Consider the following 72,089-nt stretch of genomic DNA (forward strand, 5'->3'; position numbering starts at 1 on the left):
TACGCATAGACCTGGCTCTGATACCACTCTTGGGAAACGTAGCATGCAATTTAAAAAAATTCCTACACTCATGCAAGATCTATCTAGGAGATGCATAGCAACGATGGGGGGAGTGTGTGTGTACGTACCCTCGTAGACCATAAGCGGAAGCGTTTGACAACGCGGTTGATGTAGTCGAACTTCTTCTAGCTCCGACCGATCAAGTACCGAACGTACGACACCTCCGAGTTCTGCACACGTTCATCTCGATCATGTCCCTCGTCCTCTTGATCCAGCAAGATGTCGAGGAAGTAGATGAGTTTCGTCAGCACGATGGCAAAGTGACGGTGATGGTGAAGTGATCTGCGTAGGGCTTCACCTAAGCACCGCGAGAATGTGACCGGGGGTGTAAACTGTGGAGGGGGGCGCCGCACACGGCTAACAATTGATGTTGTGTGTGCTAGGCGCCCCCCTCCTCATATATATAGGTGGGAGGGAGAGGGGAGAGGCCAAGGGGCACCCCAAGTGGGGCCGAATCCCACTTAGGCTCCTGCCCTGGTTCGGCCCCCCTTCCTTGTATAGGCGCGAGGGGAAGGAAGGGGGAGGTGGCCCCCCTTTCCTTTCTCCCTTGAGGAGGGGAAGGAAGGAGGGACTTTCCCTCCCCCTTTTCCTTTCCCTAGGGCTTGCCGGCCTGGTGGAGGGGCGCACCAGCCCCTTGTGGGCTGGTCTATCCCTCCCTTGGCCCATTAAGCCCATATCTTTGCCAGGGGTGCCCAGAACCCCTTCCGGTGACCCTATATGTACCCGGTACCCTCCGGAACACTTCCGGTGTCCGAATACCATCGTCCTATATATATCAATATTTACCTCTCGACCATTTCGAGACTCCTCGTCATGTACGTGATCTCATCTGGGACTCTGAACAACATTCGATCACCAAATCACACAACTCATATAATACTATATCATCATCGAACGTTAAGCGTGCGGACCCTACGGGTTCGAGAACTATGTAGACATGACCGAGACACCTCTCTAGTCAATAACCGATATTGGAACTTGGATGCCCATATTGGCTCCTACATATTCTCCGAAGATCTTTATTGGTCGAACCGTTATGACAACATACGTAATTCCCTTTGTCCATCGGCATGTTACTTGCCCGAGATTCGATCATTGGTATCTTCATACCTAGTTCAATCTCGTTACCGGCAAGTCTCTTTACTCGTTCCGTAATACATCATCCTGCAACTAACTCATTAGTCACTTTTCTTGCAAGGCTTCTTATGATGTGTATTACCGAGAGGGCCCAGAGATACCTCTCTGATATTCGGAGTGACAAATCCTAATCTCGATCTATGCCAACCCAACAAACACATTCAGAAATACCTGTAGAGCATCTTTATAATCATGCGGTTACGTTGTGACGTTTGATAGCACACAAGGCATTCCTCTGGTATCCGGGAGTTGCACAATCTCATAGTCGAAGGAATATGTATTTGACATGAAGAAAGCAATAGCAATAAAACTAAACGATCTATATGCTATGCTAACGATGGGTCTTGTCCATCACATCATTCTCGTAATGATGTGATCCCATTCATCAAATGACAACACATGTCTATGGTTAGGAAACTTAACCATCTTTGATTAACGAGCTAGTCTAGTAGAGGCTTACTAGGGACACAGTGTTTTGTCTATGTATTCACACATGTATCAAGTTTCCGGTTAATACAATTCTAGCATGAATAATAAACATTTATCATGACATAAGGAAATATAAAATAAAAACTTTATTATTGCCTCTAGGGCATATTTCCTTCAGTTTTAGTTCAAGATATATCTATTTTTATCCATTTCTCTGACAAGTATTTTTGGGCGGGGGAGTAGTAGATAGACCATCTTTACCTTCCCTCTTATTCTCTATGGTGCATAAATACTCACAGGCCACTAAAAAATATTTGTAATCACTATTCCATGTACAAAATCACTTTGAGTCAAACTGATAATTTCCAGAAAGACCTTCAAAAAAGCAGCTGCCATTATTTATATAATCTTATACACCACATTACAAAGACCGATTGGTCTAAAGTGGGTACTTCCACATCACAATGATTGTTTCATTCCATCCAAATGGAATAGTACATGTATTCATCGCTTGCAACACCTCATCAACCAGATCACCCCATAACATGGACCAACACCTTTTATAGAAGATTGCATGAAGTCCATCAGGTCCTGGAGCTTTTAAATCACCAATATCAAAAAGAGCCTTTTGAACATCTTCATCAGTGTAAGGGGCGAGATGGGCATTGTTCATCTCATCAAACACTCTTCTTCTAACAAGGGATAAAAATTCCTGATTCGCCTGCGAAACTTCTGAAGTGGAAATATTAGAAAAATAATTTGTAATATGATCCTTCAAATCCGTAACTTGCCACCAGATACCCGTGTCATCAAAAGATTTATTAATACGTTTTCTCTTTTTTCTAGTTGTAGCCGCATTATGGAAAAAGAATTATTACAGTCCCCATGCATCTGCCAATTTGCTCGTCCTCTTTGTAACAAAAATAATTTCTTCTTGATCGATAAGGTTTTCAATAAGGACGAGAATTTACTTTTACTATTGCGAACGTGATTCACCAGTCATATGACCACATCACAACTTCTCTAAATCTGTTTTTCAATTTTGTTATTCTTCATTTAGGCCCCTTTGGAATATTTTGATTCCAATTATGCAAATCAGCATGCACCACTTGAGTAGGCGTAATGAGGAATGGACCATACTCGCCATCTTGGGCTTCTCCCAAGCCACATTCACTACTTCAACAATTGTCTCTTCTTTGTGTCATCTGGCTTCAAACTCTTTCACATGGCCCTTCGAGTGAATGCACACTACCATCAAAATTACATGTATCCAAAACGAAAGGACGGTGATCTGAATACACATGTTCGTCATTAATAACCGCAACACAAGGGGATTTGTTTACCTACTCCACATAAAAATGACACGAACCAATCTTTCCTTAATATTGCCTCTATTGGGTAACATAGTAGGAAACATAAAAATCCGCCCTACGATCACCCATGAACACTATGAAGATGCGATAAACGGTTCAGATCAGATCATTGCCAACTTTGTGTTGCACCGGAAGAAGACGAGTCAGTGTAGAGCATACTTGGAGTCCCTCAAAATGTAGATGAACGATCCAGCGAACTGCCCACAAACAGTCCCTTGAACGGAAGACCGAAAGCACAACCTCTCCATAGATTGCAAGCGTATGGTCTTCACGATCCGGTAGCGCTTCACCATCGAGAGCTAATCGTTGCCGAAGAATTACAGCGAGAATATTATAACCACACTCGGCTTCTAATTATGAGGATTAAAGGAACAAGATCTACCTCTAATTGGAACAACTAGAACTAGACTAGAGAACAAGAGGAGGCTCCAAAATTTATATGTGTACAAAAGGTGCCAAAACCTCTAGTACATGTAGGTTGTAGGAGGAGGGGGTGCCACACAAGGGGGAAAGTCTCCCCCATTGGCCGGCCGAGAGGAGGGAGACTTCCCCTCCAATTCGGCCTCCCGCTTCCTTCCACAAGGGGGAAGGGGCGCCACCTCTATTTGGGACCAAGTGGCCCAAGTAGCTCTCGACCAGTTGGCCTTTTAAGGCCCGTTGATATTAGATTAAATATAAAAGCCTCTTAACTATTATTAGAGCCTTTTAATGTTAATTTAACATCACCGGAAACTATTTCCACCTATATACAATTTTTCGGTAATACCCGGTATTGCCCGATAAGCCTCGAAACGCTCTCGGTTCCTCTCGAAACTATTTTGAATATTAGTTAAACTATTTCACAACTATTTTCTCATTACTCCCATCCTACTAACACTCAGCAGATCATGATTACCTTAAGCTTGTGACCCTGCAGGTTTGGTAAAACATAGACATGAACAAAACCTCTTTCGTTCAATAACCAATAGCGGAACCGTGGACATCCATATCGATCCCTATGAGTACACGAATGACATTCGAGTGAACCTTTAGTTATCATGTGCTATTCTCTTTGCTTTGCGATACTTTGCAAAACCTGAGGTAAGATGTATCGGTATCCTCTTGAGTCATTCTCATGCGCACTATATAGGTCTGCTCGTTACCGGTTTTGTTCTTCTTTCGTGTTGACATGTTCTGGCATCCCTGATACGTCTCCAACGTATCAATAATTTTTTATTGTTCCATGCTGTTATATTATCATTCTTGGATGTTTTATAATCATTTTATAGCAACTTTATATCATTTTTTGGGACTAACCTATTGACATAGTGCCCAGTTCCAGTTGTTGTTTTTTGCTTGTTTTTTACTTCGCAGAATATCAGTACCAAACGGAGTCCAAACGCAGCAAAACTTTGTGGAGAACTTTTATGGACCAGAAAGAACGAGTTGGGGCAAATAACTACCAGAGGGGTGCCCCGAGGGGGGCACAACCCACCTGGGCGCACCTGGGGGCCCAGGCGCGCCCTGGTGGGTTGTGCCCACCTCAGTGGCCTCCCACACCGCCTCTTTGCTCTATAAATATCCAGAAAATCCAAAAACCCTAGGGGAGTCGACGAAACACAATTCCAGCCGCCGCAAGTTCCAGAACCATCAGATCTAGTCCAGACACCATCACGGAGGGGTTCATCATCCTCATTGGTGCCTCTCCGATGATGCGAGTAGTTCATTGTAGACCTACGGGTCCGTAGGATGTAGCTAGATGGCTTCTTCTCTCTTTTTGATTCTCAATACAATGGTCTCTTGGAGATCTATTTGATGTAACTCTTTTTTGCGGTGTGTTTGTTGGGATTTGATGAACTTTGAGTTCATGATCAGATCTTTATATCCATGAAAGTTATTTCAGTTTTTTGATCTGTTATATGCATGATTACTTCTAGCCTCGTATTTCTTCTTCGAATATTTGGTTTAGTTAGGCCGACTAGATCAATTTTTCCTGCCATGGGAAGAGGTGCTTTGTGATGGGTTTGATCGTACGGTGTTCTTTCCCAGTGACAGAAGGGGCAGCAAGACACATATATATCATTGCTATGAAGGATAACAAGATGGGGGCTATTCCTACATGAATAGATCTTGTCTACATCATGTCATCGTTCTTAATGCATTACTCCGTTTCTCCATGAACTTAATACACTAGATGCATGTTGGATAACGGTCGATGTGTGGAGTAATAGTAGTAGATGCAGGAAGGAGTCGGTCTACTAATGTTGGATGTGATTCCTATATAATGATCATTGATTGGATATCGTCATAATTATTTAAGGTTCTATCAATTGCCCAACAGTAATTTGTTTACCCACCGTATGCTATTTTCATGAGAGAAGTCACTAGTGAAATCTACGGCCCCCGGGTCTATTTCCTCATCATATATTTTCAGATCTATATTGCCATTTGCCATTTTATTTATTTGCATCTTTTATTTTCAGATCTATATTACCAAAAACCCAAAAATACCTCACTGAATTTTATTTGCCTTTATTTTATTTGCATCTACCAATTTATCACTTTACCAATCTTTTACCCGAGAGGGATTGACAACCCCTCTTACGTGTCCGGTTGCAAGTATTTGTTGTTTGTGTGCAGGTAATGTTTACATAGTGTTGCTTGGTTCTCCTACTAGTTTGATAACCTTGGTTTCATAACTGAGGGAAATACCTACCATAGATGTGCTGCATCATCCCTTCCTCTTCGCGGAAAAAACTGACGCGGACACAAGCCATCAAGAAAGGATTTCTAGCACCGTTGCCGGGGAGGATCAAGTCAAGGTAGTCTCCCGTCAACTTGCCAATTTCTGGCGCCGTTGCCGGCGAGACATCATCAACATCTATCAGGTTCCTAATCACAAATCTCATCTCCTTGCAATTTACATTATTTGCCATTTGCCTCTCATTTTCATCTCCCCCACTTCACAAAATTTGTCGTTTTATTTGCCCCTCTTTTTCGTTCGCCTTTTCTCGTCAGATCTATCCTTTTGTGTGTGATCTTGCTTGCTCTACCTTGTTACTATGGCTAGCTCTTCCTCTGTCACGTGTACCCATGAGAACGAAGTTCTTAATTTTAAGCTAAGGGGAGGAGAAACTCTAAAAGATGCTTGGTATAGGATTTGCAATGCTCATAATAGATCTATTAGTAAGCAATCTACCATTGTTCTTCTTTGCTATTTTTATGTGGGCATCACCACTTGGTATAGATTCATTCTTGATACGATTACCGGTGGGAACTTCTTGATGTGTCCATCTTTGGACGCTTCTAATGCTATGGGAAATCTAGTAGGTTCACCACCGCTTATGATTAATGAAACAACTTTAACCCTTGAGCATGTTATGGAAAGGTTAGATGCTATTGAAAAGAAAATGCTCACTGAAGAAAACATTGAAAAACTAGATAAAAGGGTGCACAATCTTGCTAATAGAATCGGTTCAAAAGTGGGAGACGCTCTTAAGGTACTAAAAGATAAGGAATCCACGGTAAACGAGAGAATAGAAGAGAGTCCCGCTAGAATTGATAAGTTGGAAGAATTTTTTAGTAATTTAAGCTCGGCTTTCTCTTCCGTGAAGACTATTGAAAAAACTCCCGTAAAAATTGGCAAGATTACTCAAGTCACTAAGAACAAGGATGCAACTTCTAGTAGTAATAATAAAGAAGATCTTAAGATGATTAGTATTCACCCCGGTTTTATTGAAGTGATAAGAGACCCTACTTGCAAGAATGAATTTTTCAATCTCGTTCCTAGAAGTATTGTTATTGAAAATGTGTATGCTAAATCTTTGAAGAATTCTAAGTATTTGATTGAAGAGTTGGAAACTAAAGATGAAAATAATTGAAACTATGCATTATGCCTAGCTAGGGGCATAAGACAGCGCTTGTTGGGAGGCAACCCAATGAATAAAATTTATTTTTACCTTTTTCTTTTTGTTCTTGAGTGTTTGCACAATTATGCTACAATTATGATTGTGTTTTTATGTTGTAATTAGTTTTTGTGCCAAGCTAAGCCTTTGGGATCATGTTGGGTGATAGTTGACTTGATCTTGTCAAAAAACAGAAACTTTTGCATCCAGTAAAACAATTATCAAAATCCACAGAAGCGATGAAAACTTCTGACATTTTTTCACAAGATTGATATGAAAATTGTCCATGTTGTCCTAATTTTCAGAATTTTTTGAGTTACAGAAGTATGAGCAAAATTCGTGTCTTTACAGACTGTTCTGTTTTTGACAGATTCTGTTTTGTTTGCATTGTGTGCTTATTTTGATGAATCTATGGTTTGTATCGGGGGCTATAAGCCATGGTAAAGTTAGAATACAGTAGATATAATGCAATAATAAAATTGGAATGAGTTTACAACAGTACTTAAAGTAAAGATTGGTTTTCATATACTAACGGATCTCACGAAGGTTTTGTTAAGTCTTGTGTGATTGAAGTTTTCAAGTTTTGGGTGAGATCATGATGGATGAATGAATAATGAGAAGCGAGAGCCTAAGCTTGGGGATGCCCCATGGCACCCCAAGATAATATTCAATGATGAACAAGCAACTAAGCTTGGGGATGCCCCAAGTGGCATCCCCTCTTTCTTCTAACGACCATCGGTACTTTACTTGGAGCTATATTTTTATTCGTCACATATCATGAGTTTTGCTTGGAGCGTCTTGTATTATACGAGTCTTTACTTGTTTTGCTTTTTAGTTTGTCACAAGTATCCTTGCTGGACACACCTATTTGAGAGAGCCAAAATTATAGTATGATTTGTTAGAATTGCTCTTTATGCTTCACTTAAATTTTTTGAGCTATGGAATTGCTCTAGTGCTTCACTTATATCTTTTTGAGCACGGCGTGCTTTAATATTTTTGAAGAAATGCTCTCATGCTTCACTTAGATTTATTTGAGAGTTAGTAATTTTGAAGAAATTCTCTCATGCTTCACTTATATTATTTTGAGATGAAAATCTTTATGCTCATGTTCTTCACTTAAATTTGTTTGAGCTTGTCAAAAACCAATTGCAACATATGAAACTAGTCCCAAAGTGATAGATATTCAAGAGGGATATAATAAAAAATTTCATGAAGATCATTGTACAAAATAAACTTGATTCTTTGTAATAGTTTTGAGATATGATGATAGTGATATGCGAGTCATGTTGATGAGTAATTATGCTTTAGTAAGAATATTGATGTTAAGGTTTGTGATTCCCTATGCAAGCACGAAAGTCAATAGTTATGCAATGAAATCACATCCTACTTGTGGTGCATTATTCGGTGTTAGTTATGATTAATGCTCGCTTATGTGATTTTTTTGTTTCTTGGTTGGTTGCTTCTCAATCTTTTGCTAGTCTTCACTTGTACTAAGTAGAAATACTACTTGTGCATCCTAAATCCTTAAACCTAGTTTTGCCACATGATTCCACCATACCTACCTATATGCGGTATTCCCGTGCCGTTCTAAGAAAATTTGTATGTGCCACCTCTAAATTTCAAAATAATTTCCTTTTTGTGTGCTCGTACCGCTCATGAAGCAGTAGGGGGTGGCCAATATTTTCCATGCTAGATGTGTTATTCTCAAGATGAGTGTTTATTCACTTGTCATTGCACGAGAGTACGGCGATAATAGGGATGCCCAGTTTCGAAATGAAAAAGAAATTTACTTTATGTTGACAAATAATAAATTCCTTGGAAAGTGTTGGTATGGAGGGCACCCGTGGATACGGCTAGCCATGGATTGTGAAAGAATGGTGGAAAAAGGAAAAAACTTTATTTTTTGTTTGGGAACCACCTATGATATATCTAGCATGGAAAGTGTTGGGAATTACTCAGTCGTTTTCGTTGACGGGAAAAGTATGCCTCTCAAAATGTTTTATCTCTCAATTTTCGCTTTGAGCTCTGGCACCTCTGCAAATACCTACTTCCCTCTACGAAGGGCCTTCCTATTTACTTTATGCAATTTTATTCTTATTTGGGTCTCCATCTTCTCTTATAAAGCACCAACTAAGCGGCACCATGATCGTACTTGAGCATTGGATGTAGCTATATGCGAGTGTGTTTCATGAATGGATCAATGATTGGGCATAATGGGCTAGGGATAACTTTCTTTAGTGTTGATATTTTGAAAAACTTGGTTGCTTGTTGATATGCTTGAGTATTGAAATCTTCATGTCAAAACTAGACTATTGCTTTGAACCATATAAAAGTCCATATGTCCATGCTACAAAAGAAAAGAATGTGATGAACATGATAGGCAGCATTCCACATCCAAAATTCTGTTTTTTATCATTTACCTACTCGAGGACGAGCAGGAATTAAGCTTGGGGATGTCGATACGTCTCCAACGTATCAATAATTTTTTATTGTTCCATGCTGTTATGTTATCATTCTTGGATGTTTTACAATCATTTTATAGCAACTTTATATCATTTTTTGGGACTAACCTATTGACATAGTGCCCAGTGCCAGTTGATGTTTTTTTTGGCTTGTTTTTACTTCGTAGAATATCAGTACCAAACGGAGTCCAAACGCAGTGAAACTTTTTGGAGAATTTTTATGGACCAGAAGGAACAAGTTGGGCCAAAGAAGTACCAGAGGGGTGCCCCGAGGGGGGCACAACCCACCTCGGTATCCTCCCGCACCGCCTCTTTGCTCTATAAATACCCCGAAAATCAAAAACCCTAGGGGAGTCGACGAAACACAATTCCATCCGTCGCAAGTTCCAGAACCATCAATCCAATCTAGACACCATCACGGAGGGGTTCATCATCCTCATTGGTGCCTCTCCAATGATGCGTGAGTAGTTCATTGTAGACCTACAGGTTCGTAGGCAGTAGCTAGATGGCTTATTCTCTCTTTTTGATTCTCAATACAATGGTCTCTTGGAGATCTATTTGATGTAACTCTTTTTTGCGATGTGTTTGTTGGGATTTGATGAACTTTGAGTTCATGATCAGATCTTTATATCCATGAAAGTTATTTCAGTTTTTTGATCTGTTATATGCATGATTACTTCTAGCCTCGTATTTCTTCTTCGAATATTTGGTTTAGTTAGGCCGACTAGATCAATTTTTCCTGCCATGGGAAGAGGTGCTTTGTGATGGGTTTGATCATACGGTGTTCTTTCCCAGTGACAGAAGGGGCAGCAAGACACATATATATCATTGCTATGAAGGATAACAAGATGGGGGCTATTCCTACATGAATAGATCTTGTCTACATCATGTCATCGTTCTTAATGCATTACTCCGTTTCTCCATGAACTTAATACACTAGATGCATGCTGGATAGCGGTCGATGTGTGGAGTAATAGTAGTAGATGCAGGCAGGAGTCGGTCTACTAATCTTGGACGTGATGCCTATATAATGATCATTGCCTGGATATCATCATAATTATTTGTGGTTCTATCAATTGCCCAACAGTAATTTGTTTACCCACTGTATACTATTTTCTTGAGAGAAGCCACTAGTGAAATCTGCGGCCCCCGGGTCTATTTCCTCGTCATATATTTTCAGATCTATATTGCCATTTGCCTTTTTTTATTTGCATCCTTTATTTTCAGATCTATATTACCAAAGACCAAAAAATACCTCGCTGAATTTTATTTGCGTCTACCAATTTATCACTTTACCAATCTTTTACCCGAGAGGGATTGACAACCCCTCTTACGCGTCCGGTTGCAAGTATTTGTTCTTTGTGTGCAGGTACCGTTTACATAGTGTTGCTTGGTTCTCCTACTGGTTCGATAACCTTGGTTTCATAACTAAGGGAAATACCTACCGTAGTTGTGATGCATCATCCCTTCCTCTTCGGGGAAAAACTGGTGCGGACACGAGCCATCAATCCTCGTGACCTAGTCACCTGTGTCTGGCCAAATGATGATGGATGCCGTCACACCGAGAGGGCCCTAAGAATATCTCTCCATTCTCGGAGGAGCAGATCCCACTCTTGAGCTATCTAGTCCCTTGTTAAACTTTTGGATGAACCTGTAATTTATCGTTATGACCATTGCGTTACAGATGACGTTTGAGCAACCCCAAAGTCTATCGTACGGTAAGAAGTGACTACAATACTGATACATCTCCAGCGTATCTACATTTGCAAACACTTTTGCTCTTGTTTTGGAATCTAATTTGCATGATTTGAATGAAACTAACCTGGACTGATGTTGTTTTCAGCAGAACTACCATGGTGTTGTTTTTGTGCAAAAATAAAAGTTCCTAGAAATGGACGAAACTTGGCGGAGATTTTTTGTTGAATAAATTAAAAATACTGGCACAAATATCCACTAGAGGTTGGCCACGAGCTACTCACAAGGCAGTAGGGTGCGCCCACCCCCTGGGCGCGCCCTGGTGTCTTGTGGGGCCCATGAGCGTTCGTCTGACCTAATTCCAAACCTATATATTCCACCTTTCCGAGAAAAAATAGGAGAAGAAGTTTCATCGTGTTTTACGATACAGAGCCGCAGCCACCTCATGTTCTTCATCGGGAGGGCTGATCTGGAGTCCGTACGGGGCTCTGGAAAGGGGGATTCGTCGTCGTCGTCATCATCAACCCTTCTTCATCGACAATTCCATGATGCTCACCACAGTGAGTGAGTAATTCCATTGTAGGCTTGCTAGTCGGTGATGGAGATAGATAAAATCTATCATGTAATCAGGTCAATTTGTTAGGGCTTGATCCCTAGTATCCACTATGTTCTGAGGTTGATGTTGCTATGACTTTGCTATGCTAAATGCTTGTCACTAGGGCCCGAGTGCCATGATTTCAGATCTGAAGCCTTTTATGTTTTCATGAATATATTTGAGTTCTTGATCCTATCTGCTAGTTGTATGCACTTGTTATTGTTCTGAATCATAGACCCCAAGGTGACAATAATTGGGATACTCTCCGGGGATGACTGTAATTCGAGGAGTTCATGTATTCTCCATGTGTTAATGCTTTAATCCATTCATCTATTAAAAGGAGACCTTAATTACCCTTAGATTTCCTTAAGGACCCGCTGCCACGGGAGGGTAGGACAAAAGATGTCATGCAAGTTCTTATTATAAGCATGTATGACTATATACGGAATACATGCCTACATTGAATTGATGAATTAGAGCTATTATGTACCACTCTAGGTTATGAATGTTACATGATGAATGCCATCCATACAAATATCCATCATTGATCCAATGGCTACGCTTTGCTCATATTGTTCTCTGCTAAGTTACTACTGCTGTTGTTGCTACTGTTTAATTACTACTCCCTCCGTCCCATAATGTAAGATGTTGTCTTACACAATGGGATGGAGGGAGTACAAAATTGCTACTGTCACTATTACTATTACTATTTCTACTGCTAACGCTACTATCAAAACTATCATACTACTGTGCTACTGATACTTTGCTGCAGAGAAATAACTTCTCAGGTGTGGTCGAATCAACAACTCAACTGCTAAGGCTTATAAATATTCTTTGGCTCACCTTTTGTCGAATCAATAAATTTGGGTGAAATACTACCCTCGAAGACTGTTGGGATCCCCTATACTTGTGGGTCATCAAGATACTCTCATGATCTAAGGAATTAAATCACACATTGACTCTCTGTATTATAACAATTGACTTGTGATGATTGCATCTGAAAGTATAACAAACAAGTTTGGGTCGATTCAATATGATCGTTCTTCCAACGTCATATTCTCAATGTTGTTTTAGGGCTATCGTTGCACTTAACGATATCCTAAGATCCAGAAAATTTGATCACCAACAACACTTGAGCTAGTTTTAGAGGCGAGACTAGGAATCATATTTTACCGTTTATCATTCCACACGTGCATACGAGTTTTCCACTGAGTCACATATTCCAGGATCATAGTAGTTATAACATAGAATATAAACTCTTAATTATAAATATGGAAATATAATAATACAATATTATTGCTTATAGGGCATATTTCCAACAACATCTTCTCCAAGTGAAGGAATCACCAATACAACCCAAGTCATCCAAACCCCACTCCCACAAAAAAATCGCATCATTGCATTTGGTCTTGCATTACATCCTTACTTTTCATGAGAATATCATATTTCATTGAAATCTCTGAAGACAACCCAAGGACAAGAAGCATGTAAATCGCGAAAATCAATCCAACATAAGTGTTCATCATTCCAAGCAGGATAACCATAGAAACCTATAAATCGCCAATCCACAATATCCTCATTCATAAACATAACATCAATAAAATGGGGTGGCACATAATCCAACACAATGTTATCCTCTTTTTGATAAAAAAAACACAAGACCTCCAGCCTTACCATCACTCTCAGAAATAAACATGGATCTGAAACCTAACTTAAGATGTAGCTCGTCAGCCTTTAATTAATTTAAATGCGTCTCTGAAAGAAAAATAAGATCCCCACGAACCCGCCCTTGGATCTCCAAGAGCTCACAAAGTGCGGTGGTAGAGAGGATCCCACAACAGCTCCAACTAATTATTTTTATTTCTTCTGGCGATCCTCAATCCTATAGATTGATGTGTTTATTGTGTAGGGGGGAGGGGGTCTACTGTTTATTGTGTGGAATAAGAGATAATGTGAATACCATATATAAGTAAAATGTTTCTAGGAATGGTGCAACCAAATATCTTTTGTTACAGATTCATGTGTTTTCAATTCCCGTATAATTCAATATGTCAGGTCATCCCAATCCTACCCTTTTTCTTGCATTTTTAGAATCATGCAAACAAATAACAACCTTACTGTTCCAATATCCAAGTACCCGACACTGAATATCCTCTAAATTTTCTATAAAAAGGGAATAATCTACAACTAGTTTTCCCTTAAGTTGACTGTACACAACAAGTTAAGTATCAAACACTACAACATAAAAATGACATGAGATGGACCCTAGAACTCATGTGAGGAGAAAAACTAGAAGAAGTTGTGGGATATTAAAGCTCCAAGTAAGATGAAGATAGTCTTGTGGCGCATTGGTGGTGATTGTTTGGCCACATGACGTCGGTTACAGAAGTGACACATTACTGCTAAACCTTTGGGCGTGTTTGGTTGCATGTATTACCCCCAAACAGTCCTAGTTTGCATGAGAAAAACTTGTTTGGTTGCATACAGGGAGGCATGGCTCGCACTGGCATGAACCTTAAAGCAACCCATAGCCTGGCTTGCTGGGAACGCTCAAATAGCCGTTTCCAGCAAGCCAGGATGAGTCGGGCCAAAAGTGGGGCACGTCTATGATACGTCCATTTTGCATCATGTTTTTTCTACTGTTATTTGTAGTGTTTTTATTCAATATAAGACTTTGTGGAGCAATTCTAATGCCTTTTCTCTCTTAATATGCAAGATTTACATGAAAAGGGAGATTGCTGGCAGCTGGAATTCTGGACCTGAAAAAGCTACGTCGGAGATACCTATTTTGCACATCTCCAAATGAGCCAGAATTTCACTGAGATTTATTTTGGAATATATAAGAATTATTGGAGAAAATAAATACTAGAGGGGCCCACCCAGGTGCCCACTAGGCACCAGGGCGCGCCTACCCCCTGGCGCGCCCTGGTGGCTAGTGGGCCCCTCATGAGCCTTCTCGACTCCGTTTTCCTCTGGTATACTTGTTTTGCAAGATAAAAATTCTTTATATATACTCCCGGACGTTTTGACCACCGTATCGCATAAATATCATCTGTTCTTCTTTCGTGCTATTTCCTGTCAGGTTTCCTAAGGCAGGCAACATGTCTTCTTCCACTTCCAACAACGGGGGAGACTATGCTTGGCTGCTGAAGATGGAACTAAAGAGAGAGGGAACAAAGGAGGGCACCAAGGAGGACAAGGCCGAAGAAGTTACAGGGAATCATGCCCAAGATGGAGGGCAAGCCATGCCAATGGAGGAAACTGCGTAAGAGGGAGATATCCTTCCACCTCTCTATGATCATCTTACCCCATCTGAAATCAAATCCGTAAGGGTCTTTGAAACGGTTTGTGTTCAGAATACATATCTCACTCGTGAAGTTATTTTGTTGGAAGAGCAAAACATCGCCCTTCGGAGCATCAACCATAGGTTGGAGTACCTACTAAGGCTGAAGTGCGAGCCCACTACTTCATCATCACCACCAACACTGACAAAGGAAACTTGAGTACACGGGGATGGGCACTACCCTTGGCTTTCGCCAAGCTTGGGGGAGGTGCCCCGGTATCGTATCACCATCACTTTTATTATCTTTACCAGTTTTTAGTTCGATGCTTAGCTATTTCATGATTTAGCTAAATAACAGTTTAGTATGATCTATTTTTCAGTGCTAGTTTCATTATCTATCTATCTATGTAATCAAGTGAGAGTTATATAATAGGGTTAATTTGATAAATGCCACTCCAAATTTGGTGATTCTGAGAAATGCCACTCCAATTTCCAAACTTTGAAAATGCGATTTCATGCCATTTACAGTGGCATTTTTCGAAGTCTGCAGTGCGTTTTTCAGAGTTTGCAAACATTGCAGTGGCATTTTTACGAATCGCCATAATTGGAGTGGCATTTATCTAATTAACCCTATATAATAAAGGTTAGTTTGAGATTTTGCTTTTTTACTTTTATGTTTCAATCATAACAATGAAAATAATTAAAAGTGTCATATGATAATCTTATGGAAAGTAATGACATTACATAAGGAAAAGTATAAGTGTAAAATTTATTGAAAGTTGACAAACATAGCATTGGTCAATGATGCAATTCATGAAAAAGTTAATAAGGGAAGAGAAGATTCACATGCAAATATCCTATCTTGGACATCTTTTATGATTGTGAGCCCCCATTAAATATTTTATGCCAAATTATTGATGTTGGACAAGGAAGACAACATAATGATTTATGGTTGTTCATATTCACATAGAAGTTATATTGTCATAGATCCTCTAACATGTGGTGCTTGTCCAATATCTTTGCTAGCCAAAAATCCGCACCAAGTAGAGATACTACTTGTTCATCCAAAAACCTTAAACCCAGTTTCATGTTACAAGAGTCCACTATACCTACCTATGGATTGAATAAGATCCTTAAAGTAAGTTGTCATCGGTGCATAAGGCAATAAAAATTGCTTCTAAATATGTATGATCTTTTATTGTAAGGGAAAATAAGCGTTGTACGAACTTGTGATGGCAAATAAATAAAAGCGACGGACTACATAATAAAGGTTACTATCATAAGGGGCATTATAACGTGACGTTCTTTTGCATTAAGAGCTTGTGCATCCAAAAATAAAAAGCGCATGACAACCTCTGCTTCCCTCTATGAAGGGCCTATCCTTTACTTTTATGTATTTACTTTTTATGCAAGAGTCGATAGTGTTCTCCTCTATTCCTTTTTATTTTTCTCTTTTGCAAGCATCATGTGGCGGGGAAAGATCTAGGCACATATATCCAGTTGGATATGAGTGATCGTGAGTTATTATTGGACATCACCCTTGAGGAGAATAGGTTGGGAGGCAAAATTATAAGCCCCTATCTTTCTATGTGTTTGGCTGGAACTTTTTGCTCCATATATATGTTGTGAGTGTTAGCAATCATAGAAGACTAAATGATGGTTGAGTATGTGGACTTGCTAAACAAAAGCTCCGATACGAGACTCTTCTTGAAAAGATGATGAATTGCAATTGCATTGTTGACTGAGAACACCGTTTTTTAGTTTTCAAGAAAGTTTATTCCTTATAGTTGATGTTGTGATGAATTGTTATTTGCTCATGAGAAGTTTTATGATAAAGTATATTGGTGTTATAATAATGATCATGATGCTACTATGTCCGTATTTTGTTTTATCGACACCCCTCTCTCTAATGCATGTGGACATGATTATCGATATCGGCTTTTGCTTGGGGACAAGCGAGGTCTAAGCTTGGGGGAGTTGATACGTCCATTTTGCATCATGTTTTCCTACTGTTATTTATAGTGTTTTTATTCAATATAACACTTTGTGGAGCAATTCTAATGCCTTTTCTCTCTTAATATTCAAGATTTACATGAAGAGGGAGATTGCCGGCCACTGGAATTCTGGACCTGAAAAAGCTACGTTAGAGATACCTATTCTGCACATCTCCAAATGAGCTGAAATTTCACGGAGATTTCTTTTGGAATATATAAGAATTATTGGAGAAAAGAAATACCAGAGGGGGCCACCCAGGTGCCCACTAGGCACCAGGACGCGCCTACCCCCCTCCCCCTGGCGTGCCCTGGTGGGCAGTGGGGACCCTAGCTAGCTCCGGTGCCCATCTTCTGGTATATAATCCTATTTGCCCTAGAAAAAAAATAAGGAGAGGACTTTCGGGGAGGAACGCCATCGTCTCGAGGCGGAACTTGGGCAGGAGCACTGTTGCTCTCCGGCGGAGCGATTCCGTCGGGGATACTTCCCTTCGGGAGGGGGAAATCGAAGTCATCGTCATTACCAACAACCCTCTCATTGTCGGAGGATCAATCTTTATCAACATCTTCACCAGCACCATCTCATCTCAAAACCCTAGTTCATCTCTTGTGTTCAGTCTTTATATCAAAACCTCAGATTGGTACATGTGGGTGACTAGTAGTGTGGATTACATCTTGTAGTTGATGCTAGTTGGTTTATTTGGTGAAGATTATATGTTCAGATCCATTATGCTATTTAATATCCCTCTGGTCTTGAGCATGAATATTATTTGTGAGTAGTTGCTTTTGTTCTTGAGGACATAGGAGAAGTCTTGTCATAAGTAATCATGTGAATTTGGTATCCGTTCGATATTTTGATGATGTGTATGTTGTGATTTCCTTAGTGGTGTTATGTGAACGTCGACTACATGACACTTCACCATCTTTGGGCCTAAGGGAATGCATTGTGGAGTAGTTATTAGATGATGGGTTGCTAGAGTGATAGAAGCTTAAACCCTAGTTTATGCGCTATTCCGTAAGGGGCTGATTTGGATCCATATGTTTAATGCTATGGTTAGATTTTATCTTAATTCTTCTTTCATAGTTGCAAATGCTTGCGAGAGGGGTTAATCATAAGTGGGAGGTTTGTTCAAGTAAGAAAAACATCCAAGCACCGGTCCACCCACATATCAAATTATCAAAGTAGCGAACGTGAATCAAACAAACAGGATGAAAGTGACAAGATGAAATTCCCATGTGTCCTCGAGAACGCTTTACTTATTATAAGATGTCGTTCCGGCCTGTCCTTTGCAACAAAAAGGATTGGGCTACCTTGCTGCACTTATTGTTACTATTGCTACTTGTCACTTGTTACAAATTATCTTGCTACCAAAGTATCTATTGCCGATAATTTCAGTGCTTGCAGAAAATACCTTGCTGAAAACTGCTTGTCATTTCCTTGTGCTCCTTGTTGGGTTCAACACTCTTACTTATCGAAAGGACTACGATTGATCCCCTATACTTGTGTCTCATCAGTCTACGCTCGGTGTAGGGGAAATCAGGGCGGATGGCGGGAAAAAGATATCGACCGATGCGGGATGGCACTAAATCTAGCCTCACCCCCCCCCCCATTTACTTGCTCGACACTTTCTCTAGGACAAGCCCATCCTTACTTATCGGCATCGGCAGTGGCGACGACTCAGATTTGCAGAAGCGGTGGCAGCAACATCATTCTTTGGCGGCAAAAGTTGCTTCTCCCCTTCTTCTTGGCCTCCATCTCGTCCTCCTCATCTCAACCATGGCCCCTGTCCCCATTATCGGCTCCAAAGTTGGTAAGCAGCATACAACCCCCTCTTCCTATGTTAGGTCGTTTGTTAGGGCATTAGGTAAGATGTAGGATCGAATTCGCCATTGCCCACCGCACCATCGATGTCGCCTAGGTTTCAGACAAACGGATGAAGCTGGTGGTTTAGGAAGCAACACTGATAGCTGTGATACAGACCTGGCTCGTGTTGGTCCACAAGAGAGCTGCTCGTCGAGGTGATAAGCCTGTAATCCGTTGTACTCCAATGTTAACCCGGGATAGGGATAGGATAGTGAATCTGACCTACATCTACAACTGCAACAACATAGATGCTCTGTGGATGGTTTGAATGAAAAGAGCACCTTTCGCCAGGCTTGTGCAGACGTTCAGGAGCGAAGGGCTACTACAGGATAGCATCCACACCACCGTGGAAGAGCAAATTGCCATCTTCCTCCATGTTGTAGGTCATAATCAAAGGTTCAGTGTTATCTACAACACTTTTAGGAGATCATTGGAGACCATTTCCAGGTATTTCAGGCAAGTGTTGTATGTTATTGGGGAGCTTAGAGAAGAGATGATCAAGTCACCAACCGGGCAAACTCCTAGCAAGATTCACACTAGCCCAAGATGGTATCCATATTTCAAGGTGAGCACTACTCATAGTTCATGCCAATGACACACTTGTATTGTTCTGGTACAACCATAATACCATGTTTTCATGCCATTTCCAGGATTGCATTGGCACAATAGATGGTACTCACGTGACTGCTAGAGTGCCGAACGCATAGGCCGCATCATATAGGGGTAGAAAGCACTGCACAAGCCAGAATGTTCTTGCTGCTATTGACTTCGATATGAAGTTCACATATGTGTTAACTGACTGAGAAGGATCAACCATGATGCTAAAATTCTATCTAACAACATGTCTCAACCTGATGGCATCAATACCCTCGATGACAAGTTTTACCTAGGAGGTCCTGGCTATGTATGTTGGCCCGGTGTTCTTCCAGCCTTTAGGAAAACCGGGTACCATCTGAACGATTTCTCTAGTAGGACTGCACATGAATTGTTTAATCTCAAACACTCTAGCCTTAGAGTTATGGCTGAGAGGGGATTTTGACCTCTTTAGAATATATTTAAGATCCTGGATTAGAAGCCATTCCACACTTTCCTCACACAGGTTAAGCTTCTTCTTGCATGTTGCATCCCTCATAATTGGATCATACAATGGGGTCGTCGTGCCGGAGGAGGAAGATGTGGCACTTGATGATGTTGTTAGCTCCGACCATGGTGTGGAGGCATTTGACAATGAAGCCTGGAAGAACAAAAGGATGGAGTGGTGTGAGGAAATGTCGGCAAACAGAGGTCAGTGAAGGATCTGAAGAAAAAGGAGTTGCGGCAGAAGAAGAAGAGAAGAAGGAGCAGCAACAGAAGAAGAAACAACATCAACAGAAGAAGAGGACGAGGATGGACTTCCACCTAGTTTGGCATCGATTCACTTTCCCGTATTGAGCCATATGATTGTTAAATTTGTATTGTTATTTGTTAGTAGCTAGGATGAACTGTCATTTGTTTTCTAACTAGGACGGAAACGATGTTTCAATTGTGTGTGGTAAGGTCACCACTGGTGAGAAAGGGTGATAACACCTTATACCGTGTACAACCAAACACCATGTAGCTCGTCAACCCAGTGCAACGGAGGCAACCAAACGCCAAGTGAAAATTGGTTCCCTGATGCAGCCAGCTTACATGCAGGCAACCAAACAATGTGGAGATGTTAGGTTTTGGACTGTATTACCTCAGACGCCAAGTGAAAATTGGTTCCCTGATGCAGCCAGCTTACATGCAGGCAACCAAACAATGTGGAGATGTTAGGTTTTGGACTGTATTACCTCAGTCAAACCCAACTGAGACATACATGCAAAGAGGAAAAAAAATGATGCATGCATCCAAACACACCCTTTGTGTTTCTTATGTGGTTGGGAGAGGTATGCTGACCATTTATTTATGTGCCTCTCTTTGATATGGCTATCTACAATGTGATTAAGGGGCAGTTTGATATTCACTTGCAATGGAAATATTTTCGTAATGCTAAGCAAAGGTTGTTTGACCTTCTTAACCATAGCAATGTGGTGCAAAGTGTGTCAGTTACATGTTGGCATATTTGGGACGCCCGAAATGAGACGTGGAATTCAGACTCTATGGCGAACCCTAATGTGAAATTAAGAAGATCCAGGCGTGTGTCAGTTACATGTTGGCATATTTGGGACGCCCGAAATGAGACGTGGAATTCAGACTCTAGGCGAACCCTAATGTGAAATTAAGAAGATTCAGGCCCATGTAGATATGATTGCTTTGCATTGTTTGAAGCCGAATCATTCACCAAGGTGTGTAGTTGTGAGGCAAGTTGAGAAACGGACTCCACCGCATATTGGCTTGGTTTGCCTGGATGTTGATGCACCAATCTTCACATCTTCATCGAGTTCGGCGGCGAGTGCGGTGACGCGGGACCATATGGGCAGGTGTTTGGTGGGTTGCCACCAATCCCTCCACGTCAGCCCAACCCCAGAATTTACAGAAGCTCTAGCTCTTCATTGTGTTGTCATTCTCGTGTTGGATGAAAGTTTTCACAATCTCTTCTTGCACTCCGATTGCCTCCCGTTGATCAAGAAGGTGAATGCTCCGGATAGGGATAGATCGTTCACAAGTCTTGTTGTTGCTGATATCAAATCTTTAGCGAGCAACTTTGCTTCATTTTTCATTTATTCATGTAAGCCATTGCGCTAATAAGGTATACTCATTTGTTAGCAAGGGCGAGCGAGCTTGTTGCTTACTCAGCCTTCCAACAGTTTACCCCCGGTTGCATCCAGAATGTCGTAAACTCTGAATAATAATAGGAGTATTTTTTAAAACTCATGTCCAGTCTCCTCCTGTTTTCCATGTGGCAGGACGAACGGTCAAATCCTGTCAAGACTGGGATATTATATTCACTCAACTTACTAAACTACAGTGAAGCCGAGCCACGACTGCGGCACTGCTGCACCTGCAAATCTTGCCGCGGCCTGTGGCATATAGAGACGGCAGAATTCAAGAACCGCCCTCTGCCTCTGCCTGCCTGCTGCATGGCTGCATGCATTCAAGTACGTACACACACACACACGCATAATCCTGCCAAATCCAGCATTCATGCATCGCAGGGAAGCAGCCAATCCGATCCCCAACTAATCCCCCATTCGCCTCAGGATCGCACATGGGCTATGTATAATGACCAGTTCAGCCAGCCGGCCTGCAAATGCTACAGAAACAGTTTGCATTGCATAAACCACAAGAGGCCAGAGTTCATTCAAAAAACAGTAGTAATCACAAGAGGCCAGAGAATTCAATTCCGTCCGGCCGCAGCTCGCCTGCAGCATGCTAGTACGAGCTGCATGGGAGCATGCAATCATTGTCCCCGAATCTCTTGGAAATATGCGGCACGACCATGACGACGCCATGGCCATGGGGTATGACTATGCTTGCAAAAGGAAACGCCCTCGGTTCGTTTTCAGCTCATCTCATTTCACCATGGTCCATGGAGGACCGACTGACTGGAGATAGTTCAACGGTAGGAAAAGATAACTGTTACATCACACAGGTTCACAGCACCAGAGAGAAGATCGGTCTCATGTCTGCAGGGAGGGAGATGGCGAGCCTCATCCCATCAAGTTGTCCAAGGAACTGGTAAAAAAGGAGCGGAACAGCACAAGTTTTTGTACATCTAGCATCATCCTGACTAGACAGTCAGGAGAGAGAGAGCCCATGATGATCATCACCGTCCTGGCGGTCTTGTCTCCCGGGGTTCACTCGCCTACATCGCGTTCTGGAGACCGGCGCAGTGCAGGAGCACGGCCTTAATTTCCTCCGGCAGGAGCCCAGGGCCCTCCCTGCATTGCTAGACAGCCAGAAGAACAGAACAGTAAAGATGGTGAACAGCAAGCAACGGTAGGATTTGATTTGATCGAAATGCACACTGTCACCGACCGACAGAATTAGCACGCATCGCCACAGGTACACAGTGGCGCAGAGAAGAGATGCTTGGCGGGAATTACAAACGAACCTCGGCGCGGAAGACGTCCATGGCGAAGCCATCGAAGCAGCTGATGACGGCCTGCTCGATGTCGAGGCCGAGGCTGTCCAGCGCCCTCATGGTGGACAGCAGGATGCCCGGCCTGCGCGCGCAGAACATGTGGATGTTCACCGCCTGCCCCTCCCTCATCCTCACCTCCACCTGAACCACATACACACACAACCAATCAAGCACAGTTGAGTTCCACTGCTCTGTTCATACACAATGACACAATGGAAAAGGAGCATCAAGCTCCATGGCATGGCAGAAAGAATCAAAGAAATGGACTGACCGTCGCCTGCTGGCCGCTGGGGCTAGGGAAAGGGGCCGGCGGGCACCGCTCCTCCTTGATGCGGCCGGGGAACGGCTGCAGGGTGGGCGTCGACGGGAGGAAGCTATTAGCTGTCGATGGTCCACCGAGTGCGGCAGAGCTGGGAGCAGACTCGAGCTCGGAGTGGAGATCGCTAATCCTCTGCAGGAGCTCCTTCAGGTAGTCGATTGCATCACCAAGGATTGAAGCCCTATCCATCTGACGGCACAGGAGAAGGAAACAGGTGATGAGCTGCTGATCAACCACTACAAATTATCATGCAGCAGTGCAAAGACTGTTAGAATTAACAGCATTTTTAGACATAATAACTACGTTCTGTCGATATGCTAGGAAAACTGTTGGATTGCACAGGAAAACAAAAGTGGTGATGAGCTGCCGATCAACTACTGCCACATATTACTACCTCTGCTCCTAAATATAAGACGTTGGCAGTTCAATTTGACGCAATTCGAGCTGCCAAAACGTCTTATATTTAGGAACAGAGGATGTAGCATAAAACCATAGAAACTTCGAATTATTAACATCTTGACATAATCATGCTCTGCTGATACACTAGGAAAATGGCTACTCCCTCCGGCCCATAATATAAGAGCGTTTTTGTATGCACCATGAGATTCACTTCAGAGAAGATCCTTGTTTACTGTTCAAAACTATCCTGATGATTGTGAAGAAAAGCAAGTTGATTACATGAAACAACTGGAGGAAAATGCACTTTACACGCCAAAACATGCAGAAACTGGACTTTTCCAAGGAAACAAACAAAAGGCAGAAACCTCCAACGCTCGAACAACTGTCAAGTACACAAGGGGGGGAAAAGGAGCTTTGTTGGTTATCCAGTGAAAGGTGGCTTTCGATGACACCTTGTGCATGGCACTGTGTTCATTTTGCACCATTAAGCAAACATCAAAAGAAAAATTCCCCAACAAACACACTTGGCTGGTAGGTTGTACTGAAATTTACCAAGGCAGAACAGTAAAGCAAACATTCAACAAGCTGGGGAGGGATTCATGGTGCTAAATTTGCATGAATTTGTAATGACAAAAAATGTTTTGCAACGCATGAATTTCACGGAGCCTAAAGATTATTTAGACAATTGAAGGGTTTTATCACTCCCCGTTTCACGTGAACAAATTCAATAAGAAAATTCCCGCGCTCCGACCGGGGCCAAGAGATTTTGCGGACAATGGAACAGTTTTATCGCTCCCATTTCACGTGAATAAGTTCAATTCCTGCAAGACATAAGAAAATTTCCCGCGCTCGAAACACGGCTATAGGTTTTTCTTTTCAGATAATGTACAAGTTTTATTACTTCCTGGACATGGCCCTAGATAAGAACCAACATGACACTAAGGGTGCCATAAATCTCAACTAAAAATGGGTACTTTTGTGACATAAATTCATCCCAATTCAAGAATTCATCACCAAAATTCACCATCAAGTGCAGTAACAATCCATCCTAATATACTCACATCATAAACTAAAACTTGTAAATTGACAATAATATGTATAGGAACAAGTAGGTGACTAATTTCCACAGAACTGACGGCGGGAGCATTCCTCACCTTGCTGATCTTGGGCACCACGGAGCGCAGCATGTAGAGGCGGTCGTTGAGCTTCTTCCTGCGCCGCCGCTCCGCCATCAGGTTCTTGGCCGGCATCCCCTTCTTCTTGCCCTTGCCGTTGCCGCCGCCGCCGCCGCCACCTCCCCCCGGCGCGCCGACCACGGCATTCTCCAGCGAGGCCGAGACCCCCAAGGAGGAGGCGTCCACGCTCTGCTGATCCAGCTCGTCCTCGTCGTCCCACCCCATGCCATCGCCGAACGCCGACAGCGGGGGCGCCAAGAACCCCCCTTTCTGCCCTCCCGGCGCCACCGTCAGCGGCGGCGGGGCCTCGAGAAGGAACGGCGGGGCGTCGACGTTGAAGGGGTTGCCGCCGGACCCGAAGTCGTGGTAGGCCGGGGGCGCGGCGGCGGCGGAGGACGACGACGACGGGAAGGCGGCGTTGTAGTCGAACAGCGCGGCGTGCTCCATGGACATGAGCAGCGACGCCGAGGTCGGCGCGGGCGTGACGCCGCCCCTGGCGCCGCAGGGGAACCCGAACGCCGGGAACCCGGCCGTCGCCATCGCCTCCGACGTGAGGTACCCCCAGTCGCCCCCGCCGCCCCCCACCAGCTCGTCCTCCTTCTCCACCCCCACCGCCGCCGCCGAGTTCTCCATCACGCCCTCCCCTCCCACGGATTCTTGGCAAGTTCGCACGGTCAGTTACTGCAACTTATCTCTGCAACTCCAACCCTCCTTGGGTACTGGGTTCGGGATGCTACCTTCCCTTCTTATAGGCACGCAGAGGCCAGTGGCAGCGTGTACAGCTAAAATATGTTACATCCGGATGCTTTTGGAGATCACGGCCGTCCGATGCACCGTCGCACGAATCTCAAAGGCACATCCGACCGTCAAGGCAATGGGTGAAAGCAACGTCGCCGATACATCGCGCAGCGACACGAGTATGCCTCCTTAACACATTTCTACGTTTAAAAGAGATAAAATGTAATTCTACGAAACTCGCAAAATTCCTCATTGTTAAATGCATTTTGGCGCGAAATTTGAACCGTGGTGACTAGGGCCATTGCCTCCTCCCCAACTCCGCCACTCCACCGGGAACCTGAAGTGTGGTGTGATTTATTTTTAGTTTTGCAAGTATACCGCCCCTTTTTCTTGCGGAGAAGTATGGTTCTTTTTGGAAGAGTGATAAACGGACCATAGCCATGGATATGTTTGTCAGTGGCTAGGCACACGTATGTATGTGACATGGAAAGGAAGAGGAAGATTCGGCGGGCACGAAAAGCATGAGAATTTTGTGTGCCATGCGCCGTGGTTTCTTACATGGAGATGAAGTGCGTGTATGCATCACTTGGGAACAGTAAGCTTTTGTCTTCTTCAACATAAAAAACCATGAGTTTTGTTTTTACGCAACGTTTGCGCCGTCTTGTAGCGTATGAAAGTTGTTGCACCTAATCGAAGGATCAGATAGTGAGTTGGCATGAAGGTTTCCCTGTGTGTGAGCTAAGATGGAACGATGGGAAGAGATTACACATCGCAAGTTTTTACAAGAAAGGTTTTGCTGGCAGGGTGACACGTGTGCGGTGCCACTGATGGAGAATGAGCTGGCCTTTTTTGTTTCTCATTATCTTTGAAGGGTGTTGTGCAAAAAATCAAATGCTCTCTGTTGGTTTTTCTTGTAGTGTTTGCCCACAAGATAACCTTCAAACAAACAAAAAGAGAGAAGCGTACTGCAAACAAAAAAGAGAGGCTTACTTCGAACCAAGAAAAGAAGCAAGAAATGCTTTGCCACTCACTTTGCAAAACTAACTTGTCTCGGCTTTGGCTAAATTGTGTAACAAAATTTGTTTCAATTTTGTGTATGGCACGAAAGTTAGTTAACGGAACGTATTTATGTGGTGTTCCGGACGTGTAGATATTCATCAACCAACTCGATAGGTATAGTTGTTGCCGCATAACTACGAAAAATGTAGTTCCTGGCCTCAACCTATTCAACATAATCCAACTCTAGCCTTCGTCTAAGTGCTGCTGCAGCTGGATATGATATGTTATCCATAGTTTGGGCTGTTTGCTTACACTATCTTTGTTCACATGATAATTCAATGGTTGCATGCTTCTCTAAAAAAAATGTGGTAAAAAAGGGAGATCATTCTGTTCACGGTTTGAGAATGAGGGAAGGGTACATGATTGAATTCCTCCTCAGCCCCTCGAGTGTGTGAGTGAGTGTGTATGTGCACAATGCCAATTACAAGCTCTCCCATGCATCTTGTGACCCTGCCGGAGCTGAGAAAGAGAACATCATCGGATGCAACACAATGGAATGGAATTATTGGAGAGAAAACTCGAAAAGGTTTGCCCTCCCCACCAGGACTCACATGTGTGCAAAGTGAGAGGAAGGGAATTCAATTTTTCTTGTCGTTCGCCGGCCTAATTTGATGTGGACACTATGCGAGCTACTACCATAGAAGAAATTACGCGTTGCCAAGTTGGTTGTGTGCATCGTATCTTCGGAGACCACGAGTTTATCTTCCATTATCTAAAATAAATAGCAATCTGATGCGACCACTTGATATATGATTGAAGAACTAAATCACAAGCCGACAAGTTCACACGCTAAAGCAGCTCGTTGTTAATCGGTGGGCTGCAACAACTTGTGATATGGTGTAAGAGAAATTACGAGTTCGACTTTTGTAAAACAAATTGTTGTCGTACGACAAGTCATGATTTTTTTTTAGGATAACAAGTCACAAGTTGATTGGATATTTCTCATGCGTAGGTGGTCATTTTCTAAAGAACGTACGAGACTTCAAATTCGATTAGTTGTTGTGTATGACCAAGTCGCAGGTTGATTGGATTCCTATCGTGAGAAATGTTTAGACGCACCCAAATTGTACCTTTTTGTGATCTGGTGGCTAATAGTATTATTACCTCTTGACAGGTATAGTAGGAGAAGGGTTCATGTAAAAATTAAACTCTCTAGGTTATAAGTCTTAGTTGTAAAATAAAAGTCTTTGAGGTTTGTCTAAACAAAGAAAAAATAGAAATCAGTAAAGACAATGGTAAACAAGGAGACTATTGTTTGTGCATATTACTACCTCCCTTACAAAATATTAGGTGCAGTTTTAATAGTACTATATTCATATTTTGGAGCGGTTTGAGTACTACTTCTTTTAGAACGTAATTGATGTTGTTTTAGTTTGGGCTAAATATAAGAAGTACCTCCCTCGGATAGAACTACAAATGAATGCGCCACTGAATTAGTTAATGCGATTCAGCCGTTGAAGGGGCATGAATGTGATCGCCGCTGTTTAAACTCCCTGTACATCTCAGATACGTGCCGCTGAAAGGTCGGTTGCAACTTTGTACAGCTACAGCTAGCAAGATTTGATTAGATCGGGACTGTTGATTGGTTTGATGAGAGGGCCACTTGTAGCTGCAACTTGGAGGAGCCAGCTGCATACAAGCAGTAGAACTGTCGTCCATCGTCTATACCCTGAAGTACGTACCAACATCATTCAGAACTAAATCAACATCAACACAATGCACATCATCATACATACATACGTACATACATAGATGTGGTGCCGAGGCCATTGTGTGCAAGTATACATAACACATAACAGAAGCAGATAAATATATGTCGTGTTATATCCACGAGGCATGCATGCGGTCTCATGATCAGTTACGTACGTACTCCCTCCGTTCCTAAATATTTGTCTTTCTAGACATTTCAACAAGTGACTACATACGGAGCAAAATGAATGAATCTACATTCTAAAATATGTCTACATACATCCGTATATGGTAGCCATTTGAAATGTCTAGAAAGACAAATATTTAGGAACGGAGTGAGTATATGCGAAATGATGTTTGGTTCTTCATGCATGCAAGCAAGCATGCATGTATTTTCCCTGCACGTACGCACGCATACAGTATACATACATAGCCGTACCTAACTGTAGTCTAAGCTATAGTAGAAAGCAGTGCTAGCTAGTAGGCGCTAGGCAGTGGCGAACGCCAACCGTATGAGACGGCGATGGTACGACAGCGAGGCCCGATCGATCGGTCGATGGATCGCTGGCTGGCTGGCTTTAACGTGTAGGCGAGGGAATGAGCGTCCATGGCCACCATGGATGGACGAATGAATGCCCAGGGGCGCGAGGTATGAAAGGGAGTGGAGAATAAATAGGAGGCAGCAAAGGCGAGCGCCGGAGAGCGGCAGCGCGTCCCAGGCTTCCCGTGAAGCCCCTAAACCATTCTTGACCCTCCACCCCCCAAAAAGAAGAAGAGATGGATGCGTCTAGCGATCCATGGATGGATCGACAGGGCGATCAATTCCCAGCTAGCGCGTATGGTGTGGACCGGACCGGACCGTCCGTCATCCACGCCAATCGCCGCCGGGCAGCGACGCGGCGCTGGCTCTGCCCTCGGCGCCAGGAAACCGGAGGAGATCCGCCCCGGCGCACGGCACCGATCGAGGAGATTCCGTCGCAGTCGTGGTGTGTGTAGACAGGGTCTTTGGTAATCATGACAGGCACGATGAGAAGCTCGACCGAAAACGTACTGGGCCTCGCAATGTGGTGTCCGTGCAGGACGAGTTTGAGTTGGGCTCTGTCCATTCCTGGGGTGTATGGAAATCGCAGGTCATGTGACTAGCGAGAGGGACGTGCAGCGAGACAGGAGAGCGGAGGGGAGCTTTCACCTGTCGTCCAACCGTCTCTGCGGCAGTAGTAGACTCCCAAAGAGTCGCGTTCCCATCCCAACCTCAGACCCTGCATCAAACCACGCAGAAAGTCAGCTCACTATGCATCAAACAAGATTCAGATTTTCATGATAAGGCCAGTCTTTACCACAGAGATTACAGCAGAAGCTCAGCAGGGCAAGTGGACTACCAACAGTAGTTAACAGGTGGCACATCTCTTTCTCTCTCTCTCGGTGAAGCACGTACACAAGATAGCTTGCACTTTTTTCATCCGTTCAGTTCGTGAGACCAGACAGCTGAGTAAGCATGGGAGACGGAGTAATCACAGAAATTCACAATTACCAGGTGAGGTGAGGTCATCATCGTCTTTGCCAGGACAAAGCCAATTACACATTCCACGGAACTAATGCAACAAAGAGATAAAATCGGCTACACAAACTCGTCGGAATCTGGACAAGTCCATTGCTCAACGCTGGAGGACTGAAGCATCGCTGCTGCTTGGAGACCGATGATTCCATGGTAAGTTTGTCCAAAACTGGGGTGATACACTAGCATAGACCACAACCGATCATGAACTCATGACGCGCGCCCTCCCTATTCGTCCTCCATCGCTGCTGAGGCAGCTTCGTCGATGTCTGCACGTGTGCCCTCCCACAACTGCTGCTCTATGCCCAATTTCCTGAGCTCTGTCAGACCTCGCTCCACTGCAGTGGCAAGACACACGTTGTTCAGTAAACACAGGGAATGGGAATTCACGCCAATAGCTAGTTTTTTAACAGTAATACGTAGGTAATAGGGAACAAGCATCATACCATCTATAGCATCATGAGAATTTGGAGCAACCGCGTTGCGAGCAATCCAAAACTGAAGCCGTTCGTCAGCAATATCTTCCTCGATACCATGAGTTTTGGCTCTTCTCCAGAAGTATATAAGCCATGCCTGCATTTGGTGGTATGAAGTCCATAAATAACAATATTTGCAAGGAAAAAAATCAACAATTTTCACATTACTGAAGGCTTACATGCTTGAAGCTAACATCCTCCGCCTCCTCGTTGCTAAGGTCTGCAATATGTCAAATAGTTTCAGTTTAACGGAATTAAAATCAAGTTAAAATGTATACATATAATACAATGTCAAACAGTAAAAGGGAAGTTCAGAAAGATAATCTATAAGAGAATAAAGGAGGTATTACCAAATGCCTCCAAGAATTTAGGTTCGCCAGGTGATTTATAATCTGAAAAGAAATTTTAACTTGCTTAGTAAGAATGCAAGCAAAGACACGTAATTGCATCTGAATTGACTCGTTGGGAAATCATTCCAATGGAAAAAAATAGTGCATGCACCTGCAGATGATACACGACAATCGACACTTTTTTGTTTCATGTAATGACCACTACCAAATCTGGGCGTTAGTGAAACAGTTATTGGAAAGACCATTGAATTAATTATGTGAGGGATTTGTAATGTTTCAAATGGATACACCAAATTATAGGACATGCAAATCTCGAACTTTGGCAGGAGACCCTGTTGATTGTTGATAAGGCTTTTTCCCTTTAATAAACACACCGTACAAAAGTTTTGCTAATGAACCTTGAAAATAGTTAGGTCATGTACCCTGCCACTACAGCGCAGACTTAAAAGCAGATAAAGAAAGAAGCAAATAAATTGCAGACAGAGGATTACAATTTGTTCAGTAAAGTGAAGCCTAATAATAAAGCTGTAGCACCATGTATAGTAAGCAAGCAGTTCTCCATGATTGAAATAATACAGAAGGCAAACCTGATGTGAATTGCCGAACTATGCTAGGTCTCCGGTGTTGACCAAGTGCAACCACAACAGCATCTTCCACCTACATGACAATAACAAAATTGAGAACCACAGTGACTGCTAAGGTTTTTGAGTCGATGAGTCAACGGGTCGCTCAGGGGGGGGCGACTCTAGACTAGTCATGACTAGTCTAGACTCATGGTCGACAAGTGACATGAGTTAAGCAGTAGATAGTAGGTACAATAAAACTACCATACATAAGCACTATCCTGTATCATCTCTTTTCCTTTTGCTCTGATCTGCTCTAGACCTCTAGTGCTTCTGCTTGGTAGCTTAGGGGAGGAGGGGAGGAGCAGACCAGCAACAGCAACCAGGGGAGGAGGGAGGAGCAGACTAGCAGCAGCAGCAACCAGGGGAGGAGCAGATCCGCAGCAGCAACAAGGGGAGGAGGGGAGGAGCAGCAAGCCAGCAACCATAGGTGGCTGCGGCTGCCAAGGAGAGGGTTGGGTCGGGGGGGAGGGGGAACTGCTTCGGTCTAGGTTTCCAGGGGGGATGGGCAAGCAAATACGGTAAAACAAACATATAACAGGTGGGCCCCAAAAAAATTGAGTCGTTCGACCCAGAAAACACGACTAGTCATGACTATTCGAGACTAGTCGTTTGAGTCGAGTCGAGTCGCCAGGCTGAGTCGACCCTGCCAGTGGGACTCATCGACTAGTCGACGACTAGTCGCGAGTAGTCGAGCGACTCGAAATCAGAGTGCTAAGCCAAGCCAGTGAGCAGTTGCAGAAAGGAGAGGAACTGTATGGTAATAGAAGAGCAAAACTGCACATATGGCCTGTTTCATTTGTACAATAGTTGAAAGAATCCCCATACAAATGATACTTTTGAGCCCCACTGTTGCATTAGAATTCCCATCGATCCCTTCCTACTTTTGGCACAAGGAAAACTCTGCCAACAAACTAGATTATGCTTCCACCTAAGCATTCCATTGTGCTAAATCAGGAGAGGCTAAGATAAACTTTGCAGAATAGTAGAGGAGCTATTAACTGCCTAGCGAGCATAAATAGTTTGCCCAATAATGTGCAAGCCAGCTAATGCCCCACGAGTTTTGCTGCAGAAGCTTGTTCCTGCATTTTAAGTTTGCATGTGTACATCTGCAGTTTTGCAATTGAGAAATCTAGAAAATAGCAGTTAACATAAGCTGGTGAGAAGGGCAGACGAATACCTTCAAAGATGAAAGCTCCCTAAGTCCCATTTCAACTGAGAGCATGCTCTCAATGTTGCCTTCTCCCATTACGTCACTCATTTCTCGCACAAGCCTATTTCTCCTCTGAGCATCATCCTCACCTGCTTGAATGAATTCTAAGAATAGTTCATTGGAGTGTGCATGGAATAAACTGGGATTTACAACTTATACAATATAAAAATGCAGACTTACCTTGCTTACGAGGCTGCTCCTTAATAGCCTTTTGACCAGCAGAGAGAACAACCTCGAGAGGAAGAGGGGCTAAAGATGACCAATGTTCATGCTTTGACACCGCGATCTCGGGGTAAACTCCTGCAAGTTTATTAGGAGGCCATCAGATAACCAAAAACCAGGATGGGAATAGAAGTACATGCAAAAATTAGCCTTGCTTGCTCGTGTGAACTAGACTTGAGCATTTTCCAGGCAGAGCCTTTGCTAGGTCTTGTTCCTTTTGGTCCCCTAATCTAGGCACAGGCCCAGCCCTACACATAGTTGGGCTGGGCTGGACTGGTTGGCAATTGGCCGGTTAGCTCCACTAGTCTAAGCCTGCACCAGCCCCAGATTTGGGGTGAGGCTGAGCCAAATGTGCCTACCCTACTGACACCACAGATTATTAGTATCCACAGCATAAAATTACGAAGTCTTTACAACTAATTAGCTCTCATTGATCCTACCACAGTCCACATCGCACTTGATCTTTTGTCAGACATAGAGCAAAGTGCAAAAGAGTCCCTAGGACATCAGGCCAACCTAACAAAGCTAAAACATCAACCATAGAGTCAAAATACCTGCTAAATATCCATGGAAGCTAGCTATCTAAGGAAGCATCCCATCCATGTAAAATTGCCTCTATAATCCTCTTCGGCGCCCTTCCTGCTGGTGCTTAGCTTATTTTACTTTCCCTTATTTTATTCTGTAACAGGGTAATATCCTACACATTCCTACTGTTTTCAAGACTTTGTTTTGTAGTCTATGTTCCATTGGCATTTGTGGTGAATCATGATAATCGTGTTTGATTGAGCTGCTTGTAGATACATGAGGGCGTTTGGGTAGCTGTTCTTTTTCTCATCAGTTGCAGAGAGAGATATTGTTGCGTTCCAAAATACTCCCTCCTTCCCATAATATAAGGTACGATTGACTTTTTACGGTCTTTGATGCATGACTTTGACCACTAATATATACTCCCTCCCTCCCAAAATAAGTGTCTCAACTTTATACTAACGTTAGTACAAAGTTGTACTAAAGTTAAGACACTTATTTTGAGACGGAGGGAGTATTAAAGTACATGGATTGAACATGAATGAACAGCATCGTCGTGTTTGTCTTGCAAAATAATTTTATTTCATATGTATGTATACTAATTTTATAGACATACAATACATGAAAATTATAGTCAAAGTTGTCCAACGAAGACCGGAAAAGTCAATCTGCAACTTATATTTTGGGAAGGAGGGAGAGGGAGTATATGAGATAAGATGTGAGAGCAAAACCGTTGGATATAAATGCACATAAGCTTTGATTTCAGTAAATGCCTAGCGAGCATAATTAGAGAATAGATCACAATGGGCAAGTGGACAATGACATCATGTTCAACAATATTCCACTAAAATGGTTTTGTAGGCAACTTACCATATTGAACCGCTAAGCCCCAATAACGTGCAAGCCAGCACCTTTTTAGGACAACCTCTTCCTAGCATAAAGTTGCAAACAGATCAAAATCCATGTCAAGAACAAAGTGATTACGATAGTACATAAATCAGACCAACCATTTCTTCTTGGGTTAAGATCATTCTCTGAGTCATGGACCGGAGAGCCTTTGTCTCGGACTCTGCCTCCTTTAGCTGGTCCATAACAGCTGCAACCTCCTCTTTGGCAGACTGTTTAATGCATGAGTGAACACAAATGAGTTAAATATAAGAACATATACAAACCAACAAAAGCTGCTGGATGTTGAGTATCATTACCTCAAGTTCATGCTTTATTGTTGATACTTCTCCATTTCTACCATCATTTGATTCCCTTGCAGCCTTTAGTGCAGCCTGACGCATATATACAAATAAAATACAGAAGATCGCTCAAGTGTTGGTCAACTATTCAACTGTTAAAAGCATACAGAAGATCACTCATTCGGCGAAATTATGGAGTAAGGATCTAGCATGGCGATATGCATTTAGACACAACAAGAACTAGAAAAACGATGGCATTGGATTTCTGCAGAGGATTTGTCCTCTTGTTTGAATAATAGACGACATTATAGAGGCAATTTCACCATACACATCAACATCATGGCTAAATAAACAGAATGAAAAGCTGACTTGGCAGCAACCTATGAGTAAAACACAAGAATAACTAACCTCCCGCTGTTTAAGTGCCGCTTCCTTCCTGCCAGCATTCATGTAAATGTTATTCTATGCCCATTTCTGGATTTGTGAAATTGGCATATTCAGGCATGGAACAAACCTGCTCAAGAGGCGAGCTTCTAAGGATACCCCATCTCCGAGAGCAGCTACCTTCGTATATTAGTAAATTATGATATTAGCAAACATAAGGTGCATAGAGCTCATTTTGCAAGGAACACGTGCATTCTCTTGACACAGAAGGATTGATTTATTCCAATATTTCAGAACTCTATAGTTGAGATGGACTCAAAATATGTTTCACAAATGAGCAAACATGTCAAAATATAAAACACATCAGGAGATTTTGTTAGTGGATCCTAATTTCACCTGTTTCTCAAGCTCCTTGGCCCTAGCTTCTGCTTCCTCACATTTTTCTTCAGCACGCCGTAACTGTTGTTCCAGATTCAGAATAAGCTTAGATAAGCCCGTCATAGAAAAGATTAGTGCATTGCACTATAATGATGGTGTTTGTCATTACCTTGTCTAGAACGCTTTCATTCTCCTCTTGTAGCATATCAAGCTGCAAGATATCAGTGCATTAGTCTTCATATAGCTTATGCACTCTTCAACTATTCAGTTCTCTAGTAAAAAAAAATCTAACAGTTAAACAAGAAACTATGAATAAATGTCATTCCAGCTTTCAAATTTGTTCCTAGAAACATGAGATTGCACGATATCAATGTGACCTTTTGTACCATCTTTTTAACATGGGATGCGCCTCATCTTCATTGTCTAAATTGTTATTTCCGAAGTCATTTACTACTACAGACTAGTAACCCAAACCACAAGAGAGTAGGTGTCCTAATGAATGTCTTGAGTGAGAAATATGGATATTTGCATATGTTCCTTGGTTGCTGTGCAAAAGAATTAGAATGTTATCTAGTTAGAAATAGATGGAGTAGTTTCCATAGAAAAAAGAAAACCTCATCTTGAAGCGTAGATGACTCTCTCCGTGGCGCTGATTCTCTAGAGTTAAGTGGGGCTGTATCAAACCTGGAGCAGGAAAGGTCAAAACATATACATGTTGCTCTTTTCATTAGGATATATAGAAAAGGGGTGCAGGGAAACTCAAGCTAGAAAAAAAAGTTGATAATGTGGTAATTCAAAAATTTCGATGCACAAATGCAACATGAAATGCAATGCCCACGGTAACTTACAGAAAATGTAGGAGTGAGTTTCACATGATGTTGAATTATTTAAATAAATTATAATGTGCTGCATGTAGATGTAATAACTAATCGGTAACCTCCATTTTAGGGCGTCAAAACCAATGATTTGCTATAATTGGTAATACTCCCGGCAACTAAATAGATTATGCAGCACAAGTCAGCAAAGCACAGTAATGTCTTACTGGCCATGAGGCATACTACTCACACAGCCATGATGTTGACCTAATCTAAAATCAGATTCACAATTTAGATGAGATATTTTTTACATTTCAGTAACCACTGCAGCACGTAGTAGGCTAGTATGCATGCACAACTGGACTCAATGCTTCAATTTATTAGGTAGAAGATCAGAAGCTCTCTGCTGTAACAGATGTTCCAACTTATGATACTGATGTGGCAATGACATCCTTTACAAATAACAGCCCAGAAGCTTAATAGTGTGTCCAGTTCATGTTTACCTGCTGGTTAATGGGCACATAAGGGTTGGATCATATGTTAATGCTACATTGATACATCATCATGCTGGGTAAAGTTAAATAAACATTGGCCATACCAGAATTTCATTAACTACAACATGTAAAAAGACCTAATGACAAGTCCAGTCAAATTAAGCCCATAGGAAGAGTTGATTAATTCAGTAAGCTAGTATCATCAGTTATTCTAATAAGTGGCACAGGAAGTAAAATTCACTAACTATTGCTCGGACGCACACTAGTATCATGTGTTCATTATGTAGAGCTCCAGCATACATGTACATTCTGCAGATCAGCGGGTATGTCACTGCATGTACCTTTTCTGTCGAGGGCGCTCCACTGGAGATTCCACAGCCACAGGCGGGATAGGAGACGGGGTTCGGATCGTAGTGCTGGTTTTGATTGGTGGAACCACTGTGGCGGTCGGTCGTGATGCAATGGCGGCTGTCCTCCCGGCTGATGCTGAGCGGACTGTAGGAGGCGGCTCTACAATGTTCCGACCTAACTAATGAAAACACGAGGAGATCAAATTAGCAGAAGGCCACAGAGCAAGCAAATTGAGCAGATCAGAGACACCAATTCAAAAATCGTAATCACTCATCAGTCTGCCGAACACTGCCGATGAAAAGGGACTAGAAATACGCATGGCATTAGACAATGGGAAGTAGCTTGATTCGCAAATTCAACTAATGACGCATGCTCTGACACCGATTTGACCACGATTTGACCAGCCATGACTAAATTCGCCCATAGCTCGAGCTCAAAACAGCCGAATCCGAAGCAGGGGCGCGGCCTCGAGCGGGGCCAGCGGGAGATCCGGGGAGCAGAATTACCGCAGGGGAGGGAGATCTCGCGGTGCGGCCGAGCAGGGAGACGCCGTTGCTGCCGTGCCCCGCGCGGGCGCCGCTGCCGAACCTGGCGGGGGGCGGGGGCGGGTGGTCGTTGGCGTAGTCGTCCTCGTCGTCGTCGTCCCCGGCGGCCGCGGCGGCGCTCTGGGAGGACATGACCTGCGCGAGCCTGGCGGCCGCGGCGCGCGCGGCGACGTTCTGCGTGCGGCGCACGTTGGAGATGCCCCCGACGCCCGCGGCGCCGGCGCCCGGGAGGGAGGCCGCGGAGGAGGTGGAGGAGGAGCGGTGGTGCGAGGGGGAGACGCCGCCCGGGGAGGTGGAGCCCGTGCTGCTGCCGCTGCGCTGCCGCCCGTAGACGGGGCTCCCCGCCCGGAGACGGTCCATGGCGGGCGGGCTCGCCGGAGCGGGGAGGGATCTGGGCCGCCGGGAGAGCGGTGCGGGGGGAGGCCGCGCGGCAGCACGACGCGGAGATGGCGAGGCGGGGAGGGGCAGGGGCGGCAAGTGGTGGAAGGTAGTAGTGGGGCAGACTACGCTCGCGATTCCGGTGGAGTTTTTTCGGTTTTTTGCCTTCTCGCAGTTTGGCCCCTCGTCTTTCGTCATTTTCAGCAGCTGCGCATATTTCAAAATAAGGTTTACAAGGTAATTTTGCATATATATATATATATATATATATATCTTCAACAGTGAGTTTATAATGTGAGATGTTATATAATCGCACGTGATTGTTTTTTGGTAAATATAAGAACTTGGTTTATATATTAATATTCCAAGCGAGGCCAAACGCACCTCGTATTGTATTACACTCACGTGAGGTGGCGGCGCTAGCATGAAAAACTTTTGGGGGGTGGGGGTAATCTTTTGAAGTTACAAGGAGTGATACATTAAAATGAGAAAATCAAGGGGTTGTTATAGAAAAGTTATGGCCGGTTGGCCCCATGGGCTACACGTAGGTTCGCCAATCACCACCGCACACGTGTAGAATCGCCCTTGAGGGAACCTCCACATGTCCTTGAGTGACACCTGAGGATGCCAGGTCAGCACACATGTGGCATTATATATGAGGTGCTATGTCCGTCGTTGATTAGTACCAACCACGCCTACAACTAGAAACATGTGAAGACCCCGCCAGCATAGTAAAGGGACGCCGCTTGACAAGAGGTCTCTCTTTTTATCCCCAAAGAGGATATGAGGAGGTTGAAGACAAAGTTGAAGCATTTGATAGAAAAAAATATGCCTCGTAAAATAGGCAATAGATGACGACAAAGCTTCGAACTCCATTTCTCTACAATTACCTGCCTAGCCCATGAACCCGAGACGCAACCTCCGATAGAGGTTGAAGTGGAGTTGAGCATGAAAAGATGGCACATGGTCAATAGCTGTCAGGGACCTTGGTTTGGTGCATAAAATTAGAAAGGGAACATAGCAAAAAAAATGAAACAGTACCAAGGCATGAGATGAAAAACACCTTGAGCCTGAATGACAAGTTCGTATCATCAGACACCTTGACCTAAAGGAACTAGATCTAGCGAATAATGGAAAGGGTGGCCCAAACGAACACGCGTTGGCAACCATGTTTTTCATCGAAAAAGCAAGTCTAATCTGCGTGCATTGCATACATACGACATATAAATAATGTGCAAATATGTAAAGTGTATGTTGTAACTTTGAGAATGTTTCTTTTCACTAGCCGTACTCGCTCTCTCTCCAGGAAAATAGGTATTCTCCCCCTTTCAGAAAGAGCCTAGCCTTCTTTCTATCACCTGCATCCACATGTGATATACACATTTGAAACACAAAGCACAAACATTCTATACAACCGAATAGTGCAAGGAACTACTAATAAACAAATACCATGAAAGGTCAGGGGGTATCATGCAAGTGAAACGGAGTGCAACAATCGTGGAAGCGAATTTCCAGTCTGGTTTTCCACATCTCTCGCCGCAGGGGCCGAGAGCGATGTTCTCGGTGCGTGCTGGCGCCGCGTGCCGCGTGAACCCGATCGATCCGCTGCGTGGCGCGGAACGCTCCTTTTCGCCCCTCCGCCACCGTCGATCTGACTGATCTGACGGACGGGACACCGCCTCCGCGGGGGACTCGAGCGCGCGGCCTGCTCAGCGGATCCGCAGGTGAACGGTTGTGGCAGAATACCGGCATCCATCCCCGTCAGGATTGCTCCTGGCAGGGTACAAAACTAACGGACCGAAGAAAGCGGGCTCCATGGTGTACCGGGGAGGAAGAGCAAATGTCGACGTTTGGAACTCGGTGGCTCATGGAAGATCACACCCGCGGTTACCAAGATAAGTTCCAGTGATTTGAAAAAAAAAAATCAGTGTTGCACACGATAGCACCACTAGGACTCGATTTGTGGTTCTGGACATGATATTTGTCCGTAGACTGACCCAGACTATGTACGCACTATTTTTTAAGTCCGTGATACCCAAAATAATTATAGAAAATAGGATGCAAATATTCTTAGTACAACAATAATTCAAATATAAAAATTATGTTTGAGATAACTGGATGTTCAACAAGTTTTTCGAATTTAACGATACCCGAGTTAGAATCTGCACATGTCCTCCCACGCCCTGTGCCACTTAAGCTTCACCCAACAATGTATGAATGTAAATGGCCTGCCCTCAGTCCTATGGCACAACACGACGGGACGTCTGGGCTATACAACGTGATGATTATCAAGTTGCAACATTGTGTGAATGAATGAATTGACCAACATGTAGAGCAACAAGAAGCAAAACTTACGATCTTAATGGTTTTGCGAACCCGGTGTCCACCTTCTCTCCATTTCTGCAATCGCACCATAAAACTTCATGACAGAGTTGGTACGGTGATGGCGTACCACCGATGGGCTGGCGACTTTACATTGTGATCGTGAATCACGTGCAAGTCATAGGGCGCGAAGTGCTTTTGCTTATGAACAAAGCATGCACGTTTCGCCAAAAGGTTGAGCCCCCTTGCCTATGCCGAAAAAGTATACGACCTTCCATGCATCACACAACAATTCATCCTTCATCACCAAGTACCTCGCCCGCCATCGTGCTTACTCTAGAAAACAACAAGAAGTTCAACATAAAAGCTCAATTGCATTTTGACTGAACACCTATCAGGCGTGGTGTCCGCCATGGATGGCGTCGGCAAGGGGCGGAGGATACCTGGCTACGAACGGATCCTGGATGGGCGGTGGTGTAGCCCAAGGCGGGCATGCGCGTGGGTTTGCCGACGTCCAACAATGCCTGGGCGGCAACCAGAGAGGTACAACGATGTCATACGAGGAGGGTGCATATGCAGAGCAAGGTGGACAGGGGCAGAGTGGAAGAAAAGTGGCCCGTGAGGGGGATGTGAGTGGGCCAGGGGTGTCGGACTCCTACGAAGCTCCCTCTAGTTTGCGTCTGGTTGCGGGATTTCGAACAACCGGACGCGTCTGTGGATCGATGGGGTATAGTGTTGGATGAAAAACTACATCTAGGAAGCTTGGTCCGAATGTATGCGGGCGTTTTGAGGGTCGGTGTTAAGATGCCCTTGTGCTTATTCTAAAAATTACTATTCCCTCTGTATGTCACATGAGGGCACTCCTCAAAACCTTCTCCATTTGTCTACCTGAACAGTTCAGACAGTGTCTATCAAACGGACTTCCCCAAGCCTTCCTCATTTGTCCGGACTGTCGGGACCTCTTTAAATTCAGTCCATATGTGTGACGGATATGGGGATGTCTGGACATGTCCTCACTGTTGGATCATACAGGTCAGGCCCATCCATAATCCTACAAATCGACCACCCTCCTCTGTTACGCGCACCGCCTTGGGACGCCGTTGCCGCCCCTAACGCCACCACGGTACATCCTACTTGCCCGGCGGTGGCGCCATACACCTAGCACACCATATGTTCAACAAAATGTCCAGACAGGGTTTTGACCTTTTTTAGCTGTTGCACAGTTGTAGGTACACCCGATGCGCTAAGAAGATGAATTTATTTACAACGAGTTATTTGATTCGTCGTCATCGGAAGGTGATGACGGTGACTACGAGTTGTTGCTGCTGATGATGATGAGCATCCTCAAATCAATGGAGAAAGAGGCGCATGCTCTGAACTTTAAAGGTTCAGCGCTGGTCAGGATGATACCTATTAACCGTAATAGGTCAAAGGGCTATGTTCATCTTGTAGAGCATTTATGGATACATCATAGAAACCATTAAATCCACAATGTCGTTTGACTTTAATATTTGAACTATGTACTCTGAATAAGATTTATGTTCGAATTGTGTATTTTAAGTTTTGAACCATTTATTTCTATGTTCAAACTATATCCTTCTAGTATTCAACAAGTTTGGTTGAAATATACGCAAAAAAAAGAAGGTGGACATATGGGGAGAAGAGATATGATGGGTACCGCTGGAGCGGAGAGGGTCCAATGGGACTCAATCCCTTGTTGTCGACACATATCACTTGCCCGTGGAGATGCCCTAACTGATGTTTTGGAGATGACTTCATGCAGTCCTTCAAAAAATTGTCCATCGATATTCTTTTGGGGTGGGTTGGGGGGGGGGGGGGTCCGAATTCCATTTTATTGGTTTGATTAAAAAACTGTTTGTCTTAGAAAGTAGAAAGTATACCCGGAATATCCTTTTTCCTTCTTGCGTTCTATATGTATATTAAATTAGTGCTCAAAGTTAAAATTTTGAAGACCGTGGCAAAAAAAACATCACTTATTTGTGATGCCAAGGGAGCAGGCATAAAATTTGGCAATTGCGACTTGAAGAAACACTAAAATGGACAAAAGTGTAGACAAGCAAGATTATGATTATCCACCGCAATGCCAAAACGTAGCCGAAGGCTCACTCTATGAGTAGTTAAAGATGGGTAAGCTAATTCCTGCAAAAAAAAAAAAGGTAAGCTAAACACTAATTATAGAGAAAAGATGGTTGGGAAGACGATGATTATCATGATATATAGCAATTTTAGTCATCGACTTCCGGTAATTATGGTCTCGTGGGATTGGATACTCTAAGTTTTTTTTTCAGTGTACCACTTGCATGCAATACAAAAAGAATATATTCATGGAGTCTAACTTTGCAATACAATTGTTTCTCAGCTACATAGCAATGCCATTTAATTTCTACAAGATGCCTAATTTTTTTAATTTCTACAAGTTTTATGTTAATGTCTTTTTGTGTGTGGAAAAGATCTATTCATCTTCAATAATGGCAGTACAATGAACACAAAAAATAATAAAAATTACATCCAGATTCGTAGACCACCTAGCGACGACTACAAACACTGAAGTGAACCGAAGGCGCGCCGCCATCATCGCCCCTCCCTCGCCGGAGTCGGACATAACTTGTTGTAGTAGAGGATCGGGAAGTCGTTGCGCTAAGGCCTCATAGGACCAACGCACCAGAACAACAACCGTCGCCGATGAAGAGAAAGTTAGATCGGAAGGATCCAACCTGAAGACACATGAACAAAGATGAACAAAGACCGGGTCCGAACGAATCCACCAAACAACCACCGAACGAATCCCACGAGATCTACCGAAGACACACGTCCACACACCCTCCGACGATACTAGACGCACCACCGGAACGGGGCTAGGCAGTGAGAACCTTATTTCATATTCAAGAAGCCGCTGCCGTCTCCTTTTCTTGAGCAGGACATAGACTCTAACAAAACTTGAAGAAGCACTTAAAATGGAGCCCTCCCGCTGGCACTAAACTCACAACTTTTTCCCGGAATCAAATGGAGATGAACGTTATATGAAGATTATTTTCTAGTTTCTACATTTTGTGTTCACATCTTTTTTTTTAACACAGTATAGACGCAAGCGCTCGCACACCCTACCCCTATGAGCACCTTCGAAAGACCAAGCCGGCATATCATCTTGAGATTTACGAAGTCACCGTAGGCTCCTCGTCGTTCGGAAATCCTAAAATAAATCCAGGAATAATGTGAGCAACAAGACTTGAACCCTGATGGGCTGGGGATACCACTGTCCACCTAACCATCAACCACACGTTGGTTCGCTTGTGTTTGCATCTCTTATTGTCATAAAGTTTGGAAGGTGGTGAGGGGGCTCCATGCAGCTACCACGATCACGGCTCGGGCGCTTGGCTTCCATCCAAAATTTCCGGCAAGTAGATGACGGGTGATGAAATTGCACCACCATGAAATCGTTGGCATGCTTAATTAGGCCACACATCTGGCTGTGGCATAACATCTCATCATCATGGCTGCCCGCTTAATTATAGGCCACACATCTCGCATAACATCATCATCATCATCATCATTTTTTGCGGGTCATCACCATCGTCATCCTCCTCTCTCGTTCGTTGCTGAGTATACGTTGACAATGCGGCAACAGCAGCAACAACAACAATAACAATGTTCCTCGTATAAAAGCATCTGGATCGTACGTACGTACTGGCTCAATCACCAGTTGGTTAAAGATGCATGTGTACGTACCGTATGGACGAGGCAACCAACCGCTTCTAACCGATCGATTGATCCGATGATTGAGAGAGACCAGATCCGTGGCAAGGTATTCGTTGCTTGCGCTGCGAGGGGCACCGCATGCACGTACACACATGCGAGAGCAGAGCGGGGTGGACGGACGCGCGCGCGCTGCACGTCTGCACGACCGTACGCGCCACAGGGGCCGGAGTGGGCCGTGCGTGGTGGCCAGGCTGGGCATGTGCGCGCGCGATCGGCCGGCCATTCGACCCCGCGCGCACGCGCTCGACCGATCGCAACTTTCGCAAGTAGACGGTGGTTGCGACGGAAAAAAAAATTATACGAGACCAGGTCTCACGGGCTAGCAGATGAGACCCACCCTGATGAATGACACGTGGCATTCATAAATCATAAAGCATCTAATCTCTTCACCCTATTTTAAGTGGGGGGTGGGGTAGATGCTTTGTGATTTGTAAATGTCACGTGTCATCCATCAAGGTGGGTCTCACATGCTAGCCCGTGAGACCTGGTCTCATATAATTCTTTTCCGGTTGCGACGGCCCATCCGCTCCGTCCATCGCGCTACAGTATATGCATGCGCATCCAACCACATGACCGGCCGATTGATTGACTGTCACCAATCAGCGAGCTAGGCGTACAAGCATTTGCACGGCACTTCAGGACCATCTCTTTGTCTGCCCGCCTGGTTATTAATCCTCATGACAGACAGACGTGCTCTCAATTCTCCCCGTTGGTTACATGTATGAAGATTAGCTATCATATAAATGTTAAATATTAGTAGATCGCTCGTGTATCATAGTAGCTCGTTACCCGCCAAAATAGTTACACCATCTACGAGCTCGATCATTGTCACTGCATTCTTGTGCTGCATGCAGCAGGCATGCAGCGGCACCTTTGCAGAAACTGCAGATGAATTAGATTGGCCACCGACTGACCTACAGCTAGCCGAAGTCGATATATACAGGTAACCATCACAGGGCCGGTGACACCGTCTGTCAGCACCAATAGTTTGTTATCCACGTGACGCGCACGCATAGCCTTTTTCACCGGCAACATGCAGTTATACTGCTTTGCGATTGGCATGTCTGCTGCTTTGCTTTGATCAATCACCCTCTCTCTCCTTGATTGTATATTCGCTCAGCCTCCTGCCTAGCTTCATTTTGCTTCATCAACGCCAGGGATAGGCATACATGCATGGCACATGGAGCAACATGCACGGCAGATCCCTTAGCTTATACTAATGCACATTGGGGCAATGTACAATGGTAACATATGAATACAGATGCCACATAACAAAAAGAAGCTTAAGGCATCTACATTGATTTTTTCTTCTCAATGCAAGTTACCACCAGTGGACCTCATCAAAGAATAGAAAATAAAGACTCACATTACACATGCATCTTTACTTTTCATATTTCAATCTTTTCAGCTTTGTACACCGAACCACGTCTCTTCTCCACAAACACCCGCCTCCCGCAGAGATCTCGTTGCTTCATCTGAACCTACTTTTTCTGACATCCGATCCTACGTGGCCTGCGGGGCATCACGGTGGGCTTATGTATTGGCCATGCCCTTAGTACAAGCCACATCTTGCTTAACGTACGTGCTGTCCACTCACAAAAGCAGCTAGCTAGCTAGCTCATGTTGCCCAACAGTAACCTACATAGAAAAGTGAGTCAGGGAATGCTACGTACAGAGGAACATATGAATGTTTAACCATGGGCTATGGGGCTATATATATAGCCTAACAAACAGATGTACTACCTGTCTGTCTATCACTGGGCCATCTTCTTCCGCGGAGGAAAAAAAGGGCACATGGGCAGGATCCATTTGCGTCCATTTAAAATGGAACCAGATCGACCGGAGAGTGTGTGGTGTGGTGTGTGCCAAGGCTCAAGCCAGCAGCTGCCGGAGTGTGTGAGTGCCAAGGCTCAAGGCGGCTATATAGCTGGAGTGTGTGTGAGTCTGTGAGAGTGAGTCCGAGTGAGGCAGATCAGATCCATCTACATTCATAATTTTGCTTGGGTGAGTGCGTGAGGGAGAGACCGCCCAAGCATAGATCTGCCAGTTGCGTTGTTCTCCACTACACAGTTCGTCGTCGGCGACGGATCATCGGCATGAAGCTCCTGTTCCAGTGCCCCTGCTGCGCATGCTTCTGCTTCGTCAGGGCCAAGAAGAGCAGCCAAGGCAAGCAGGGAGGAGCTGGAGATGACGGGGGCAAATTCCAAGGGAAACCCACAGATGTGTAGCTCTGGTTTTGGTTCTTAATCTGCACCACTTTGCTCGCGTGCACGCTGGTCGAGCCAGCTCTCATATATCTTCAAGTTCTTCCAGCATGACTAGCTTTGCTGTTCTACATGCTCATGTTAGTTGCTTCCTTGTAGCACGTCCTTCATCATTTGTCTCTTCAACTCGCCATGTAGCTACTGTCTTTGTAACTCATGACTTGTCAATCCGATTGTTTCGTGCCTTCGTATTGTGATTGTGTGTGTGGTCTGCTCTATAAAGGGCATAGTAATTATGCAATTTGGTGGATTCCCCCTTTGTTAGTTTGCCTTTTCAGGTTACATCTTCTCCTCAGATTTGATAAGTAGCAGCCTTCTCAGCTACTCCCTCTGTTCCTAAATATAAGTCTTTTTAAAGATTCCGCTATGAATTACATACGGAGCAAAATGAGTGAATCTACACTCCAAAATATGTCTATATACATCCGTATGTAGTTTGTAGTGGAATCTCTAAAAAGACTTATATTTAGGAACGGAGTAGTAGTATTGTTTCTTGTGCTGATTTGCCAGTACTTGCATGGGGGTTTGGGGAGTTGCACAACCAAGCTCTACTCGAGTGGTTAGTGGAGTTTTCCTTAGCTCTACTCCGGATGTTTTGACATTCTATTTATCTTGTTAAAACAGATTATTCTTTCAAAGGCATGCGGTGTATCCATGGACAACGAGACATCTATGATAATTTCGTCAATCTTTGAACTTAACCATTTCAATCTTTAGTAGAGTAGTACACATGTGTTGCATGAGCGCGGATGTGGTGGTACGGTGTTGCACTCGGTGTTACACAAACATCCAGCAAATTCACCATGCTAGTTAATTCCCATGCCAGGAGGATCTGCAGGGCATGAGACTTCATCATTAACCTTAAGTGGGTCTATTTTATTTTGCGAATACTTAAATGGGTCTAGTTGTTGCCACGTGGACATGGTGTGGCCACTCTTTCTATTTTCACATGTTTTTTTCCTGACAACCTTCCTATTTTCGCATGCCAGTTACACTGCCATTGATTTTTTTTTGCAGGCGGTCAGTTACACTGCCCTACAAAAGTGGGTAACTAGTTACAGATGTTTAGCCTCGAAGCAAGAGAGAAATCCATGTGCTGTTGCAAGTATATAAGAAGCCCCCTCCCTCCTCTATATCCATCTTTCATACAATCCATGCTGAAGGTCTTAAACTGTCATACAATCCTCTTAGTCTTTCATAAGAAATCTCATGGATCTGTCCATGAAGGTTGTTGTGGTCGTTCTCCTGCTTCTTGTGACCACATGCATCTAGAGAGGAGGGATTTAACGATGCTGGGTTACTTACCGGTGGGGTGGGATTCAGAGTGTGAGTTGTCATACCACCAGTCCAACGTAATTCCTCAACTCAACATCCTCAAGAATCAATTAAAGTATTCCTCAACTCGGCAGCCTCAAGTATCAATGGTTGGCCTCCTTTCTTCAAACTATCATGCATACACCACCTCATCAGATGCATCAACCATCCTGGGCTTGAAAACTTGAAATAAGGGGAGGTCTAAAGGTTGGGGAGGAAGGGGACTGAGGAGAGATTGGATTGCAACACAAATGGAACATTGAGGTCAAGGACGAGAGTCTCTAGGGCATGGAGAGGCAACATGGGAGGAAAACGGGCCAATGGGGTAGAGATGGTTCTTTTGTAAAGAGGCGTGCGTATGCAATATTCACGGGGGCTTCATGAGGGATTCCGTCTGATGGCTGCAGCTACATAAGACACATATTCAGTGGACGGTTTCGTTAAATTTTCTAATTAACATGAGAATTTTGGCTGAGAATCATACAGGCTAATCTCCATCGCAGTAAATCGGTCCCAATAGTCCCAATAGATGAACGACTCTTCATTTCTAATTAACATGAGAGTTTCTAGGGACTCTCTAGTTCTGTGTGTGTCTATATATATTAACGGAATCCAATTCTGCTCTTGGGAGCATATGCTCATGCCCATAAAAAATGTTTCTTTTAAATGTCATTTTTTTTGAAAAATAATAGATGTGATCACTGTCACACCAAAACGCTACCTACACATTTTTAGGAGGAAAGCTTAAGTATTTTGATCTGTGCAAAAAAACAAGTTAAACGACAAATGTTACCTCCAAATGTTACACTTAATTTTATCTTTTCACCGACGAAGCACCGTCATCCCATTTCGCATGAAAATTGACAAGCACACTTGTTACACTAACAAGAACATCTATGAAAAATTCAGAATTTTAAATTTTATTTACTATTTTTTAAATTACTGTTTATTAAGGAGCATATGCACCCAAGAGCCAAAACGGTCCTCCCGGATATTAATAGGTATATACATAGATAGAGCTAGAGATAGATAGATAGGTGTGTTGCGTGAACGCATATGTGGTGGTGGCGTGTTGGACTCGGTGTTACACCAATGTCCAAAACGACAAGAGAATCAACAACGAATTCACCGTGCTATTCTCAGCAAATTCACCATGCTATTTAATTCCCGTGCCAAGAGGACTTACAGGGCATGAGAGTTCATCATTAACCTTAAGTAAGTCTAGTTGCTGCCACGTGGACATGGCGTGGCCACTCTTTCTATTTTCACTTGTTTTTTTTTCTGACATCCTATTTCCACATGTCAGTTACACCGCCCTTGATTTTCTTTTGGGCGGTCAGTTACACTACCCTACAAAAGTGAGCAATTTGTTACGCTACTATACAAAAGTTGGTAACTAGTTACACTACCCTACAAAAATATGTTCGCTTAGGCTGGAAGCAAGAGAGTATATAACAAGCCCCCCTCCCTCCTTTACATCCACCTGTCATGCAATCCATCTTGAAGGTCTTAATCTGTCATACAATCCTCTTAGTCTTTCATAGGAAATCTCATGGATCTCTCCATGAAGGTTGTTGTGGTCGTTCTCCTGCTTCTTGTGACCACAGGCATGCATGCTATTATTTGAGATAATTAACAATACTGCTAAAATTATATGTGTGAGATGACTGATTTGCTTTATTAATTTTGCCCCGTGTAGAGGACCAGGGACCAGTGCAGCTAGCTTTGGCGAGGGACTGTCAGTCAAAGAGCTTCAAGTTCAAGGGGATGTGTGTGCGCGATGACAACTGTGCAAGTGTTTGCCTGCTCGAGGGTTTCACCGGAGGCAAGTGCAAGGGCTTTTGGCATCGTTGTTACTGCACCAAGGACTGCTAGATGGCCCTGATTTGTCTATTGCATATATGCTTCCGTCTAATAACTGATAATAACCGAATAATAGATCTATATCTATGTATCTATGCGTGCCTCTATGAGTGATGCTCGTCTGAGATTCGTGAACTAATACAAGTAAACGAGCACGCTAGGACGCCTCTCGAGCTATCTACGATAGAGATGTCGCATGGATAGAATGAGCCATGAAAGAGCGAAGTATAGTGCTGTGAACCCAGAAAAAGACAAGGCTTAGCTAGCAAGTCATTGCATCATATGATAACCAGAACAAAGCTTGACGGATGTATGATCTGAAGAAAGGTAGAGACTCGAGGGATCCATATTTGATCATCTCAATGTAGATAGATAATCTATAATTCTTTCGCTCAACTCCTTCCTTTATATCAACAACTAGCGACCTTCGAACAACCTAGCTTTGATATCACTTGCTAGAATAATTTGAGTTGCATCGTCGATCATCTAAGGACCAAGCAATCATACACGACAGAACACCAAGACTTGTTAACGAGATTCACTGAACATGGCTACATCCTCAGAACATGACCGCATGTGCTCCTCTCCGTGACACCGTTAAAATACCGCACACCGGCCACCAGGGCGCCGACAAACATGCCGGCTCCCCCTATGTGCACGTGCTATTATGTTAGCATAGATTATATCATGTGTCTACCCTCACATTATATAAGAGACATAGGATGCAAGTGTCATATTAGGACAAGACTCGGTACCTTATCTACACACCATATGATTTAGAGTCCAATTGTAACCTATCTTGTATAAAATATTCGACACAACTCTAACAAATATAAGTAAGTATCAGTTTTGCTAAAGCACATCTAGATATGCTATAAGTATTGCACATCTAAGTTCTATATCATTGGTTTTACACTAAGATTCGTGCAAGCATTCTCTTTTGTCTTTTTCCCTTTTTCTTTCTAGTTTGATTGAGCACTTAGATGTGCAATAATTAGGGCACATTTAGATGTGCTCTAGACAGACCTAGTAAGTATAGATAGATATAAATATATAAATATAGATATAGGTAGTTATAAATATAGAAGTATAGATATTGATATGGATATGGATATCAATATAAATAGATACATGTGTTATGTGAGCGCATATGTAGTTGTGGGGTGTTACACAAACATTCAAAACAACGAGAATCAACAACGAATTCACCATGCTATTTAACTCCCATGCCAAGAGGACTTGAAGAGCATGAGAGTTCATCATTAACCTTAAGTGGGTCTAGTTGTTGCCACGTGGGTATGACATGGCCGCTCTTTATATTTTCACATATATATATATTTTTCTGACAACCTTTATATTTTCACATGTCAGTTACATTGCCCTTGAATTTTTTTTTTGTGGGCGGTCAATTACACTACCCTACAAAAGCTGGTAATTTGTTAGGCTACCATACAAAAGTTGGTACTTAGTTACACTACCCTACAAAAATTTGTTCGCTTAGACTCGAAGCAAGAGAGAAATCTATGCGTTGATGCAAGTATATAACAAGCCCCCTCCCTCCTGTACATCCAGCTATCATACAGTTCATCTTGAAGGTCTTAATCTGTCATACAATCCTCTTAGTCTTCAGATAAGAAATTTCATGGATCTCTCCATGAAAGTCTTTGTGGTCGTCCTCCTGCTTCTTGTGGCCACTGGTATGTACGCCATTATTTGAGATAATTCACAATACTGCTAAAATTACATATGTGAGATGACTGATTTGCTTTATTAATTTTGCCCCGTGCATGTAGAGGACCAGGGACCAGTGCAAGTAGCTTTGGCGAGGGACTGCAAGTCACAGAGCTACAAGTTCAAGGGGATGTGCGTGCGCGATGACAATTGTGCAAGTGTTTGCCTGACCGAGGGTTTCCCCAGAGGCAAGTGCAAGGGCTTTGCATGTTCCTGCCACAAGGATTGCTAGATGGCCCTGATTTGTCTATTGCATACATGCTTTTGTGTAATAACTACTGAATAAATAATAGTAGATCTATATCTATGTATGTGTGTATGCAAGCATATGCATTTGTGACTGATGCTCGTCTGAGATTCATGAACGGTTACAAGTAAATGAGCACGCCAGGACGCCTCTTTTTTTTTTTCTTTTTTTTTTGCTGGAACGCCAGGACGCCTCTCAAGCTACCCACAATAGAGAAGTCGTGCGGATAGAACAAGCAATGAAAGAGAGAAATACCCCCGCAAAAGAAAAAAAATGAAAGAGAGAAATACAGTGTGGGGAACCCAGAAGAAAAAAAACCCGAGGCTTAGCTAGAAGGTCAGTACATCATATAACAATTGATACAAATCTTGACGGATATATGATCTGAATAAGAGCATCTCAATACATGATGCAAATTTGGAGAAGTAAAACTAGGAGATGTAAAATTTACATCACCAAAAAGTGCATTTTACATCTCCAAAAAAGAGGCAACTCCAACAGATGATGCGTCCCTAAAAAAAGATGTAAAAGAGCAACTCCAATAGATGATGCAAAATTGAGATATAAAAACTAGTAGGCGGCAGCAGTGGGGACGGCGGTGACACAACTCGATTCAGGGCGGCGGCGGCTGTGCGTGGGGGCGACGGTGGAGGAGCGTCGGAGGGGCGGCGGGGGTGGCGAATCGGGGCGGCGGTGCAGCTGCAGAGGAGCGGCGATTCAAGGCGGAGAGAGGAGGAGTGGCGTAGGGGCGACGGAGGAGCGTCGGAGGGGCGGCGAGGGTGGCGAATCGGGGCGGCGGCGAAGCAGCGGCAATTTGAGGCGAAAAGAGGAGGAGGAGCGGCGACGGGCCGGCGGGGATGGCGAATCGGGGCGGCGGTGCATCGACGGAGGAGGGCGATTTGAGGCGAAGAGAGGAGGAAGAGCGGTGGAGGGGCGGAGAGGGGCAGTGGGGGTGGCGCGCAGGCGGGCGGCAACAGCAGTTCTAAGGGCGAATGGGGCGGCTGTGCGGCGGGCGGGGGTCGCGCGGGCGGAAGCAAAGTGAAGGTAGTTGGGCGGTTGGCGCGCGATTGCTAATTTTATATCTTCAGTAGGTGGAAATGTAAATTTGTATCTCTAAGTGTTGTATTTTACATCTTCTTGAGATGGAGATGTAATTATTTTTACATCTACATCATCTGTTACAGAGGGGTTTTGGAGTCTCGAAGATGAAAAAATTAGTTATTTTTATATCTACATCATCTATTCGAGATGTTCTAAAGGCACGGCAGAGACTCAGGGGATTTATATTTGGTCATCTCAATGTAGATCGATAATTTATATTTTTCAAAGCCAAATAGGAAGCCAAAATGGATGTACAACAGAAGAGGCGTAAGCACCGCATGGAGTTAGCTGCCTAAATCGCGGAGCATTGAGCGAGAACACAAGAAAGTGGGGATACCTTCAGCTTCAGGACAACAAGGAGACATATGGGCAGAATAGTGGCGACGACACAACACCTGCGAGGTGAACATGCCGCCGAAAAATAGAACGGAATTCCCTATGTGCCGCTCTCTGCGTCGTACAGTCAGGGCTTTGCACAGGCAAGTCGACCTATCGAGCAATTGGGCCGGCCCGTGTACAACATTCCGCGTAGCTTTCTCGTGAACGGTTTTGGGAACCTTCTAGATGATCCGAGCTGGTTTTTGCCGGTTTTGGGAACCTTCTAGAAGGTTCCTGAACCGGGTTTTTGTTTTGTAATTTATTTTCATTTTTTTCTATTTCTTTTTCCTTTTTCTGTTTCTGTTTCTTTTTGCTTTATTTTTTTCAAATTTTTTTCTCTTTTTCAAAAGTTGCAGAATTTTCAAGAAATCCATGTTTTCCAAAAATACTTGATGACAAATTCAAAAAAATGTTCCTTTTATTCAAAAAATGTTCGTGTTTTAAAATTTTGTTCGGGACTTCATAAAATGTTTCAGTTTTCAAGAAATGTTCGCGTTTTCAAAAATTATTTGCTTTCTGAATTTTGTTTGGGAGTTTCAGAAAATGTTCCTACTTCCAAAATTTGTTCCTATTTTTATTTTTTGGAGTTTTAAAAAATGTTCATGTTTTTCAAAAATTGTTGGCATTTATTATTTTTGTCGGGTGCTTTTAAAAAAATGTTCCTATCACAAAATTCGGGATTTCCTAATTATTCTCAGTTTTATAATTTTCTTCTGGATTCCAAAGTTGTCCCCGTTTTCAAATTTTGTTCACTAATTCAAAAGACGTTCACATTTTCAAAAAATGTTCTAAGGTTTAGAAATACAATCCGTTTCAACTTTTTCTTCACCTATATAAAACATTTTTGCATTTTCAATTTTTAAGGATTTTCCAATTGTTCCCAGTTTAGTTTTTTTGCTCTGAAATTAAATTTGTTCCCTGTTTTCAAATTTTGTTCATAAATTGACAAAATGTTCACGTTTTCAAACATGTTCTGAATTTTTTTAAAAATGTTCGAGTTTTAAATTAATTGTTCAGATTTTTAATGATGCTCCATTTTTCGAGTTTTGTTTACAAATTCGAATACCGTTCATGTTTTCAAAAAATGTTCAGGAATTTGAATATTTCTTCATTATTCTGAAAGTTGATGAGAAATTTCTAAAATTGTTCGCGTCTGTTACAAATTATTCGTAACTTAAAGTGTTCGAAATTTGAAACAATGTTTGCAATTTTTTAAGTAATGTTTAGTTTAGGCCTCTAAATTTAGTTCTTTGGATGTCAATAGCACTGGGTAGGTGGAGTGGTTAGTCTGATTCATGCAGAAGCAGCAGGTCAATGTTTTGAATCCTAGAAAGCGCCATTATTTTTTTTGTGCATTTTTCAACCGACACTGTTGAACTCGAATGGGCCGGCCCAGTCGAGCGCGCCCTGTGCGAATGGACGTCTGTTTTCTGCGGCAAATAGGAGTTCCCAGAACGGAACATCTCTGAGTTGGTGAGCCTATTGGGCCGACCCATTAGTCCGAAATCACTAGTTGAGGAGTACTCGTTGCAAAGATCACTCCAACTCCCCATGTTGCGACAAGTGGCGCACATGCAGTGCGCCACTTGTCGCAACCTGAGAGTTTTCCCTTTTTCGTAGATCCGTTTATTCAAAACGTTTTATCTCTCAAACCATGCGTCCAAATCTCAAACCGCTTTCACCGTTGGATTCCTCGCGTCAAGATCTTCAAAACTAGATCCCATGTTGATAGGTGAAGTCTGCTAAGACTACGCCCCAAAGAGGAAGGGATGATGCAGCACAACGACGGTAGGTATGTCCCTCAGTGAAGAAACCAAGGTTATCGAACCAGTAGGAGAATCAAGCAACACAACATAAACAGCCCCTGCACACAAATAACAACCACTCGCAACCCACGTGTTAAAGGGGTTGTCAATCCCTCCCCGACAACGACGCCAGAAATTCCTTTTGATGTCTGCTAGGACTATGTCGGTATTTCCCCAAAAAGGAAAGGATGATGCAGCACAGCGACGGTAGGTATTCCCCTCAGTGAAGAAACCAATGTTATCGAACCAGTAGGAGAACCAAGCAACACAATGTAAACAGCCCCTGCACACAAATAACAACCACTCACAACCCAATGTGTTAAAGGGGTTGTCAATCCCTTTCGGGTAACGACGCCACAGATGGTGCGCGGACGGGAAAAAGTTGTAATAGATTGAATAAATAGATCGCAAATAAAATAAACGCAGCAAGGTATTTTTGTATTTTTGGTTTAATAGATCTGAAAATAAATGCAAAGGAAAAGTAGATCACAAAGGCAAATATATGAGAAAGAGATCCGGGGCCGTGGGTTTCACTAGTGGCTTCTCTCGAGAAAAAATAGCAAACGGTGGGTGAACAAATTACTGTTGGGCAATTGATAGAACTTCAAATAATCATGACGATATCCAGAAAATGATCATTATATATACATCACGTCCAAGATTAGTAGACCGACTCCTGCCTGCATCTACTACTATTACTCCACACATCGACCGCTATCCAGCATGCATCTAGTGTATTAAGTTCATGGAGAAACGGAGTAATGCAATAAGAACGATGACATGATGTAGACAAGATCTATCTATGTAGAGATAGACCCCATCGGTTTATCCTTAGTAGCAACGATACATACGTGTCGGCTCCCCTTCTGTCACTGGGATCAAGCACCGTAAGATCGAACCCACTACAAAGCACCTATTTCCATTGCAAGATAAATAGATCAAGTTGGCCAAACAAAACCCAAATATCGGAGAAGAAATACGAGGCTATAAGAGATCATGCATAGAAGAGATCAAGGAAACTCAAATACTTTCATGGATATAAAAAGATATAACTGATCATAAACTCAAAGTTCATCAGATCCCAATAAACACACCGCAAAAAGAGTTACATCATATGGATCTCCAAGAGACCATTGTATTGATAATTCAGTGAGAGAGAGGAAGCCATCTAGCTACTAACTACGGGCCCGAAGGTCTACAAAGAACTACTCACGCATCATCGGAGAGGCACCAATGGAGGTGGTGAACCCCATCCGTGATGGTGTCTAGATTGGATCTGGTGGTTCTGGACTCTGCGGCGGCTGGAATTGATTTTCGCCGACTCCCCTAGGGTTTTGGGAATATTGGGGTATTTATAGAGCAAAAGAGGCGGTCCGGGGGGCACCCGAGGTGGGCACAACCCACCAGGGCGCGCCTGGGCCTCCTGGCGCGTCCTGGTGGGTTGTGCTCTCCTCGGAGCACCCCCCAGGCGCAACCTTGGCTCATTAGATGTCTGATGTCTACTACACAACCTTCTTCTTGTAGACGTTGTTGGGCCTCCAAGTGCAGAGGTTTGTAGGACAGTAGCAAATTTTCCTCAAGTGGATGACCTAAGGTTTATCAATCCGTGGGAGGCGTAGGATGAAGATGGTCTCTCTCAAACAACCCTGCAACCAAATAACAAAGAGTCTCTTGTGTCCCCAACACACCCAATACAATGGTAAATTGTATAGGTGCACTAGTTCGGCGAAGAGATGGTGATACAAGTGCAATGTGGATGGTAAATATAGGTTTTTGTAATTTGAAATTATAAAAACAGCAAGGTAACAAGTAATAAAAGTGAGCGAAAACGGTATTGCAATGCTTTGAAACAAGGCCCAAGGTTCATACTTTCACTAGTGCAAGTTCTCTCAACAATAATAGCATAATTAGATCATATAACAATCCCTCAACATGCAACAAAGAGTCACACCAAAGTCACTAATAGCGGAGAACAAACGAAGAGATTATTATAGGGTACGAAACCACCTCAAAGTTATTCTTTCCGATCAATCCATTGTGCTATTCCTATAAGTGTCACAAACAACCCTAGAGTTCGTAGTAAAATAACACCTTAAGACATATATCAACCAAAACCCTAATGTCACCTAGATACTCCAATGTCACCTCAAGTATCCGTGGGTACGATTATACGATATGCATCACACGATCTCAGATTCATCTATTCAACCAACACAAAGAACTTCAAAGAGTGCCCCAAAGTTTCTACCGTAGAGTCAAGACAAAAACGTGTGCCAACCCCTATGCATAGATTTCCAAGGTCACGAAACCCGCAAGTTGATCACCAAAACATACATCAAGTGGATCAATAAAATACCCCATTGTGACCACGGGTATCCCACACAAGACATACATCAAGTGTTCTCAAATCCTTAAAGACTCAATCCGATAAGATAACTTCAAGGGGAAAACTCAATCCATTACAAGAGAGTAGAGGGGGAGAAACATCATAAGATCCAACTATAATAGCAAAGCTCGCGATACATCAAGATTGTGCCATATCAAGAACACGAGAGAGAGAGAGAGAGACGAAACACATAGCTACTGGTACATACCCTCAGCCCCGAGGGTGAACTACTCCCTCCTCGTCATGGAGAGCGCCGGGATGATGAAGATGGCCACCGGTGATGAATCCCCCCCTCCGTCAGGGTGCCGGAACAGGGTCCCGATTGGTTTTTGGTGGCTACAGAGGCTTGCGGCGGCGGAACTCCCGATCTAGGTTTCTTTCTGGGTGTTTCTGTATTTATAGGAATTTTTGGCGTCGGTCTCACTTCAGGGGGGGTCTCCGAGTCATCCACGAGATAGGGGGGGGCGCCCAGGGGGTAGGGCGCGCCCTCCACCCTCGTGGATGGCTCGGGACTCTTTTGGCCCAACTCTTTTACTCCGGGGGCTTCTTTTGGTCCATAAAAATTATCAAAAATTGGCACGTCAATTGGACTCCGTTTGGTATTCCTTTTCTGTAAAACTCAAAAACAAGGAAAAAACATAAACTGGCACTGGGCTCTAGGTTAATAGGTTAGCCCCAAAAGTCATATAAAATAGCATATAAAACATCCAAGATGGATAATATAATAGCATGAAACAATTAAAAATTATAGATACGTTGGAGACGTATCAAGCATCCCCAAGCTTAATTACTGCTCGTCCTTGAGTAGGTAAATGATAAAAACAGAATTTTTGATGTGGAATGCTACCTAACATAATTATCGATGTAATTTTCTTTATTGTGGCATGAATATTCAGATCCATAAGATTCAAAATAAAAGTTTAATATTGACATAAAAACAATAATACTTCAAGCATACTAACAAGGCAATTATGTCTTCTTAAAATAACATGGCCAAAGAAAGCTTATCCCTACAAAATCATATAGTCTGGCTATGATCCATCTTCATCACAAAAAATACTCAAATCATGCACAACCCCGATGACAAGCCAACCAATTTATTCATACTTTTGATGTTCTCAAACTTTTTCAATTTTCACGCAATACATGAGCGCGAGCCATGGACATAGCACTATAGATGGAATAGAATATGGTGGTTGTGGAGAAGACAAAAAGAGGGAGATAGTCTGACATCAACTAGGCGTATCAACGGGCTATGGAGATGCCCATCAACAGATATCGATGTGAGTGAGTAGGGATTGCCATGCAACGGATGCACTAGAGCTATAAGTGTATGAAAGCTCAAAAAGAAAACTAAGTGGGTGTGCATCCAACTTGCTTGCTCATGAAGACCTAGGTCATTTGAGGAAGCCCATCGTTGGAATATACAAGCCAAGTACTATAATGAAAAATTCCCACTAGTGTATGAAAGTGACAACATAGGAGACTCTCTATCATGAAGATCATGGTGCTACTTTGAAGCACAAGTGTGGTAAAAGGATAGTAGCATTGCCCCTTCTCTCTTTTTGTCTTATTTTTTTGTTTGGCTTCTTTGGCCTACCCTTTTTTTCATTGGCTTCTTTGGCCCTTTTTTTTATTTCCTCACATGGGACAATGCTCTAATAATGAAGATCATCACACTTTTATTTACTTACAACTCAAGAATTACAACTCGATACTAGAACAAAATATGACTATATGAATGCTTCCGGCGGTGTACCGCGATGTGCAATGAATCAAGAGTGACATGTATGAAAGAATTAGGAACGGTGGCTTTGCCACAAATATGATGTCAACTACATGATCATGCAAAGCAATATGACAATGATGGAGCATGTCATAATAAACGGAACGGTGGAAGTTGCATGGCAATATATCTCGGAATGGCTATGGAAATGCCATAATAGGTAGGTATGGTGGCTGTTCTGAGGAAGGTATATGGTGGGTGTATGGTACCGGCGAAAGTTGCGTGGCACAAGAGAGGCTAGTAATGGTGGAAGGGTGAGAGTGCGTATAATCCATGGACTTAACATTAGTCATAAAGAACTCACATACTTATTGCAAAAATCTATTAGTCATCGAAACAAAGTACTACACGCATGCTCCTAGGGGGATAGATTGGTAGGAAAAGACCACCGCTCGTCCCCGACCGCCACTCATAAGGAAGACAATTAAAAAATATCTCATGCTCCAACTTCGTTACATAACGGTTCACCATACGTGCATGCTACGGGACTCACAAACCTCAACACAAGTATTTCTCAAAATTCACAACTACTCACTAGCATGACTCTCATATTACCATCTTCATATCTTAAAACAATAATAAGGAATCAAACTTCTCATAGTATTCAATGCACTTTATATGAAAGTTTTTATTATATCCCTCTTGGATGCCTATCATATTAGGACTAAATTCATAACCAAAAGCAAATTACCATGCTGTTCTAAAAGACTCTCAAAATAATATAAGTGAAGCATGAGAGTTCGATAATTTCTATAAAATAAAACCACCACCATGCTCTAAAAAGATATAAGTGAAGCACACGAGCAAAATTATCTAGCTCAAAAGATATAAGTGAAGCACATAGAGTATTCTAATAAATTCCGATTCATGCGTATCTGTCCCAAAAGGTGTGTACAGCAAGGATGATTGTGGTAAACTAAAAAGCAAAGACTCAAATCATACAAGACGCTCCAAACAAAACACATATCATGTGGTGAATAAAAATATAGCCTCAAGTAAAGTTACCGATAGACGAAGACGAAAGAGGGGATGCCTTCTGGGCATCCCCAAGCTTAGGCTTTTGGTTGTCCTTGAATTTTACCTTGGGGTGCCTTGGACATCCCCAAGCTTAGGCTCTTGCCACTCCTTATTCCAAAATCCATCAAATCTTTACCCAAAAACTTGAAAACTTCACAACACAAAACTTCAACAGAAAATCTCATGAGCTCCGTTAGTATAAGAAAATAAACCACCACTTTAAGGTACTGTAATGAACTCATTCTTTATTTATATTGGTGTTAAACCTACTGTATTCCAACTTCTCTATGGTTCATACCCCCCGATACTACTCATAGATTCATCAAAATAAGCAAACAACACACAAAAATAGAATCTGTCAAAAACAGAACAGTCTCTAGCAATCTGTATCATTCGAATACTTCTGTAACTCCGAAAATTCCAAAAAATTAGGACGACCAGGATAAAAAGTAAATTGATCTACTGCAGTTGGAATTGGTATTTTATCGCTCTCTGGTGATTTTTAAAAATTGTTTTCGTGAACACAAAGTTTTTGTCTTTTTCAGCAAGATCAAACAACTATCACCCAAGAAGATCCTAAAGGCTTTACTTGGCACAAACACTAATTAAAACATAAAACACATCTAAACAGAAGCTAGATAAATTATTTATTACTAAACAGGAGCAAAAAGCAAAGAACAAAAATAAAATTGGGTTGCCTCCCAACAAGCGCTATTCTTTAATGCCTTTTTAGCTAGGCATGATGATTTCAATGATGCTCGCATAAAAGATAAGAATTGAAACATAAATGGAGCATCTTGAAGAATATGACTAGCACATTTAAGTCTAACCCACTTCCTATGCATAGGGATTTTGTGAGCAAACAACTTATGGGAACAAGAATCAACTAGCATAGGAAGGCAAAACAAGCATAGCTTCAAGATTTTCAACACATAGAGAGGAAACTTGATATTGTTGCAATTCCTACAAGCATATGTTCCTCCCTCATGATAATTTTCAGTAGCATCATGAATGAATTCAACAATATAACCACCACACAAATCATTCTTTTCATGATCTACAAGCATAGAAATTTTATTACTCTCCACATAAGCAAATTTCTTCTCATGAATAGTAGTGGGAGCAAACTCAACAAAATAACTATCGTGTGAGGCATAAAGCAATTGAGAATTAAAATCAAGATGACAAGTTTCATGGTTATCATTACTATTTATAGCATACATGTCATCACAATAATCATCATAAATAGGAGGCATGCTTTCATCATAATAAATTTTCTCATCAAGACTTGGGGGACTAAAAATATCATCTTCATCAAACATAGCATCCCCAAGCTTGTGGCTTTGCATATCATTAGCATCATGGATATTCAAAGAATTCATACTAACAACATTGCAATCATGCCCATCATACAAAGATTTAGTGCCAAACATTATAATGCATTCTTCTTCTAGCACTTGAGCACAATATTCCTTTCCATCATTTTCACGAAAGGCATTAAAAAGATGAAGCATATGAGACACCCTCAATTCCATTTTTTTGTAGTTTTCTTTTATAGACTAAACTAGTGATAAAACAAGAAACAAAAAGATTTGATTGCAAGATCTAAAGATATACCTTCAAGCACTAACCTCCCCGGCAACGGCGCCAAAAAAGAGCTTGATGTCTACTACACAACCTTATTCTTGTAGACTTTGTTGGGCCTCCAAGTGCAGAGGTTTGTAGGACAGTAAAAAATTTCCCTCAAGTGGATGACCTAAGGTTTATCAATCCATGGGAGGCGTAGGATGAAGATGGTCTCTCTCAAACAACCCTGCAACCAAATAACAAAGAGTCTCTTGTGTCCCCAACACACCCAATACAATGGTAAATTGTATAGGTGCACTAGTTCGGCGAAGAGATGGTGATACAAGTGCAATATGGATGGTAGATATAGGTTTTTGTAATCTGAAATTATAAAAACAGCAAGGTAACAAGTAATAAAAGTGAGCGAAAACGGTATTGCAATGCTTTGAAACAAGGCCTAAGGTTCATACTTTCACTAGTGCAAGTTCTCTCAACAATAATAGCATAATTAGATCATATAACAATCCCTCAACATGCAACAAAGAGTCACACCAAATTCACTAATAGCGGAGAACAAACGAAGAGATTATTGTAGGGTACGAAACCACCTCAAAGTTATTCTTTCTGATCAATCCATTGGGCTATTCCTATAAGTGTCACAAACAACCCTAGAGTTCGTAGTAAAATAACACCTTAAGACATATATCAACCAAAACCCTAATGTCACCTAGATACTCCAATGTCACCTCAAGTATCCGTGGGTATGATTATACGATATGCATCACACAATTTCAGATTCATCTATTCAACCAACACAAAGAACTTCAAAGAGTGCCCCAAAGTTTCTACCGGAGAGTCAAGACGAAAACGTGTGCCAACCCCTATGCATAGATTCCCAAGGTCACGGAACCCGCAAGTTGATCACCAAAACATACATCTAGTGGATCAATAGAATACCCCATTGTCACCACCGGTATCCCACACAAGACATACATCAAGTGTTCTCAAATCCTTAAAGACTCAATCCGATAAGATAACTTCAAAGGGAAAACTCAATCCATTACAATAGAGTAGAGGGGGAGAAACATCATAAGATCCAACTATAATAGCAAAGCTCGCGGTACATCAAGATCGTGCCATATCAAGAACACAAGAGAGAGAGAGATCAAACACATAGCTACTGGTACATACCCTCAGCCCCGAGGGTGAACTACTCCCTCCTCGTCATGGAGAGCGCCGGGATGATGAAGATGGCCACCGGTGATGAATCCCCCCTCCGTCAGGGTGCCGGAACAGGGTCCCGATTGGTTTTTGGTGGCTACAGAGGCTTGCGGCGGCGGAACTCCCGATCTAGGTTTCTTTCTGGGGGTTTCTGTATTTATAGGAATTTTTGGCGTCGGTCTCACTTCAGGGGGGTCTCCGAGTCATCCACGAGATAGGGGGGCGCGCCCAGGGGGGTAGGGCGTGCCCTCCACCCTCGTGGATGGCTCGGGACTCTTCTGGCCCAACTCTTTTACTCCGGGGGCTTCTTTTGGTCCATAAAAAATCATCAAAAATTGGCACGTCAATTGGACTCCGTTTGGTATTCCTTTTCTGTAAAACTCAAAAATAGAAACTGGCACTGGGCTCTAGGTTAATAGGTTAGTCCCAAAAGTCATATAAAATAGCATATAAAACATCCAAGATGGATAATATAATAGCATGAAATAATCAAAAATTATACATACGTTGGAGACGTATCAGTGTCTTCTGGTCCAAACAAATCTCCGTGAAGTTTTGTTGCATTTGGACTCCGTCTGATATTGATTTCCTGCGATGTAAAAAACATGCAGAAAATAGCAACTGGCACTTGGCACTATGTCAATAGGTTAGTACCAAAAATGATATAAAATGACTATAAAATGATTATAAAACATCCAAGATTGATAATATAACAGCATGGAACAATCAAAAATTATAGATACGTTGGAGACGTATCAGCATCCCCAAGCTTAACTCCTACTCGTCCTCGAGTAGATAAGTGATAAAAACAGAATTTTTGATGTGGAATGCTGCCTAACATGTCATATCATATTCTTTTCTTTATAGCATGGACATTTGGACTTTTATGTGATTCAAAGCAATAGTCTAGTTTTGACATAATAATTTAAATACTCAAGCATATCAATAAGCAACCATGTCTTTCAAAATATCAACGCTAAAATAAGTTATCCCTAGCCCATCATGCTCAACCATTGATCCATTCATGAAACACACTCGCATATTAGCTACACCCAATACTCAACTATGATCATATTGCCTCTTAGTTGGTGCTTTTATAAGAGAAGATGGAGACTCAAATTCAAAATAAAAATTGCATAAAGTAAAAAAAGGCCCTTCGCAGAGGGAAGTAGGGATTTGTAGAGGTGCCAGAGCTCAAAGTGAAAAACTTAGAGATAAAAACATTTTGAGAGGTGTATCCTTCCCACCTACGAAAATGACTTAGAGTTCCCAACACTTCCCATGCTAGATATATCATAGGCGGTTCCCAAACAAAAAATAAAGTTTATTCCCTTTTCCACCATACTTTCACTTTCCATGGCTAGCCGTATCCACGGTTGCCCTCCATACCAACACTTTCCAAGGAATTTATTATTTGACAACATAAAGTAAATTCATTTTTCATTTCGGGACAGGGCATCCCTAAAACCTTTGACTTACTCTCATGCAATGACAAGTGAATAAACACTCATCGTGAGAATAACACATCTAGCATGGAAAATATTATCCACCCCTCATCGCTCCGCGAGCGAAACGAACACACAAAAGAGAAGTTTTTTTTGAAAAGTAGAGATGGCACATACAAATTTGCTTAGAACGGCAAAAGAATACAACATATAGGTAGATATAGTGGACTCATGTGGCAAAATTGGTTTAAAGCATTTTGGATGCACAAGTAGAGATTATACTTAGTGCAAAATGAAGGCTAGCAAAAGATTGAGAAGCGACCAACCAAGAAACGAATAATCTCATAAGCAAGCATTAAGCATAATTAACACCGAATAATGCACCACAAGTAGGATATAATTTCATTGCATGACTATTGACTTTCGTACTTGTATAGGGAATCACAAACCTTAACACCAATATTCTTAGTAAAGCATAATTACTCATCAACATAACTCACATATCACATCATCATATCTCAAAACTATTATTGAGAATCAAGTTTATTTTGGCCAATGATCTCCATGAAAGTTTTTATTACATTCTTCTTGGATATCTATCACTTCCGGACTAATTTTCATGTGTTCCTTTTCATAAGCTCAAACAAATATAAGTGAAGATCATGAGCATAATTTTTTTCTTTCTCTCAAAATAATTTAATTAAAGCAAGAGAGAATTTCTTAAAAAATTTACGAACTCCCAAATAAATCTAAGTGAAGCAAGAGAGCATTTCTTCAAAAATACTAAAGCACACTGTGCTCAAAAAGATATAAGTGAAGCACTAGAGCAAGTCCATAGCTCATAAAAGATTTAAGTGAAGCATAGAGAGCAATTCTAACAAGTCATGACATAATTTTGGCTCTCTCAAATAGGTGTCTCCAGCAAGGGATCAAGACTTAAAACGCAAAATAAAACAAGCAAAGACTCATATCATACAAGACGCTCTAAGCAAAACACATAGTATGTGACGAATAAAAATATAGCTTCGAGTAAAATACCGATGGTCGTTGGAAGAAAGAGGGGATGCCACTCGGGGGCATCCCCAAGCTTAGTTGTTTACTCACTTTTGGATAATAGCTTGGGATGCCGGGGCATCCCCAAGCTTAGGCTCTTCTACTCCTTATTCCTTCATCCATCGTAAGATAACCCAAAACTTGAAAACTTCAATCACACAAAACTCAACAAAACCTTCGTGAGATCCGTTAGTATAAGAAAGCAAACCACTACTATAAGTACTGTATCAGACCAATTCATATTTTGTTTTTGCATTATATCTATTGTATTCCAACTTTTCTATGGCAAAAACTCATCAAAGAAAACCATAGAGCCATCAAAATAAGCACACAACGCAAAGAAAACAGAATCTGTCAAAACAGAACAGTCTGTAGCAATCTGACTATTTTGAATACTTCTATAACTCCAAAAATACTGAAAAATTAGGACGACCCGGGTAATTTGTATATTAATCTTCTGCAAAAATAATTGGCATTTTATCACGCTCTGGTGATTTTTAACAATTATTTTTGTGAGCGCATAAATTTTTGTTTTTAGCAAGATCAAACAACTATCATCCAAGAAGATCCTAAAGGCTTTACTTGGCACAAACACTAATTAAAACACAAAAAACAGAATCATAACAGTAGCATAATTGTGCAAACTCACACGAACATAAAGCAAAAAGCAAAAATAAATTTTATTCATTGGGTTGCCTCTCAACAAGCGCTATAGTTTTACGCCCTTAGCTAGGCATAAAGCAAGGATCTAAGTATTGTCATCTTTGGTTCGAGATCCATAAGATGCCCTCATGATTGATTCATATGGTGGCCTAATTCTTGTTCTAGGAAAGTGTTCCATACCCTTCCTCAAAGGAAATTGGAACTTGATATTGCCTTCTTTCATATCAATCACGGCACCGATAGTGAGTAAAAACGGTCTACGAAGAATAATTGGACAAGACAGATTGCAATCAATATCAAGAACAATAAAATCTATGGGCACATAATTCCTATTTGCAAGAATAAGAACATCATTAATTCTTCCCATAGCCTTTTTAATAGTAGAATCCGCCAAGTGCAAATTCAAAGAACATGATTCAATATCGGTAAGACCAAGCACATCACATAAATATTTCGGAATTGTAGAAACACTAGCACCCAAGTCACACAAAGCAAAACACTCATAATTTTAATCTTGAATTTGATAGTAGGTTCCCATTCATCATGCAATTTTCTAGGGATTGATACTTCTAATTCCAATTTTTCTTCAAAAGCTTTCATCATAGCATCAACAATATGTTTAGTAAAACCTTTATTTTGTTCATAGGCATGAGGTGAATTTATCATGGATTGCAACAAAGAAATACAATCAATCAAAGAGCAACTATCATAATTAAAGTCTTTGTAATTCAAAAGAGTGGGCACATCACTAGTTAAAGTTTTGACCTCTCCAAACCCACTTTCATCAATTTTCTCAACAAGATTTTCACCCTCCGAATTATCGCACGCCTTCTAGCTAAAGTCGACTCTTCTCCAGTCCCTTTTTCATCAATCTTAACTTTACTAAACAAGGAATCAATAGAAGAAACACCAATCATTTTAAGATCTTCATCACTTTTACGAAAGTAATCACTAGAGAATGTTTTTCCTAAAAACTCTCTTCTAGCTTTAAGCATAGCGGTTCTTTTCTTACTTTCATCCATAGAAACATAAAGAGCTTTAATTGATTCATCAACCTTAGGCACAAAAATTTTCATCTTGAGATTTTCCACATCATGAGAAATTCTATCAACACTTCTAGACAAATCATCAATCTTATTCAACTTTTCTTCCATGGTAGTGTTGAAAACTTTTTGCGTGTTGATAAATTCTTTAATATTATTCTCAAGATCAGAGGTGTTCCTATTATTATTATAAGATTGATTTCCATGGGAATTAACATAATCATTAGAGGAATTACTAGGAAAAGGCCTAGGATTAAAATTACCTCTATAAGCATTATTATTGAAATTATTTTGAGAGATAAAATTCACATCTATGGCATCATTATTTTGATCAATCAAAGTAGACAAAGGCATATCATTAAAATCAATATGAGCACTTTTACTAGCAACCAATTTCATAAGAGCATCAACTTTTTCACTCAAAGAATAAATTTCTTCAACCGAATTAACTTTTTTACTAGTAGGAGCCCTTTCGGTATGCCATTGTGAATAATTTGCCATGATATTATCAAGAAATTTGGTGTCTTCACCCAAAATATTTTCCATAAAAGTACCACCCGCGGCGGAATCTAAAAGATTACGAGAAACAAAATTCAACCCCGCACAAAATTTTTGTATGATCATCCAAAGATTTAACCCATGAGTTGGGCAATTCCTTAGCATCATTTTCATCCTTTCCCAAGATTGTGCAACATGCTCATGTTCAAGTTGCTTGAAATTCATGATCTGGGTTCTAAGGGAAATAATTTTTGCGAGCTGAAAATACTTAGTGATAAAAGCATCTTTGCACTTATTCCAAGAATCGATACTATTGCGAGGCAAAGAAGAGAACCAATTTTTTGCAGAATCACGCAAAGAAAACGGAAATAATTTCATCTTCACCACATCATTGTCCACATCTTTTTATTTTGCATATCGCATAATTCCATGAAGGTATTAAGATGGGACGCGACATCCTCATTAGGAGTACTGAAAAATTGATCTTTCATAACAAGATTCAGCAAAACAGTATTAATATCACAAGACTCCGCACTAGTGGCGGGAGGAGCAATCAGAGTGCCAATAAAATCATTGTTGTTGGTATTTGAGAAATCACATAACTTGGTGTTCTCTTGAGTCATGATGACTACACAACAAGATTGCACTCAAAAACAGATCCGGCAAGAAAACGACGAATGAAAAAGAAGGGCGAATAAAACGACAAATTTTTTTGAAGTGGGGAAGAGGAAAACGAGAGGCAAATTGCAAATAATGTAAATTGCGAGGAGATGAGATTTGTGATTAGGAACCTGGTATATGTTGAAGATCCTCCCCGGCAATGGCGCCAGAAATTCCTTTTGATGTCTGCTAGGACTATGTTGGTATTTCCCCAAAGAGGAAGGGATGATGCAGCACAGCGACGGTAGGTATTTCCCTCAGTGAAGAAACCAAGGTTATCGAACCAGTAGGAGAACCAAGCAACACAACATAAACAACCCCTGCACACAAATAACAACCACTCGCAACCCGACGTGTTAAAGGGGTTGTCAATCCCTCCCCGGCAACGGCGCCAGAAATTCCTTTTGATGTCTACTAGGACTACATCGGTATTTCCCCAAAAAGGAAGGGATGATGCAGCACAGCGACGGTAGGTATTTCCCTCAGTGAAGAAGAAACCAAGGTTATCAAACCAGTAGGAGAACCAAGCAACACAACGTAAACACCCCTGCACACAAATAACAACCACTCGCAACCCGATGTGTTAAAGGGGTTGTCAATCCCTTTCGGGTAACGGCGCCACAGATGGTGCGCGAGACGGGAAAAAGTTGTAATAGATTGAATAAATAGATCGCAAATAAAATAAAACGCAGCAAGGTATTTTTGTATTTTTGGTTTAATAGATCTGAAAATAAATGCAAAGGAAAAGTAGATCGCAAAGGCAAATATATGAGAAAGAGACCCGGGGGCCGTAGGTTTCACTAGTGGCTTCTCTAGAGAAAAAATAGCAAACGGTGGGTGAACAAATTACTGTTGGGCAATTGATAGAACTTCAAATAATCATGACGATATCCAGGCAATGATCATTATATATGCATCACGTCCAAGATTAGTAGACCGGCTCCTGCCTGCATCTACTACTATTACTCCACACATCGACCGCTATCCAGCACGCATCTAGTGTATTAAGTTCATGGAGAAACGGAGTAATGCAATAAGAACGATGACATGATATAGACAAGATCTATCTATGTAGAGATAGACCCCATCGTTTTATCCTTAGTAGCAATGATACATACGTGTCGGCTCCCCTTCTGTCACTGGGATCAAGCACCGTAAGATCGAACCCACTACAAAGCACCTCTTTCCATGGCAAGATAAATAGATCAAGTTGGCCAAACAAAACCCAAATATCGGAGAAGAAATACGAGACTATAAGAGATCATGCATAAAAGAGATCAAAGAAACTCAAATACTTTCATGGATATAAAAAGATATAACTGATCATAAACTCAAAGTTCATCAGATCCCAATAAACACACCGCAAAAAGAGTTACATCATATGGATCTCCAAGAGACCATTGTATTGAGAATTCAGCGAGAGAGAGGAAGCCATCTAGCTACTAACTACGGACCCGAAGGTCTACAAAGAACTACTCACGCATCATCGGAGAGGCACCAATGGAGCTGGTGAACCCCATCCATGATGGTGTCTAGATTGGATCTGGTGGTTCTGGACTCTGCGGCCGCTAGAATTGATTTTCGTCGACTCCCCTAGGGTTTTGGGAATATTGGGGTATTTATAGAGCAAAGAGGCGGTCCGGGGGGGGGGGGGCACCCGAGGTGGGCACAACCCACCAGGGCGCGCCTGGGCCTCCTGGCGTGCCCTGCTCGGTTGTGCTCTCCTCGGAGCACCCCCCAGGCGCAACCTTGGCCCATTAGGTGTCTTCTGGTCCAAAAATATCTCCGTGAAGTTTCGTTGCATTTGGACTCCGTCTGATATTGATTTCCTGCGATGTAAAAAACATGCAGAAAACAGCAACTAACACTTGGCACTATATCAATAGGTTAGTACCAAAAAATAATATAAAATGATTATAAAACATCCAAGATTGATAATATAACAACATGGAACAATAAAAAATTATAGATACGTTGGAGACGTATCAATAGGTTTTGACGAATTTTTTTTCACGAAAAAACTAGCCGAAAAAACTGAACCGGGAGCACGTGTTTTTTCCCTTTCCGAAAGAGGCACGCCCGTGCCTCTCACAAAATCACAACCGTGCCTCTCACGGAAGCAAAACCGACTCTCGCGGAAGAAGAAAAAAGAGAAAACGCGTTTTTTTCCGTTTCCGAGGAGGCACGGCCGTGACTCTCGTGAAAGCACACCCGTGCCTCTCGCGGAAGCAAAACCTTGACTCTCGTGAAAGAAAAAAAACAGAAAACACATTTTTTTTCATTTCCGCAAAACCGTGCCTCTCGCGGAAGCAAAACCATGATCTCACCGAAAAAAGAAAACGATTTCTTTTTCGTTTCCGAGAGGCACGGTCGTGACTCTCGCGAAAGCACAATCGTGCCTCTTGCGGAAGAAAAAACCGCGACTCTCGCGAAAGGAAAAAAAACAGAAAACGTGTTTTTTCGTTTGCGAGGGGCACAGCCGTGACTCTTGCGAAAGCAAAACCATGCCTCTCGCGGAAGCAAAACCGTGACTCTCGCGAAAGGAAAAAAAAGAAAACACGTTTTTTCGCGCAAAACATTTTTTTCGATTTTTGGTCGAAAAGCTAAGGAAGACCCGTGGAAAACCAAAACGTCAAAAAACCCCAAAAAAACCCGTTTAAATAGCCAAAAACGCGTGCAGAAAAATAAAAAAACAAAATCCAGAGGGAACGCCGAGAGCGCGACACGTGGCGAATGGCTGAGAGCGCGCCAAGTAGCGCTGATCGTTGCGAGGCTCCCGAAGGAGCGCTCGTTAACTAGTGGCTCCCCCATTAGTCACAGCCTTAGGGGTATTCGCTCATTATTCTTTGGCAATTCCCAAACGACTCTTTCTGTGCCCATTACAAGTCTTTCTGCAATCGGGCGCACACTCCCCACTACGTTCTTGGCTGGCCCATGGAGGGAGCGGCGATTTAGCTCCCGGGAACACTATCCCAAAAAATAGTAAATGTTTTAAAAAAATTCTGATTTTTTTGTAGATGATTGTGTTGATGTCACAAGCATGCGTGACAATTTTCATATGGAATGGAGCAGCGGTGTTTTGTCGATAAAAAACAAAATTTGGGGGGACATTTTGTCTTTGATTTTTTTTGCAGGCCAAAATGCTTAACGTTTTTGCCTGAAAATTAACAGGTAGCATTTGCATGTGACAAAGATAAAAAATTTGTCTCAATTTTTTTGACTTTTGAAAAATAAATCTTGGCCCCGGGAGCCAAATTGAATTTCCGCTGGCCCATAATAAACCTTTTTTTCTTCTGTTTAAACTCCAAGTCTTTCTAAACAGCGCCTTCCGCGCCAGTTACAAGTCTTTCTTCAATCGGGCGCACATCCCCCGTTACGCTCTTGGCCGGCCCACACACCGTTTTTTTCCTTCTGTTTAAACTCCAGAAAAGGTGTGGGCGACGGGTTTGAACTCCCACCCTCTCACTTCAGAGGGAACCACATTAACCGCTACGCTAGCTGCCTGCTTGTGCATTTCTGCTTTTTGTTCCCTTTCATTATTTTCTTCGGTTGTTCCCAGTTTGCTGGTTAGTTCCAAACGTTTTATTAGCCAATTATTTTTTATTGTTCTTGTTCCTTTTTATTTTTAAAATTGTGAGGTTTTTTTCAAAATCAATGATTTTTTTAAATTCATGAAAATTCTCTTCAAAATCATTTTTTTTCAAAATCCACGAACTTTTTTAAAACTCATGAACCTTTTTAAAAAATTGATGAACTTTTTTTTGAAATTCATGAACTGTTTTCAAAATGATGAACACTTTTCAAATTTGTGAACTTTTTTCCAAAGTCAATGATTGTTTTTTCGAATCCAATGAAGTTTTTCAAATTTGTGAATCTTTTTCTTTCAAAATTGATGAGCTTCAATGAACTATTTTTTGCAAAATCCATGAACTTTTTTGAAATCGTGTTTATTCCAATTTTGCAAAAAAATGATTTTAAACTTTTTCATTTTTTTTCAAAAGTCAATGGTTGACCGGTCAATTGGTAAAATGCCGATCGGTCAACTGTTGATTGAAGAAAAAATAAAACTAGGATGTGTAGTTTTTTCTTTTTAGACAACTAGGTTGCGTAGTGAGTAGCCGAGCGAGAGAAGAAGGAGAGCAACTAGTTGACGAGCGCTCCTTCGTGAGCCTCACAACGATCAGCGCCACTTAGCGCGCCCTCAGCCGCCCGCCACGTGTTGCGCTTTGGGTGCTCCCTCCGGATTTTATTTTTTT

The 72,089-nt window shown here is 42.4% G+C and overlaps 4 protein-coding genes across 5 annotated transcripts; 2 read left to right on the top strand and 2 right to left on the bottom strand.

Annotated features, from left to right (window-relative positions):
* Positions 1–22,229: 22,229 nt before the first annotated feature.
* On the bottom strand, positions 22,230–25,423 carry LOC100146096 (transcription factor ICE1). Its single transcript, XM_044503298.1, has 4 exons — positions 24,691–25,423; positions 23,090–23,326; positions 22,789–22,959; positions 22,230–22,623 (listed from the first exon to the last, which is right to left on the bottom strand). Exons 1-4 carry the CDS (start codon positions 25,342–25,344, stop codon positions 22,540–22,542), a joined length of 1,146 nt encoding a protein of 381 aa, XP_044359233.1. The 5' UTR covers positions 25,345–25,423; the 3' UTR covers positions 22,230–22,539.
* Positions 25,424–29,705: 4,282 nt separating this feature from the next.
* Positions 29,706–37,803, bottom strand: LOC123080391 (coiled-coil domain-containing protein SCD2). Of its 2 annotated transcripts, none has more exons than XM_044503299.1 (17): positions 37,277–37,803; positions 36,761–36,948; positions 35,725–35,794; positions 35,280–35,321; positions 35,129–35,191; positions 34,863–34,912; positions 34,757–34,784; positions 34,367–34,441; positions 34,169–34,279; positions 34,032–34,092; positions 32,595–32,714; positions 32,382–32,518; positions 31,166–31,235; positions 30,579–30,620; positions 30,408–30,448; positions 30,199–30,325; positions 29,706–30,090 (listed from the first exon to the last, which is right to left on the bottom strand). In XM_044503299.1, the coding sequence occupies exons 1-17, from the start codon at positions 37,673–37,675 to the stop codon at positions 29,981–29,983; spliced, it is 1,734 nt and encodes a 577-aa protein (XP_044359234.1). In that variant the 5' UTR covers positions 37,676–37,803; the 3' UTR covers positions 29,706–29,980. The 2 variants fall into 2 exon arrangements, with proteins under 2 accessions (XP_044359234.1, XP_044359235.1); XM_044503300.1 differs by having other exon boundaries at positions 32,382–32,503; positions 37,277–37,801.
* Positions 37,804–48,869: 11,066 nt separating this feature from the next.
* On the top strand, positions 48,870–49,324 carry LOC123075311 (defensin Ec-AMP-D1). Its single transcript, XM_044497948.1, has 2 exons — positions 48,870–48,977; positions 49,070–49,324. Exons 1-2 carry the CDS (start codon positions 48,923–48,925, stop codon positions 49,243–49,245), a joined length of 231 nt encoding a protein of 76 aa, XP_044353883.1. The 5' UTR covers positions 48,870–48,922; the 3' UTR covers positions 49,246–49,324.
* Positions 49,325–50,594: 1,270 nt separating this feature from the next.
* Positions 50,595–51,271, top strand: LOC123075308 (defensin-like protein). Its single transcript, XM_044497947.1, has 2 exons — positions 50,595–50,930; positions 51,027–51,271. Exons 1-2 carry the CDS (start codon positions 50,765–50,767, stop codon positions 51,194–51,196), a joined length of 336 nt encoding a protein of 111 aa, XP_044353882.1. The 5' UTR covers positions 50,595–50,764; the 3' UTR covers positions 51,197–51,271.
* The last annotated feature ends 20,818 nt before the right edge of the window (positions 51,272–72,089 follow it).

Source organism: Triticum aestivum, chromosome 3D (genome assembly GCF_018294505.1).
Source record: "Triticum aestivum cultivar Chinese Spring chromosome 3D, IWGSC CS RefSeq v2.1, whole genome shotgun sequence".
Lineage (NCBI taxonomy): Eukaryota > Viridiplantae > Streptophyta > Magnoliopsida > Poales > Poaceae > Triticum > Triticum aestivum.

Excerpts from the sequence above, each read along its gene's own strand:
- LOC100146096 (XM_044503298.1), bottom strand. The coding sequence starts at position 25,344 with ATGGAGAACTCGGCGGCGGCGGTGGGGGTGGAGAAGGAGGACGAGCTG. Across the intron at positions 23,327-24,690 it reads TGGTGCCCAAGATCAGCAAG|ATGGATAGGGCTTCAATCCT; the intron begins GTGAGGAATGCT and ends CTGTGCCGTCAG. Across the intron at positions 22,624-22,788 it reads TGGACGTCTTCCGCGCCGAG|CAATGCAGGGAGGGCCCTGG; the intron begins GTTCGTTTGTAA and ends CTGGCTGTCTAG.
- LOC123080391 (XM_044503299.1), bottom strand. The coding sequence starts at position 37,675 with ATGGACCGTCTCCGGGCGGGGAGCCCCGTCTACGGGCGGCAGCGCAGC. Across the intron at positions 34,785-34,862 it reads GAAGCTCGCCTCTTGAGCAG|GAAGGAAGCGGCACTTAAAC; the intron begins GTTTGTTCCATG and ends GAATGCTGGCAG. Across the intron at positions 30,326-30,407 it reads AGGATGTTAGCTTCAAGCAT|GCATGGCTTATATACTTCTG; the intron begins GTAAGCCTTCAG and ends CACCAAATGCAG.
- LOC123075311 (XM_044497948.1), top strand. The coding sequence starts at position 48,923 with ATGGATCTCTCCATGAAGGTTGTTGTGGTCGTTCTCCTGCTTCTTGTG. Across the intron at positions 48,978-49,069 it reads CCTGCTTCTTGTGACCACAG|AGGACCAGGGACCAGTGCAG; the intron begins GCATGCATGCTA and ends TGCCCCGTGTAG.
- LOC123075308 (XM_044497947.1), top strand. The coding sequence starts at position 50,765 with ATGCAAGTATATAACAAGCCCCCTCCCTCCTGTACATCCAGCTATCAT. Across the intron at positions 50,931-51,026 it reads CCTGCTTCTTGTGGCCACTG|AGGACCAGGGACCAGTGCAA; the intron begins GTATGTACGCCA and ends CCGTGCATGTAG.